Genomic DNA, 72,089 nt, shown 5'->3' on the forward strand with positions numbered 1-72,089 from the left:
GGTGGAATGTCTCATCAAAGATAGAATCTCAAAACACAGACAAACAAGCCTTGCTGAGGGAGAATCAGCATGGCTTCTGTAAGGGTAAGTATTGCCTCACAAACCTTTTAGAATTCTTTGAAAAGGTCAACAGGCATTTGGATTTTGGAGAACCCATGGACATTATATATCTGGACTTTCAGAAGGCGTTTGACACGGTCCCTCACCAAAGGCTACTGAAAAAACTCCACAGTCAGGGAATTAGAGGACAGGTCCTCTCATGGATTGAGACCTAGTTGAAGAGCAGGAAAGAGAGAATGGGTGTCAATGGGCAATTTTCACAATGGAGAGAGGTGAAAAGCGCTGTGCCCCAAGGAAGAGCATCCTGGGACCGGTGCTCTTCAACCTCTTCATAAATGACTTGGAGACAGGGTTGAGCAGTGAGGTGGCTAAGTTTGCGGATGACACCAAACTTTTCCGAGTGGTGAAGACCAGAATTGATTGTGAGGAGCTCCAGAAGGATCTCTCCAGACTGGCAGAATGGGCAGCAAAATGGCAGATGCGTTTCAACGTAAGTGTAAAGTCATGCACATTGGGGCAAAAAAATCAAAACTTCACATATAGCCCCTGCTAATTGGGTAATAGGCACTTTTTCAAGTGGGTGCTCCTTTTTTTTTAGCAGGGGGAGAGTAACTGGCCCACCTCACCCCAACACTGTCTGTTCTAGTGGCTGTCTGCTGGTATTCATTTTGCATCTTATTAGATTGTGAGCCCTTTTGGGACAGGGAGCCATTTAGTTATTTGATTTTTCTCTGTAAACCGCTTTGTGAACTTTTAGTTGAAAAGTGGTATATAAATACTGTTAATAGTTAATAATAATATAGGCTGATGGGTTCTGAGCTGTCTGTGACAGATCAGGAGAGAGATCTTGGGGTGGTGGTGGACAAATGGATGAAAGTGTTGACCCAATGTGCGGCAGCAGTAAAGAAGGCCAACTCCTATGCTTGGGATCATTAGAAAAGGTATTGAGAACAAAACGGCTAATATTATAATGCCGTTGTACATTGTATCTATGGTAAGGTCACACCTGGAGTATTGTGTCCAGTTCTGGTCGCCACATTCAGAAAGGATATAATGGAAAAGGAAAAGGTGCAAAAGAGGGCAACTAAGATGATTGCTGGGCTGGGGCACCCTCCTTATGAGGAAAGGCTACGGCGTTTGGGCCTCTTCAGCCTAGAAAAGAGATTCCTGACGGGGGACATGATTGAGACATACAAAATTATGCATGGGAAGGATAAAATGGATAGAGAGATGCTCTTTACACTCTCACATAATACCAGAACCAGGGGACATCCATTAAAATTGAGTGTTGGGAGAGTTAGGACAGACAAAAGAAAATATTCCTTTACTCAGCGTGTGGTTGGTCTGTGGAACTCCTTGCCACAGGATGTGGTGACAGCATCTGGCATGGATGTCTTTAAAAGGGGATTGGACAAGTTTCTGGAGGAAAAATCCATTACAGGTTACAAACCATGATGTGTATGTGCAACCTCCTGATTTTAGAAATGGGTTATGTCAGATGCAAGGGAGGGCACCAGGAGGCAGGTCTCTTGTTATCAGGTGTGCCCCCTGGGGCATTTGGTGGGGCCGCTGTGAGATACAGGATACTGGACTAGATGGGCCTATGGCCTGATCCAGTGGGGCTGTTCTTATGTTCTATGTCAGGGGGGTCCAAAGTTTTTGGGTGAAGGGCCACATCATCTCTCTGACACTGTGTTGGGGGCCGGGAAAAAAAGAATTAATTTACATTTAAAATTTGAATAAATTTGCATAAGTTTACATAAATTAATATATTAAAGATGAACTTATATGAATGAATGAAGGTCTTGCAGTAGCTCAAGGCCTATAAAAGGCCATGCACAAAGCCAGGCTGGCCTTTCCTTTACTGCCTCTGCTGCATCACAGACATGAAACAGCAAGCAGTGGAGGGAGCCCTCATCCCACAGCTCATGCAAGGGGTCAAACAGTCACCCTCACGCTGAGAGGAGTTGTGTTGGGCCAATGCAGGCTCCAACAAATCTCCGGAGGGCCAGAGGCTCATTGGAGACTGCAGCTCCCTGAGGGCTGCACTGGGAAGCCTCAAGGGCCACATGTGGCCCCAGGGCCGGGGTTTGGGCAACCCTGTTCTACGTTAATGCAGTTCAGGCTAGGACTGTAATTAAACAAATCTTTTAGTTCCTTTTCACATTCATTTTTGTCTAAAAGCACCTTTGAAATGTTGACCATTTTTTCTACCCAATTTACATAGGAAGCACAATGTCAGACTATTAGCCCACGTGGCTCAGTTGTCCTCCAGGGATTCCCAACCCAACCTATAAACAGCAACAAAAGAATCTGGGACCTTCTGGATGCAAAGTTTGCACTTTACCACTGAGCTACAGCTTATCCCTGAGGGGAGTCTGAAAGTTTCCAACAGGCTGCTTTTAAATCTCTAAGGACTGCTGCATATCCTGACCTACAGCATAGTCTAGAGCTCAGGGATATTGTTGGGTTTTATAATAAAGGAGTTACGCAATTTTTGAGCTTGTCTGACATACTGGAAAGCTCCAAACTAGGCAGCCCAATCCTATCTAAATTCCCATGCAATGATGCAACAGTGCGGGCTATACTGCATCCCATGGAGGAACTCTGGCTGCTGGAGGTCTCCCTGGGGAAAGGGAACATTTATGCACACTGGTGCCACCAATCTCACCCCCTCCCAGCCCCAATCCACCTATCCTCACCCCATCTCCTCCCCATTCCACCCACTCCCTGCTCTGTTCAGCCTTCTCCCCATGCCCTTTGTCTGGCAAGTGTCCCTACGAGCGCCAACACAAGCAGGAAGACTCTGTGCACTGGCTTGTGCATTGTTGCAAAGCACTTTACTGTGCTTTTGTGACAATGTGTGCTGGTAGAATATGTGTTAGACTGGTGTAGTGTATAAAGTATATTGACAAAGCGTGTACCAATAACATGGACTGGAAAGGAGGCTTTCCAGAGAGGGACCCTATCCAAATTTAGCCCAGTTGGGCTAGGAGGTTTGATCAAACAAGTTTAGGAATTACCTAGTTCACCTGCACAGAAGCTTCCTTAGAAGTACATCATCCTGTGATGTGATAAGTGGCCAGGACTTAAAGACAAAAAGCAGAGAAATAATCTTGATATTTCAAAGTACCTGGCCAACTGATGGAAAAGTTCTACCACCTTAAACATGCAAAATGTTGACAAAATATTTCAGCTCAGCACAAGCAGTGTAACTGGATGCATGAAGAAGCAATGTCTTAAGAGGTGCAACTGAAGCAGTACATATTCCAAGAAATCTGCCCATGGTCACAAAGCTGCAGGAGTGCCTCTCTTAACTCTGTCTTTGTGCAATCTCAAGCATTTTATCCTAGCAACATCTTCAAAATTCTGGGGTGCCCCTCACAGATGCATTGGTGCAGCTGCTTGGAGCAGAGATTTGGACTGGCCCTGGGTCTATGATTTTCACGTATTTCCAAACACATCTTAAAGAGAAGTATTTCCCCCCTATCAAACACAATGTCTAAACTTTGGTTAATGTGAAGTACAAGAGTTTAACTCTAACAAAGTTACCTCTACCAATCTGGAAAGAAAACTCTTCGCACGCATGACATACTCCATTAATATTTTCTATTATGCCCCAAACAGTTTTTTCATTAAGAGACCTCCCCTCTCACAGTCTTTAAAGAGTTACTGAATTGATGATTCATCTGGTGGGACATTTCAATGTTTAGGGTACTCGTTCATTAAGCCCCTCCTCTTTCAGTTGTTCAAGTTCATTCAATAAATCTTTGCCAGCTTCTCCTGCTTTTATGGCAAAGAAAGAGGCAGCCTGGTTAAATCCTAGTGTCTTCAGGCTTTTGGCATAATCTGCAAATATCGCATTGATTAGCTTTTGTAAAATATGGGTTAAGGAATATTGAAATGAATTAATGGAGACCATTAAATACCAGAGTTTTTTACCATTCAGTTTTGGACTGGGAGAGTTTTGTGAACAGTGATAAAGTGAGCACTACCTAAAAAGAGTACAGCTCTATATTTTGTCTAGAATGGGGATGAGCTGATTGGGCCTTTGGGACAAAGCAACAGGAAAAAGACTGATCCCACCCCTGTGCACCAGTCATGAAAGAGGGAAGAAGAGCTACCTCTGTAAGAACCAAGGGTCAAAAGGAATGCCGTATACTTCCCCTCACCATGGTCAAGCCGCCTGGCTTTCTATGACCCCAGTAGCTTCCCTTCATGCAGCCCAGTCTGTGTTCATGGCCCACCTAGCAGCTAGGGAGAAGTCCTAGCTCAAAGTGAGCTCACAAGCTCAAAGTGCAAGGAGTGGATGAAGGAACCTAAAAATCCAGCGAGAGGATAAGGAGGGGAAAAATGGAAAGCAAAAGGAAAAGGGGAAAGTGGTGGGAGCACAAGGGCCCAAACCTATTCAACTTTTTAGTGTCAATGCAGTGGTGCCAATGGGGCATGGGCTAGGCATCGTGCGGGGAGGGGGGCAGTCTACCCAAGGTAAGAGAATGTTTGTTCCCTTACCTCAGGGCTGCACTGTGGCTTAATTGAAGCTACAAAGTTAGATAGTATTGGGCCCTCAGTCTCCTTGTGAGGCAGGAGTGGATGGGTATGTGAGAACACTCATGCATGTGGTAGGGCCAGAAAGTTGTGCCCAAGGGACCACTCCTATGGAGTTTGTTCCATGCCAACTCCTGAGGAGGAAGATGAGATGGAGCTGTGAAAGTGTCTCAGTTTTCCCAGTGAATGCAGTCTGCACCAGCCTGCTGCTGCTTCTTGCATGGTATAAAAACAAGGCGGACAGAACTGGCTCCTGTAAACAGGCTGAGGATTTGTGTCCTCCCCTTGCAGGGGCAGACTGGAAGAGGAAAATGCTTCCTAGGCCAGTCCTGACCCTGTCTTCCTTTGAAACAGCCTAGTTCCTAGCAGGCAAAAAAAGAATAGCACTCTATGTCTGGACCACTGGAGGCTAACAAGTATGGAGAAAACACTTTTGTTGATGCTACTGAAGAAAAAACAGGAGTCTATTCTGAACTCCAACAAATCACCTATAAATTTCCAATAAATTGATCTACCTTCTGCCCAGTCCAAATAGGATATGATAATGCCTGACTCTAGCTACACTCTTCTTCATTTTAACAGATTCTTCACCTTCACAGGGCTTCCCTGCTTACATTTCCTTTCTTGAAAAATTTCAATCTCTTCTTCCAGCAATGTCAAGTTTCTGTTTCTTATCTTCTCCATTGAACAAATAAATTAGTTAACAGTTAATACATTACATAAGATTAAATTCCCAACATACTCCTTGGTAACACTGGCGTCTACTAAGGGAAGACTCAAGGGATCATTTCCAAAAGGATATTTGCATCTTCATTAACTTCAATTGTGCCATACCTGAGACAGGCTTCGATAAACAAGGCAGCCCTATCAAAATACCTCATGCTGGTGAAGAGAAGAAAAAAATATTAGAATATAGAAAGATAGCTTAAACATACCTTCAGCCTATGGCTAAGGCAAAAACAGGAAGTCACTTTCAAATATATTAACAATGAGGGACACAGAGAATTCCCCTCTCACATGCCATGGTCTGTCGGTTCTATTTAATACGCATGTGCCTTTCATACAGATCTGCAACATTTGAAGTCTCTGATGAAGTAGACTCTAGCCCATAGCAGCTTAGGCATAATCAATAATATGACAAAAAGGCCTTATTACTTTTGCTTTAACAAATATAGGACAGCAGTCTATTTAGAAGTCAAAACATAGCATAAGAGTAATCCTGGTGGATCAGGCCACTTTAATCCAGCATCCTGCTTCTTGCAGTGGCCATCAGATATCATTGGCCCAGAAGCAGGGAGTAAAGGCATATCCCACTCCCATAGTTGCTCTCCTGCAACTGGTATTCGGAGGAATCATACCACTGAGCCTGAACGTGGCAAGGAGTCATCATGACTAGTAGCCACTGACTTGTTACACAAGTGACCATCACCCCTAAAATAAATCAACCACTTGTAAATAACTTGCTTTATCTGCTTACAGGACAGAAACTTTGAACTGACAAAAGATAATGAGACATTTTTATTTAGGAAGGCCTTTTAAGTACGCGGCTTTAAATTCTTTACAGGATATTTCTCCCTGCAGCTGTTGATTTCTTTAAGCTTGCATTTATGTTACTATTGCCTGATTTAAAACTGTGATTATAGTATTTAGTGTATGCCACTGGGTATAGATCTAGAGAAAACTGGATCACAATTTTTGGAATTAAATACATTAAAAAAGGAGAGGGAACAAAGAAAAAATGCTCCTCTGTACCTGTGTAACATCTCTGCAACTCTCATGAAACAACCTAGAGAAAGGAGGACCAGAATGGCCTTTGATTTCTGATTGATTTGTGGAGAACAAAGGTGATCAACCCAACGTTTCAAAACATCAGTACATTCTTCTGCATTCAAACGAACCTATGGAAGATTGATATATTTGAACATGTGTTGTCAGATTCTTAAAAATAGAAAACATCACCTATTCAATTGTATTGCAAATACATCCTCTGGTCATAATCCATTCAACAACGTAAACTGCAAACCTGAGAAGTCCATGAGCCCACAAGAATCTTTACAGGAACGTAGCTTGGACATAAACACATATTCCCAAAGCTACTGTTACAGTAAAGCATAAAAAGCAAGAAGCAAGTGAAACCATCATCAATAAAAGGCCAAGGCAGGAGAAAGGAAGATGTCCAATCACAAAGAATTGCGCAAGGGAGAACCAAAACCAGAAGTGAGTAAGGCTCACGAGTAACATAAACCGAAAGGTGGACCAACTGGGGAGCATAAACAAGGAGTCTGGGGCAAAGCCAAAGTCTAATTTGCAAACTTTCATTCCTTGGAGAGCCACTACTTTCCAATGAGGAGCCAATGCTATAACTGTCTGAGCACTTCAATATGAAAATCAAGTCCTCTGCTGAAGAAACCAAGAAGGACGATTCAAAATTCTTCTTTTTTCCTTCCTCTGCTAGTGTAAATGAATAGGGAATGCACCACATTTTTTCTTCCTAACTTATCTGGTTTAGAATGCAAATATATCACTGTATCTTAGCAAGATGCAGCTCATACGGATAGTAAACTAGAGTGAGAAAATTGCCTACTTTTGCAAGCCATGCTGCTCGATTCCATTCACCGTAGGTTTGCAGGTAACGACATGCATCAGCAGCTTTATCAATTAAACACAGCAACTGGACACCCTCTGAAAAAGAAATAATCTAAGCGTAATTACTTTCCGGTTAAGTATGAAGAGTCTAACAGCCTGATCCTACCTAGATCTGTTCACGGAGAAGCAGCAGTGCTTGCTACCGCTGTATCCCACAGCAGGTTTTTGGCTGCTGGAATGCTCCTCAGATTAAAGGGACATTTGTACCCCTGCCCTGGGTTAAGCCCCAGTGGTCACTATGGGTTAATTTGATCTCAGGTTTAAAACGCAAATCTGCATTGACCCAGGAAGGTGGAGCAGGCTCAAGAAGAGGGTTGGGATTCAGCATGTGCTGCTGATCTCACCCCCTCATGTGAGTAAAGTACTGCTGATTGATGCTTAGCTCAATGGGAAATAAAATCATAGAGTTGAAAGGGGCTTGATACATTCAAGGACACAGGCTGCAGCCACTGTGTCTTGCTTTAAAGTGCAAAGAAAGAGAATGACCCTCCCACCTGCCAGTTTTCCATTTGCAATCATGTTGGTTGCCACCAGTTTGATGGTACTTTGTGAAGGACCGGAGGAAGTGACTGTTGTGACCAGACATGCTTTGAGCGAATCACAGTAGTAAAAGGGGTTCTCAGCACTTGTCTCCAAAAGCAGTTGAACAGCTCGATCAGTCTGAGAAAGAAAAAAATTCCATCCTATCATTTGTCAGTTGCATTGTGCCAACACCAAAAATGAACGACACTAGTTTGAAAATCTTTTTAAATTTGGGAAAAATAAGTTACCATGAAACAATCCCTGCTTACATTTTTCCTGGTTTGCTAATAAACTACCTGCATCAGGGAAGAGGCTCGGGGTGTTGTGACCCAGGTACATTGGGCAACCACTGATCTGCATTATTCAAAGAGAACACGTGACTGTAAAGAGGTCCAAACTGGCAATACACACCTGGCCCAATAGCAGCAGCTGATCAGTGCATTTTCTGCTGTGATCATAATTTGATCTTTTAACTTCTTGGAGATTGACCCTATCAATCTGGAATTTCTGTAGAGAATGACATACGCATAGTGGTGAAATTGAGAATTATTGGTCATGCAAACAAGCAGCTCTGCAGCTGTATGATAATAAAAACAGGAAAACTATGAGGTTTTTCAACTGAAAAGCTCATTCTCATGGTTTGATGCTATGTTTTTCTTTTACAGTGACTTTATCATGCCACTTTCACGGGGCAAGATGTGTGAATGAATCCTTACATGAAATAGATAGTAGTTAACCGAGAAGAACACCAGTCTTTAAAAATATTGTCTCACAATACACCTCACTAGGTCAGTGACTAATGTGTAAACTGATCCAAAGATATTAAAGAGCAGTGGGAACTGAAAAGGATAGAGGAGTACCAGGTAAGAGAGGCAGCAAATGAGTTGTGATACAGGGAATTTCAAGAATGCTAAATTGTGCTGATATTTTGAGTTTCATAAAGGATAAAGATACATGTTTGGTCAGATAGATTGGGATAGAGGCGGTGGAATAGAGTGTGGGATAATAGAAATCAAGAATAAATCCAATCGTCACATCAATCAGTGCCAAAATTACCATGAATCTGACAAAACCTGCATGGCACTGCCCCAATAAAGCAAGTAGCATCAACATGAAATTCTATATTCAAGTACATAAAAAATAAAAATGATTATATATGTATGCCTAATATTGAAAGCTCCCAGAGGAACAACGTTCTCTGAAAGTGAAGCTATTATCTTGATTGGTAACATCTTGCGATACCTGGAAATAGGAGTTTTCACACAGTGTATCATAACATATATCTAGTGGATTGATCCACTTTTCTTGAGGAAAGAATGTGTCTCCTGTTTTTGCAGTTAATGTTTTTTCCTGGGAAAAAGGATGTAAGTAATGGGCAGCAACAGTCCAGAAATGCAGTTCAGATTCATCTCCATAAAGCCTGGAGGAAAAAAGTCACAATTAACTAAAGCATTTAAGGCTTTAAAAGCCCAAATTTCATCACTACTATTTAAAAAATGCATTACAACAAAGAGGTAATGCTGATAGTATTAGCAGGCAAAATATGTCAAGCTATTCAACATTTCATTTTTATTTTTTTTTGCAAAGAAATTCCAGATCTCTACCCAGTCAAACATTCCTTGTGTGTGCGAGTGAAATCTAAGCTAGTTCTCTCTTTAAAAAACTAGCAAGCAGGACACGTTTTCACATAGGAAGCATTGCATCAAGCAATTTAGCACCTGCATTCTATTGTGGCACAATCCTGGATTATGATACAATGTTCAAGAGAGAACACTATATTCAATACCAAAGGCTAAGAGCTTGGTCTTATGGAGTAATGTTAGGTAGGAACCAGGCAGCCCAATCCTAACCTGCCCTGGAGCAGGCAGGCTGGCAGGCCTACCCCACATCCAAGGCAGGGGTGGGGCCAGTTACAGCTCAGCCCAGGGCAAGGGGAATTGCTTCCCCTTACCCCAGGCAATGCCACAGAAGCCCCAACGAAAGAAGAGGCATCACCTAAAGAGGTGGTGCAGATCCATGCAGCCCAGGAGCGGGGATAGGATTTGGCATAAGTGCTGGATCCTGGCCCCACTACCCACTCACAGGCCCAACCACCGCCACCCTCTCCTGTCCCAAAATGCCACCTTCCTGCCTTCCTTATACTCCCCCCCCCCCAGACCAGTCTAGTTCAGCCAGCATGGGCTTTTCTTTTAGGCCAGCCTTGTACCAGCCCATTGCCTTTTTTGGACTGCGCTCTCAATCTGTTACCTTGCAATCAGTAGGCATCGCTGTAAGAGGGTGAATTCGGGATCTAGCAAAAGTTTCTTGATGTCACTAAAAATATAAAAATATATTTTTTGCACTTGCAATGCTGCGTATTCAAAACATGTTATGTGAATCAGACTTAGATATCACAGAGCCCAATCCTATGCATGTCTACTCAGAAGTAAGTCCCATTATAGCCAATGGGGCTTACTCCCAGGAAAATGTGTATAGGATTGCAGCCATAGATGCTTAAAGAAAAAAGTTGAGATTGTGTTCTATGGCAAAAGGGAAATAACACAAATGTGGAAGGTGGTGGAATTTGAGACGTGGATCAAAACTACATTTACTTCAAGAAAAAGATGCCAACAACTGACTTAACACCATACTCAGTAGCTATGACAAAAGATCTGTAGAAGCAGAAAAGTAACATACAAAGCTATGACACCAAATCAATGTAGCCCTTCCAAATTCTCAACCTGTACTTTCTGCTCAAATTTGAGGAGGGGATATAACTGAGGAGTGGGAAGTACAAAGTTGAAGATCGCTGTCTACATCAGGGTGTCAAACATAAGGCCCATGGGCCAGATGCGGCCCACAGAAGAAATTTATCAGACCCCTGTTATAACTGGTGATACACACAGCATGATAATTGTGCTTTCTCATATATTGAAATTATGAACAAGTTTTGCACATTTTCTCTTCTTTCATTTGTAGCTAAAGTCTTTCTATGCAAGAACAAGGTGCTTATTTCTGGCCAACATTTGCTTAATTATGTCACTTCCGACCCTAAGCAGGTGCTATGAATGCTATTTGGCCCACTATATGAAAGGGATTTGACGATCCTGGTCTATATCTTTAAGGCAAAATACGCATGCTAGGTAATAGCAGATCAACAAATTCCAATAAAAATAACAATGCATTTTAGATGTATTTTAGAAAAAGCATCAGCTAAAATATGCTTACTTGGACAATGAGTCCAACTGTTCTTGCAGTAGATTTTTAATGTTTTCATTCTCTGGATAGTTTCTGTAAAGCAAACATTAGATATAAGCAGACAAACACTGATTGATATAAAACATCCCAGCACTGATGAACTGTACAAACACATGCCACAGAAGCCTGCATTCCTTTGCTATGCTCAGAGTACCAAACAGCAACTGGGCGTTGAGAGGCGGAGAATTGATCAGCTCCCAAATGGGATGCAGGTAGAGAGAAGAGGGTTAAGATTTACTCTGGGCACCTCATTCTCCCTTCCACGTTAGATCAGTACTGCAAATAAGCTTGCAAGTGATGCCCATCAAAACAATAACCTATTAGGAAGGCATGCCTTATGGACACAGAATTCAGTGCATGTAAAGTTTTCCAGTTTCAGTGCAATATCAGGGACAGCTCCACAAACCTTAGTGGGGGATAGTGAACACTGTAAAATTACTCATGTTCAAGGTCAAGATGCTAGAAGCTTCATAAACATATCTGAGCCCTTACCTCACCCCAAACAAGTGCACTGTATCTTGAATCTTCTTTTAATAAGCAATTTAAGTAAGTAATTTAATAATTCATTGAGGCATTACAGAAATAAGCAAATTTAAATACTGGAATTTTTTTTCCTTTTTTTCAAATTCTTTGCATATCACAGTTCAACAAAGGTTATTCAACAGGCTGAAGTAATTATATACACTACTGTCCCTCATTGGAAATTCTGTGTAAACTTTCAATATCTGCATGGAGCAAGTTTCCCCATTCAGTTCCCATGGAGGAAACAGTTCTGGATATAAAAGAATGCAAGTGTGCAGCTATTCCACCACTGATGGGAACAGAAAAGTCTGTGTTCACACAACAAAGTATTTATAAGAATCATTCAAATGTGTTCTCCATTTCATGACCTGCAGGATCTGCCTGCAGGATCTGCTTGCAAGATTTGCTTAAAATAAATGCAGCAATGATCAATGACCCTTCTAAATGCATGAAGTCCAATCACTATGACATACATAGACATACTTTTCCAAAAGATAAGAAATTTGAATTTTTTTTAAGGAGTCTTACATGTCTGAAATATCCAGAGAATACTTATTATTCCAAGGCTGGTGTAGCAAAAATGCTTTTAACGCTAAAGAAGCTCTGGGTACAAGCAGATATGGGCACCACACAGGTTCTGAAAACAATGGGGGGGAAGGGTAAAGGGATAAAAACAAAGAAAATCAGTGTCATTCTGTAACAATGACTAGAGAGCCACAATATTAAAAGAAAGAGCCAAGACTTACTGGGGCCTTTGCTTTTTCAGATGCATACCTACAACTACAGCAGTTAACAATCCCCTGAAAGTGCAATTTTAAGACAGATGTCCGTGTCACAAGGTTGTGACACGAGGTTGAGAGTGGCTCATTTCAAAGCTATGAGCATAACTTATACTCTGAGTGGAAAAGAACAGATCAAAGTGACTCCTGGGGCAAAGCAAAATATACTAGTCTTACAGGCATCTAGTTGTAAGCGATTACCTTATACCTTGATACACCACTGTTTTGCTGCTGGGTCTTTTGGCAGAGTTTCTTCAAATGAGAATACTATCTTAAAGGGGTAGGTGGCCCTCAAATCACGCACAAATCTGAGACTGGCATTTTGCAGAACTTGTTGCTCAAAGTAACACTTATTGTTGAGCTAAACCCTTTGACTTTCTCTGAGGCTTGCTCTATGTCACATTCAGAATCCATGCAGGTTTTTCCTCCTTTTATTTTTTTCCTTAGAAGGGTATGGGACATCATAAAGGAGGACAAAAAACTGCATGTCATTTTGACAATACACCTACAAATCAAGGAGCCAGGCAAGTAGATCCAATGAGGTCTTGCTGATGTGGGAAGGGAATAGTACAGGCAACCCATCAGATTAGAAAAATGTGCAACTTTATGCAGCTGGGAACCATAAAATTATGCTTCCAAAATCCAGAAGAGTATTTTCTTTCTTGGAAATTTCAAATCAAAGAAGTAGTATTACATCTGTGCTGGTTGTTTTAGTTCAATAGCTACATTACTTTGCTTGTTCTCCTGTCTTTTTAAATGTAATACTGTGTACTAATGTTTATATAAACTAAACTGATGACAACATTTACTCCTAGAATTCTGATTATGTAACTTGTCAATTTGCTAACAAATTTTGCAGTTATACACATCTCATTTTTGTGAACATACAAAGAGAACATGTTCAAATGCCATTACGGAAACATAATGCCAAGTTGCTGATGTCCACAAAACATAACTGTAAAAAGGTTAGATATATGGACCAGATATATAAAAATAATATTGTTTTACCTAGAAGAAATGCACACAGCATGATGGACTACTTAATTCATATCACATCTTAGATTCGGTAATGCGACATAAATGCTTTCAGTCTGGAAGTGCAATTTCTATTCTGATTCTTATTTCCATACATTTATCCACTTGAAGCCAGTCAGGTTTCTTCTTAAAGAGAAATTCAATCTAACCTGTAGTATAGTGGGTTTAGGAAATGCGTTGTGTGGGAAATAGAATGTGTGATCTCCAGCAACCCCTGCATCTCTCTCTGGGGCACAAGACTGTCTCAATTAATGAAAGGACGTCAGATGAAATGCGATTATTCACACAATATCTGGGTGGGGTTTGCTTATTCCTTGCATCTGGTCGCTAGCCTATTTGAAGCATAGTGATGATGAAAAAGAATTATTGCCCTCTCTCTCTTCACAACTTTAGACTGCTTTGAGACCTCACTGTATTTTGCTGTATCTTATTTTATAATATGTGGCATGGCATCACTATTTGGAAATAATTGGATTTTTAAAAAAACTGCACTGGAGTTAGGCTGGCATGATCCAACCGCACTGCAGTGTGGCCTAAAATAAGCTTCAAGATGGATTTGAGGTAGGTTAGGTTTTTGTAGGTTAGGTTTCTGTAACAGATTTTTGACTCTTGCCCCCTTAGAATAATGCAATTTTGTTACCCTGTTAAACTGTTTTAATCACAGTTTAAATATTGATCTCAGCTATGAAGATATAGCCAGACAATCTTATAACAAGGCTCCTCTAGAGCAGCTAAAGATAGCTTATCAAAATGCAGAAATGTACATGGGAGGGCAGAGAAGACACTCCCCAGAGATACTGCAAGTGATGCACTGATTGGCATTCAGAAGGTAGCAGAAGCAGAATGAACCTATCAAATGAAGCTGCAATAGCAGATTTGGAGCCAAAATATATCATAAACAATAACAGAAGTGGTTTACACACCCATTGCTATTCTATTAGAATAGCAGAGAGCCAATATGACCAATCTCTTCCATTTGCAAAAAAGCATAGCGACGTATTGAACTACATTAGTTAGGACGTCATAAGCTTATGACTTAGATTCCACGTTTAGTAGCATTTGCTTGCCACTTAATACTGACTTTAAAAGATGAGAAACAATTATAAGACCATTCCAAATTAATGGCTACATTAGGGAACTTAGTTTAGATCAAATTACACCTCTTTTTCTTGGTGTTTGAAATAAAAAAAGCTCCAATACTGATAATTTCAAATGCTACACATACCAGATAATTCTTGTTCATCCATTCTAAAACAGGTTGATTTCATTGTCATCTCTAGGACCCTGATGCAACCATCATCGGATGCCAAGATCACTTTGTCTGAGGTACACCAGTCAACATCAAGTACTCGGAAGGTGACATTTCTTCCACTTCTTAAACTGCTTACCATCTGCACCTTAGAGAGGCAATGTACAAAAGTTTTAGAAAAGCTACAATGATTAAAAAAACTCTACAAGTACATCCATTACTTTGAAAAATACATAAAAATAGCTTATATGTCCCATTAAAGGGTTTCAATAACACACACACACACACACACACACCCCTTACAAAGAGCTCACCTTACGAAGTTAATGTTTACATTGGGTTGGATTTGATTCCTGTCTTGTGTGAGTGCATAGGGAGATTGGGAGAGGACTGCAATTTTTTAACAATTTCCCTTCCCTCTTTGTGTCATATATCATCCCGTTTCTGAGGGTTCCCCAAACCTCAAGAACAGATAGTAGATACAGGAGAGGAAATGGGAATTGTTGTAAATGGCAACCCTGCCCTTCTTACACTCATAGAAGACAATGCTCATGCAAGAGAAGGGTTCTGTCAAAAGCTTGTTGCTAATATTTAGACTTTGATGTTCCAGCATTGTAGCTGAGATCTTCAGAACCATTAGACTACGCAAAGGTTTGTAATTCTCTTTTCTGCTTCTTTTTTCTCATGGTCTAAACTTAAACTTTAACTATTAATGTGGTTATTTTATTGTTTTTGTTCTGTTTAAAAAGATTATACTCAATCATTAACTAAAACCAAACCTGAAAACTTTTTTCTTTCATCACAAACGTCCATCTAGAGCAGGGCTCTCCAAACTTTTTGGCCAGAGGGCCGCATCAAATATCTGGCACGGTGTAGAGGGCCAGAAAAACATTTAAATATAAAATTTATATAAATAAATTAGAGATGGAACTTAGATGAGTGAATAAATGAATGAATGAGCTCATTCATTCAACCTCTCTGGCCCTTAGAAAACCCTCCAGATGCAACCAGAGCACAGCTCCAATCATGTTTGGCCAAGTGGGCCAAAGGCTTTCAGGGGACAAGAGGCTGGCTGTGGGCCGGATAGAGGCTCGCCACGGGCCGCATCTGGCCCCCAGGCCGAGTTTTGGAGACCCCTGATCTAGAGGAAAAAACAGCAATGTGCATGTCAAACCTTCTCTACTCCAGTCAATGGCAGCTATTTTACAACCTAGGAACTGTTGGAGAGTTCCTTGCAGGGAAGGATGGCAGAATTGATATTCAGATAGCTAGGTCATAAGTTTTAATTCTGTGTTAATTCTGTGTTTTCGTGAGGAATACATTTAACTTCTAAAAGGAGTTCCAAGCATGTGCTCTGTAATGACAATTAAAACACATATGTGGTTTGGTAACTTTTACTGGCCAAAGTGTCCAAGTGAAAAAACAATGTAATTGATAGCAATGTAAAACAGCCAGGAAAGCATAAAAGACTGTGAAATAAACAGGTCAGTTATGTTACCTATAGACATAATTTTAGACTGCAGTCCTAAGGACACTTATTTGGGGGCAGGTTCCGTTGCGCACAGGGGACTTCTGAGTAAACATGCATAGGATTTAATCTCTCTGAAAGAGGGAAGCAAAACTGGAACCTACCTCTTTTGTATCCCAAATTTCAGCCCCATCATTGTACATTGCTATCAGCTTTTGGTTTCCTTTCCCAGGAGCAAAGCGTATCTTCCTCACCCAGCCTCGGTGTGTGGGGATGCCTCTGGAAGATAAAAGTAAGGATATAAATAATATACATTCTCCTTAGATAACTTACCATCTTATCTAACTGTCTACCTAAAAAACTGAATACTGACAGAGTAAGACATTTTGTAAAGTGCTTTCCATGAGATTATAGTGATTCAGAGAAATGCCTGGGTATCTGAACTTGTACAATCACACAAGTCTCCTCCAAGAGGTCTCCTGGGGCACCTGAAAGCTGCCAAACTACATGGATGTTACTCTATGAAAAGGACTTACTACACAGATAGCCACAGTCTGCCTTCTTGATTACAACCATTCCACCTGAGTAATACATGAATTTGGACTCAGAGGAATTCTGAGCAGAATCCTACCTGGATACTCTGGCTTTTAAATCCCAGAAGTTCAAATTCCCATCAACATCTCCAAGAACCAAGATGTCTCCTTTCCATGCAATGCAGGTAATGCTGCCCATGCTTCCCTACAAAGATTTCAAAAGCAGAGATTAAAATGTCACTAAATAAACAGGCATGGTCATTTAAGGCAACCCAACACACACAACCTGTAAACTTTTAATAAACCAAGTAGTTGACTTCTAATCTTTCTGATGTCCTGCCAGCCCATATTAAACCTGGAAATTATTGCTCCAACACCAAAAAGAACAAGTCAAATGTTTCTATCATTAATTCAAGAGACTAGGATTGTGTGTTGCACTATAAAATGTTTCCTCCCATTTCAAAATTGATTCACTCAAATTCCGAAGTGAAAGACCTGAACTCCCAAAAAAGGGCAACATGGATTGTGAGGATACAGAAATGTTTGAAACAGGAACAGGTAGGTTTTGTTATGCAGTCAACTATTCCATTTTAATGATTGGCTAGGAGGGGTCCTCTTTATAAAGCTAACTGTTTAGACAGATCATTTTCAATGTATCTGGGAGAGGAAAAGTCAGACAAACTAAATACATCACTACATACACAGGCTACAAAAGAAAAGTGGACCCACCTAGTGGATTCACAGATGCACTCGAAAATTCACTGGTATCAAGTGGTTTGACAATGGTAGAAAATGATGCTCTCTAACTTTATGCACATCACTGTGCACATACATACACAAAGAAAGACCATAAAAATTATATTCATCACTTCAGTAAACCTCCTTCAATGGCAGTCACATAAAAGGAAGCTAACTAGCTTTCATGCTTCTAAATTCTGCATCTGTACTCATGGCAAAACATAATGTTCTATTAACCCCCAAGGAAAAAGGTCCACAGAATATAAGAGCTACTTTGCTATTATTATTCCCATCTCCACAGCCCATAATCTGCTCTGGGGTGCAGACTAAAGCAATCAGAAACGAGATTCTTAATAGCTAGGTATTCTTTGTAAAACCAGCCACTATCTCTAAAAACAGACACCCTGGTTGCCTGAACAGAAGGATTTGTGCAATATCTTGATTGCTAGCCTACACAAAAAGAGCAGGATCAGAAAGAGTAATCTTTACCAACCTTTTCAAGATGCTTTAAGTTTTCAGGAATGAAAAGAAACAAATGGCGACTTGCCAGCATATTATAAGATATGATGACATTTTAGAAGTGAAACATTTGTCATTTTGGGTATATGAGCCTGTAGGCAAAGTTACATTTGCTGTGCTATTGCAAAGGATGACTTCATGTTTTCCCTTGAGTAACCCAAGCACAGTAGATGACTTTCCTAACACCAAGGTTTCCATTTGGCTGTACGGCAGTCAAATGATATATGGTAAGTACAGCTTAAACTAGCTTCTGGGGGGTTTATCTAGAAACACTTTTGCTCTCTGGATTTATAACTATTGGGGATTCTAGAAAACTAATAGCTAGCTTCTCAATTACAAGACCTGTTTTGCAGATTCTCTCTTATACTGTAATTCTGTTTTAAAAGTGGATTATTCTATTTGAAAATAATCAAATACATCTGCATCTGTTATGTAAAAGGAAATATGACTCAGAAGGTGGATACCTTGAAACTGCAGTCAGGAGCAGAACTGGGGAAGTTAATGAGAATGGACAAAACAAGCAGCTTTGGGACTATCACTAGAGACTGCAATTTAGTACACTTCAATAATGACTTTTTTTGTTTGAACTGAAATTATACAGCCACAGGAGGACAGCATTTCACTTACAAAACTATGTATTCAACCAGAATATGTTTTAAGACACATTAAATGTGTGTCTGTGATTTGAAGGCAAAAGCCAGCCTAGAGTATCATCAATTCTGAAGCAATCCCACTGAAAACAGTGGAAGAGCACAGTACAGGTTGAGCCTCATTATTCACGCAGGTTCCGTTCCAAGCACTCACGTGGATTGCAAAAAACGCACTATAGCAAATCAATTTAAAAAACAAAGTTTCTTTGCTCCAGTGATTTAAAAATAGCCTTGCTGAACTCTGTGATGTAAGACAAGAGTCATTAAGAAGACAACCCATCAATCAGTTGTCCTCCAAGAGCTTGGCACTCAGCCCCTTCCTTCACTAATGCAAAGTGATCACCTTTCTTTCACGTGCTCAGGGGGAAGGGAGGGGTCGCCTGGAGAGAGAAGGACTGATGGATTGTCAGCCAGCCGCCCTCTCTCTCTCTCCCTCTCTCATTAAGGAGGCTATTGTTAAAGGACTGTTCAGTTTTTAAACTGATTTTAAAGGGATGCATTTTCCCCTTCTCCAGGGATCAGCACATTTCTTCTCATTTGCAGTGGTCATTCATGTTGAGTCAAATCCGTGTATAAAAAATCTGCGTATAAATAGGCTGGACCTGTAAATTGTTTGTAAATCACACTTCATAATTCTGCTGTCAGAATCAAAACGTACAGGGCTAAACCACCACAAATGCACCGTAGCGCTCCATCTACGTGACTTCCCTGTTGCATAACATTCCATGTGACAAACTAATTGCATGGGTGTTGGAGCTGCTGTTTCATACCAACGCTGCTTACCTCCCATATAAGGCAACTTGTAAAGAAATTCTCAATCACTCATAGTTTTTGTTTTGCACAAGGTAGCTGTGCAGTTATTCTCCATTTCAAAATAACGTCCTTCCTTAAGTTTACATTTTGCAGAGTCAATTTTCCCTTCAAGTATTTTCATAATTGTTTGTAATCAAAGAAACATTGTTTTGCTAATGATGAAATGCAATTAAACAGAAATGCAGTACTTAACTCACATCAGGAGGAATTCTTGCGCTGTCCTTGACAGAATTCCCTTCCACTGTCAAGTGATAAACTTGCCCATCAGAATCTGTAAACACAAAATGCTCTCGAGCAGAAATGTTCTGGCTTAGTTCAGATTTACTCTCGGCTTCCTGCAACAAGCTGTGGAAGAAAAATGATTTTCCTTTTTCAAATGAACAGCGCAAGTTCAGCTGAAGTACATAATTTGAGAATTGATATCCCACCTTTCCATTTTCAAAAATGGAAATACCCAAGATAGTTTACAAGATTAAAATGCAGTGATGCAAAATACAACAACCTTTAGCACATTAAAAGGTTTTGAAACCAGTAAGACAGTAGTTGCCAAACTTTTTTAACTGGTGGCACATTTGACTTACTGGGTCATTGGTCATGCTCCCATTAGAACTACAATCCTATAGTGTACAGGGGTGGGTTTTTCTTGTGAGGATTACATGGCTCCCATACCTGGTTTCTGCAACTCCTCGGGGAGCCATAGCTCACAGTTTGGGAACCAATATAGTAAGGTATCAGTAACTCAGCAAGACATTTATTCAGCAGTTAATAAACATCTTAAGTTGTCAGTGAAACATAAACATGAAGTAATATACATTTTTGGGATCAGCAGTTCCACAAGTGTTCACACGTCTCAACCAACCATATATTGGTAGACACTGAGACATGCAGAAGGACATCATTAGATGACCCTCGTGAACATTTTATTATTTCTGTGTGTATGGGTGTGCGCACACCTTATAATATATTAACACAATTGGCTATCTACAAGTCCTACAACAATCAAATCATATTGCTATAGACACAAACCAGGATCCAAAAAGCTACTAGGAGTCAGCAACCATTTCCATATACACATTTCTTTCCCACACTGTGCAGACTGCAGATTACAGCTGGTTTTTTTTCCCCAGGTAACATGGCTGTAGTAGAAAAAAGTAGTAGTTGAAAAGTTCTGCTGCCTGTGTTGTTCATAAAACTTAGCAAAAACTTTACCACATGCCAGCTGTATGTTGTACATTGACAGTATACAGTATTTAACATCTAAATATATCAATTTAGAATCCAAAAGGTATGACAAAAGGACTTCTAAGCACAGGTTTCATATCCATAGGTATGTAGAGAGAATCTAAAAAGTACACAGTCTCTCAACCAGATTCAAAGTTCTGCAAAAATTCCAAGATGCTAATGGAGTTTCTGGACATAAAAAGGTTTTCACAATGATCTCCCAGAATAGAAATGAATGGGAAAGCCCTGGGGTGCTAATAAGTAGCTGTTGGATTTAGGCAAGTGTCACAGCTGGAGAAAAAAAGGATAGCCTTAAGACAGAAATCTCAGTGTTCCCACAGTCAGATTCAGTCATCAGCACATCTCTTTCATTAACTTTGGTAACAAAACACATTCTGAATCCTGCAAAATCCCAATGGAATGAAATATATATGGAAATATATTTTGCACTAGCACTTAGCAAATGCTTTTTGAGCACAGAATTTAGGTTCCCTTGCACCAAAACTACTGTTTTGTCAAACACAACGTGTGGTCAACGCACACAATATTTTGATCAAATGATTGCTAAAAAGGGTCTTGTTGTTACTTATATATTGAATAATATTCATAATGATTTCCTCCCTCTCTCTCCCTCACACACCCCGACTTAGGCGGCGATCACTGTCACGGTTTACACACTCTCCTGTAAACCCCACTGAACACATTATTTCCTTCCAAGTAAACTAGGATTGCAATGTTAAACTTCTATATTACTCTAGACATCAGATTCTGGGCTGTGCTTTGGCTTCTAACATAGCCAGATATAGGGGAGAGAACCATAGTTGAATATAGAGTACCTGCTTTGCATGCAGAAAGTGCTAGGTTCAGTCTCCAACATCTTCAGGTAGGGGAGGAAAAAAAAATCCTAAAAACCTAGAGTCACTATCAGACAGCATTGACAATACTGAGCTAGATGGTTCAATGGTCTGACTCCGCAGAAGGCAGCTTCTATGTTAAAGCTTTCAAGCAAAAGGCGGTCGATTGAAAATTTCTATAAATCCAAAATTAAGGATAGCAATGCTAAGGAAAAGTCAGTTTTGGCAAAACAGCAATTAATAAATCAAGCTGATATGCTTCCACATAGACAATGGTATTGATACCTGATCACTGAAGATTCTAAACTACTCAGTTCTGTGTCAGATACCACTGTTTGACGGGCCATAGCTTCACGGGCTGCAAGCTGCTTCTTTCTTAAGCTCTTCAGGTTATGCGAAGGTGACCATTCCTGGTAGAACAGAAGTCATACAAAATTCTTATAAAATTTTAAAAAAAGTTAAACTTTAAACTCCACTCAGATCTACTTTCAAGAAAAAAAATGATTATGAAACATGGAATATGCAAGTCAGGTTCTATTTCCTTTCCATCTGTTTACACTAAGAGAAAGAAAGCGGGAATGGTTTCGATGCTAGAGGCTATAAATCCCGTAAATAATTCCACAAGCAAATAGTTATATTTCAAGCTATGCAAAAATCAGTTTTCATTTACATTCCTAATGAGAAGCTGGCAGAATGAATTTCTTACCAAAGCAGTAATAGTAGGGAAGTTCTTTGACATTTCTCTGAGAAGTGTACATGTCCTGATATCCCACAGTTCCAAAGGTTTGTCTTTAAATATAACTGCCAAGTACTGCCTGAAATGAAAAAATGAAATCCATTTCCCACTTTAGAAACACAGAGCAGTGGAAAATTCTTCTGTACAAGAGCCACCAAACGGAGTGAAAGCTGTACAAGGGCATGGCTACTGTGACAAGCATTGACCTCCATAGCTTCTCCTCCATTTCCCTGGTAACCCTTAGTAAGCAAAATATGTGCTGCATCATACTGGGTTGCAAGTTTCCTCCAGTCCCTATTCTATTTCAATAAGATCAGCTCAGATAGTGGGAGAAACTTGTAATCCACCTCACATGTTTCACCTAAAGATGGAAAGGCTTGAGGGAAAACCTGAACAGTTCAGAGAATTGCTTTCCTGCATAGAAAGAGAAATGGAACACTGTGGGATCATAGAGAGTATGCTATTGACAAGCACAGTACACTGAAAAATGTGTTTACAGTTTATATAACACTAAAATTAAGGTGAGTCTTTAATATGTGTCTTTCACTTGTAACCTCCAAACCTGAAGATGTAAAAATTTAGTGTAGTATAGGTAATTCTCTACATACTATGACTGAGAGTACAATTCTATCCAACTTTCCAGTACTGATGCAGCTGTGCCAAGGGGGCTTCCTCAAGGAGCTGCATTGCAGCTACATCTGCTCTGGAAAGCTGGCTAGGATTGGGACTTGATTTTCTGTATCTTTACTCAGAAGCAAGTCTTCTAAAGGATTGCAATCTGTATATGTTGAGAATATATGACTGCAGTGTTTTACATTACTACATTTTAAAAACAGAACTGTTAAATTTATTTTTATTTTCATTGAAAGGATTTTATTTTTTCGCTTTATTTTTAAAAATAAAGAGTTCCTTTTGTTTCTGCACAATAATGCTAAGGTGTACATGCAGTTTCTAAATTCAGACAATAAAACTTTCCTTTTATTTACTGAAATGTTATAGCTTGATGCTATACAAAGCCTCCAAAGGCGAGGTGAAGCTGCACTCCGCTCACCTCCTGAGGCTTTTCTGAGCCTCGCAGAGGCAGTGTGCGTTTGCGTGCTGCCTCTGCAAGACTCAGAATGCCTAAATCGCACGAGAGACACGGAACTTCAGCATAACTGAGTACAAGATTATAAGTTGGCTTTTTCAGGCTACTTACTTCAAGTGAGATACCTTTATCATTTCAATGGCTGGTTCATCATTGCCTCTTTCCCCACGAAATGTAATGCTTCTACCTACAACACAAGAGAAGCCACTGTAACTGACCTGTCAAATATCATTTCTGTAATCTCACCGATCCTCTCACGTTTTGTTTTCTTAGTCTTAAACTGCAGACTGAGTCCTCAGCACTCCATGATAGCATCACTTTCTGCAGAATATACATAATCTAGGAGTTGAACTGCTGAAAATGAGACATTACTAAAGCTTTGACACCAAGTCTTCGTATTCAACACCCCTTCCCAGAAGGGTGCGAGCCAATAATTTCAATCTGTATTTTCCCGCAGTTTTCCGCTTTTTGAACATGTTCAATTTATATCCAAAATATTGTTGGAGAGGCAGTTTCAGAAAATAAAAGGGATGCTTTTTTTTAGCTCTTTCAAAAGAAGTTTCCATTTGGTGGCAGATTTCCTCTTTCAGTCAGGCATCATAGAAAGAAGGAGTAGACAGTCTACGAGGAAAATTTATATGAACTGATCCAATATTTTTACACTTATTCACCAAATTTTCTCTGTAATATCTCATGATTATAAAACAGTTAACAAATTTTATAACTGAATCTATTCTGATTTATGTTCACTAAACTGAGAAACATGTTGATGTGATATTGCAATCATAGCATAGCATGAACAACAGAATTCCTGTTAACAGAAATTCTACCAAATTGCTAAAATACGTTAAAGTGAAAGGTGCTACCATCAAAGTATGCCCATAAGGATGCTGCTCATTTCAATAGGTTTGTGCAAGGCTGCTGAATTGCCCCTTAGACTTACACAACTGTAACAGGAATCAGTGCCTAGATTGTTTTTGAGCGTGAGAGATGGTGGGAAGCCAGAAGTGATGGGTGCCATCACCTATGGGTCTCCACTGGTCACAACCCACCTTAAGGTTGTGAAAAATAAGGATTTTTCAAACACAAGAACTAGCAACCCCCACATTGAGAACCACTGTGCTAACTGATGCATGTTTACTCAGAAGGAAGTTCCCACTCTGTTCAGCAAGACTCAAGTACATTTGCCCAGAGTTGTAGCCTTAAGGTAATATGAACTACACGCTATCTCTCGAGCAGCCCCCAGGGGAGAAAATAGCCTATAGGCATATGCTCCTTGGTAAATTTACCACCTGCTGAGTCTCCTGCTTGCTCTTGTTTAAGTATTTTAAAAGTTCCAAAGGCAGTACTTGAGCACGCCTACTGATGTCACTGCTCCTGCTGAAGGAGAGTATGGAGTGGAAGAGTGCCAGAGCTATGTCCCCACCAGGGATGTAGCTGAGGGGGAACAGGAGTTTGGTGTATGGGAAGAAACAGTGCACAAGCTGCAGGAGCCTGGTGGGAACATCCCCTTCAGTTTGAGGGGTGACACAGGCAATTTTATAGATTTAAAATGAGGGCAAAATTTCATAATGGTCAAGGAACGCTGACATTTCTAAACAACTGCCAAATGTACTTTCTTGGATGAAGTTAAAATGCAAACCGTTTAATAGGTTTTTTTTTTTTTGGCTTGCAATACCAATTTCTTCTCATTTATGCCCTAATAATGATTCATAAAATGAATCTTCACTCATCTTGCAATTGAATAATATGTTTGAATTCAGTTTCCAGAAGAATTACATAAGCTGCCCCACTCAGTTCTTCCACTTTTGGCCATTCTAACATAGACAAACCAACAGCCACGGCCTTGCACAAACCAATACTACCCAGCTATCACTTCACACCAATCTTGTTGCCAGCAGTTACATTTCACAGTATATTCACCTGTGGGGAGATCGACCAACTGAAGTTCATTTCTTACTAGCCCCAGATTATTTGGGGTTGATGTGGCAAAGGAAAGGAAGCCACTCAAGCCTGTCCATTCAATGCCCCTGTCAGAGAAGAACACATTGAGCACATTAGGTACTTCTTTTGAAAGAGAGGGGGGCCACACATTGCAATAGGGAACTCATATATATGATTCATCAAGCAAAGACTCAAAAATCTTTTTATCTGAATACAAGGTTATATGAAAAAAGAAAGAAATGGAAAACATCAGGTTTATACAAACTCAGTTTAATTCCAAGCAGCCAAGGGATAAGGCAAGAAAGGAGCAGAAATCCCTTCTTTTGAGGTACTAAAGGGCAATTTAAAAAAGTAAGGCAGGAGAGATGGTCAAAAGATATGTAAAATACTGCTTAACCATAGGAAGCTGATTCCCAGCTATTTGTACTGGATTTTGTACAGTAGTACCATTAACAATTTGACAACTGAGAGAAGGAAAACAGATACATCATAAAGACACATAGCTGGGACATGGATTGTTAAAACTCCACTACAGTCGTCAACATACTTATTTCACAAATATAAAAAATGCAGCCTACACTTATCAAATAAAAAGCTACAAGGAAACAAACTGAGTCCAATTTGTAAGTAAAAGACTGAATTTTATACACAGCTTTCTCCATAGTTTGAGGGGGGGGAATTCTGGAATAATCCTAGTTTTAATTAAAAGACAGGACAGCATTCAGAGTAGCTAGAAGACACTAAATGTGTAGCAGACTCCCCTACCACCAGCTTTGTAAAAAGCTCCACTATAGTTGGAGATAACCGGGAATATGATTTGATTAAGCCATTTCTGCCCAACGTTGCAGATATGCAATAGGGATCAAATGTGTACATCTGTGGGCTGATCAAAAATGGGTTTTAAAAGTGAAGGCATTTAGGCATTTCAATGGATCACTGAAAAACAGATCTCCTGTTTCATCTATACGCCCGTTTTATGTCTACAAATTATTTGCAAGTGCAGGACAAGAATCTGTGTGTGTGTGTGGGGGGGGGGGAATGGCAAGTCAATGTGTATTTTACAAACACTGTTGCTTTATAGCTCAAATTGTTATTGGTAATGAATTTTCCATAAAGAAAGTTTCAGTTACACAACATCCATCAGCCATTTTGCCACATAATTACTGTGCAAGCCATGTCTGCTACTGAGAAGAGCCAGGAATTGCAGTTGTTGGGGCAAGGAGATGCTGTTCCCCCCCTATTTTTCTAAACTTAAATGCTGTCCTGATAAGTGAACCGTATAGCACTATTAAAAGGAAGAGTGAGCAGTGGTGTAGCTAGAGGGGGAGCAAAGCACTAGGTTTTGCAGGTGCCTACACTGTGCCAGTGGCCCCTTCTCTTCAGAGCCATTCTGGGCAGGGGGAGCAAAACAAAGGCAGGGAACTGGCATGATACCGTCAGGCGCCTGCAATACTTAGTGCTTTACACCCCCTCTAGCTATGCCAATGAGAGAGAAACTTCACTCATGCAAAATTATCATTTGTTAGTGATTGGCAGTGACCTGTTAGCAAGCTCCTCCCCACCCATGCAATCCATCCTACAAGTGATAAGGCATCAATAGGAATGCACTTGGAAGCAGCCTTAACCAGTCAGCAGACATGGCTGGTACCATGGTGAATGGAAATGGTTGCTAGCTATATAGGCTTATTGACACTGTTCACACTTAGTTCTCTCCTCTACATTTTGCTAGGCCACATGGAGAAAACAAGTAGCTGGTTATTACACAAGTTAAGGAACAAGCCCCAAGCTGCTTAAATGTAAATGCTAACCAAGTTGTTCAAAATATAAAAGCCATGGAAGATACAAGTATACATACTTTCAGGGACTGTATGATGAGATTTATAAGAATTTCATTTCCAAATTAGAATTAATTTTGTTTATCTCATGTATAAAACTAAGAAAATGTAGCATGAATAATTTCTATAGACTTTGTAATAAGAAACATGCACTTTCATCTTTCTCATTTGCCTACCCATCTTTAAGACATTTTGAAAATTTCACATTCCGTTGAGTTACTCCCAGTAGTTAAAGAGTCATATGGGGGTTTCAGTTTAATTTAATTGAAAAACTAAAATGTTCAAAATGATTTTAATACTTTGGTACCATGGCACTTAAGATTAGGAAAAAGCCCAAGCTACAGTATCAATTATTAAAACATAAGATGGAAGTAGAACTGTGCTTAAAGTTATACATATATAAAATTGTAGAATGCATTGGTTGAACTTTAATGAGACAAAGCACTCTAAATATCTTTAAAATTAACATTAGTGAAATATTAGCACTGGTACTGAAGCTGCAAATGCTACAATATGAATATAAAAATAGGACAGAGTTCAGAAAGCTGTCCTTTCTGTGTGTGTATGTTTTTAAAACACCCCACACACACACACACACACACACACACACACACACACACACACACACACAGTCAAAGGAACTGTTTATTTCAAGTAGAAAGACTATAATCAAACTTGCATTGTGCAGAATTCCCTATGCTGGTGCAGTGTACTAGAAAAAACAAAGGCTCATAATCTTCAGCCTTGATCAAACACACACATTAGTTACCCATTCAAATATTTATAATGCAAAGCAATGTCCACACTAAAAAATCAATATTTTCATGAAACTATAACTCTATTTGCTGAGGAAGATTATCCAAGCGGGAGGGGTGAGGGGAAATGGGACTGTCCAATATACCACTTCAGACTGTGCCAAACATTGGCAGAGCTTATAGCACATTAAACACTGCAGTCTTCTCCCCCCACCCCCACCCCCCAAAAAAAAGATCACCAGCAATTAACAGAAACTCACTTGACTTCACAGGAATGAATGCTTAACTCTTTATGTAGAAGCCCGCTGGTAAGGTTATACACCAAGACAGAGCCATTGCTTGTGCCTGCAAAGAGTCATTTAGGTACATTAAGTTTATAGAGCAACCTTACCATTTAAAAAAAAAAATTCAACCTTTGGACACAAACAAAATTGAATTTGTGGAACTTACTTTCCATATTATTGTTTAGTTAATACACACTTGAGTGAATAATGGGATACTAGCAATGTTTTACATCAAGCTATTCTGATTCCAAGCCAAGTCCATTAGGAAAGTCTGGTAGGTAAGTGCCATTAATAACAAGAGTTGGGTAGATGCTTCTTCAGGACACTTTCCTGGTAGTTTAGACCAAATATTTGCCCACCATACAAACCAGGTTCCAAGGCAGAAAATTGTTGGGGTCACTCAAACAGTTTTTTAATCAGTTTCCCAAATCCATAATTTTCCATTGGGGGAAGGCATATTTAGACTAAGAGCACAATCCTAATAGTGCGCTCAGCCTACATAAATCCCTTAGGCCAGCCCAGGAGTGTTGCAAACAAGCTGAAAGGCATGTTCGCATTTCCTTGTGAGCTGAGCAGGTTGGAATAAGGACACTAGCCTCCTGATGCCAGATCCTGGCCAGCAAAGGGTGAGTTAGTGCTGGCCTAGAGGGGCCAGCACAGATGATTGGGGAGGGTGGGGGAGTGCAGAATGGGTGTTTTGGGGCATGAGAAGGTGGGCCGATGGGCCCAGGAGGGGTGGGTCCGGCCTGGACAACCTAGGCCTAACCCCCTCTTGAACAGCCCACATTAAACTGGGCTGCTCGGATCTGCACCAGTGGTATCACTGGTGCAGATTCAAGTAGTCCCATTGGGGTGGTTGCTTCGCTACATGGGGTAAAGGGAAATAAATCCACTTACTCTGAGTTGCATAGCAGCCACCTCCTATCCTGTGCTGAATACAGTGCAGGCCAGTCAGACTGCCTGTTCCAGCACAGGACAGAATTGGGCTGTAACTTGTTTTACAAGGCGGAATTACTACTCTGGTTTTAAGACTTCTTTTTCTTACAAAAGTGTTTTTTTTTATAGTCACTGAAGTTTCATCAGATCAGTGGGGCAGTATGCCAAGTTTCAGCTTCAACGTGAGTAACAAGGAAACCATAAATATTTCATGACAGTATCCCACTAGCAAGAAATCTATTGGCCTAAGGTCCAGATAAGTGACAGAGCAGATACCAATCAGATGCCTACTGTAGAGCATAGAATTTGATTGGTGTATGATGGCTAACAACTTAGGGCGCAATCCTAACCCCCTTATGTCAGTGCTTTTTAGCACTGACGGGCAGTGCAGCTCTGAGGTAAGGGAACAAACTTTCCCTTACTTTGAGAAGCCTTCCATGAGTGACACCCAAATGCAGGATGCAGAACATGTCCCATTGGCACTACTACACCAGTGCTGGAAAGCACTGACAGAAGGGGTTAGGATTGCGCCCTTAGTCCTATTCAGGTTCACACAAGAGTTACCGGTCACACCAGGGCTTACTCCCTAGTAAGTTTGCTTAGGAGTGCAGCTGAAATCCACCAGTTAATTTGAACAGCTGCAAGAGCACAAGTGCTGGCTGGCATTCTGGAATCAGTTATAAAGGTATTTATTTTTATACTAATTTATCTTGGGGTGATTTTAATTTACGGCATCTTCAGTATTTTTCAATCAATTTGAAAGTAAATTATTAGCCATGTCAAGCCTTCAGTTTTGGATGGGACACAACCAAAATGAATGACTATGAGTTGGAGCCAGACCTACTGTTGTGTTTGTGGAATCTCCTTCCATGAACAAGAGGAGAGTTGGATTCATGGGAAGGAGTCCTTACCACAGGGATTCTTAACAGTGTACCCATACCTGTTGGGGTTATGGGAACCAAATGATGGGAGTATGAGATTCAATCTCTGAACAAAAGAAAATTGTTGTTAAATTAGATTATTAACAATCACTGTTATCAATATGAATTGACATTGTCTTTTCCTAGCTATCCATATGTAAAGTCAAACCAAGCAACTGATGTCTTTTGAAGTAATTCCAGTAGCCATTAGGACCAGCGACAAATATTGTTTTGACAGTCTGGCAAAGGGGCTATGGGGACACATTGGGCAAACCATGGGGATCTATTATCATAAAAATGTTAAGAACCCCTGCCTTAACGGAAGGAGGGTTGCATTTATATCATTGATCCTTCCAATGCAATTCTCTTTTCATTAATGGAAGAAGCTTCTGCTAGTGCCACCATTAAGTCTGGATCCAGGCCTATGGCAGAAAAGTCATTAACCTGATGAACTAAAAAACAGGTTTATGTAAGAGAAAACTATTTCATCTGATTGAAAAGAAAATTTGTTATGAAAAAATAGTTTTAAAAGGTGTACATAGCCCAATCACACGCCATTTTAAACAAAAATAATATCCAATATAGTACAGAGTTTACCACATATAAATACAAACAAACCAATACACTGGCATTAGCTGTTGAAGACACTTACCAACAGCAAGAAGGGGCTGGTACTGCTTTAAGTTTTTTGTGGTAAGAGGTGGACACATGCGGATAGCAAAGGGAGGCAAAGGAAGTCCTGAAAGAAGCCCTGTTAGTAAGAATTTCAGGTGCACTTCTTGTAAACAGTGGCTTTTTAGTTGCTCTTCATTAGAAATTGTGCCTTGTCCTGTTTTACAACAAAAACAGAGAAAGCACGCATGAAGCCTGTGTTTTATATTTAGCAACAGCTAATCATTAACACAATTGTAAAAGTATTTTACAAGTTGCCTTCATTCTGATCAAATATTGTCATTCAACGAACACCAACTGACCAGAATTCACAGAGATCACTTCTTTCCCATTAATATCACCCAAGAGTATCCCCTATTCTAATGGTTCTCAAACTTTTCAGGAGATTCACTCCCAAAAGTAAGGATTTGCGGGGAGGGGAAAGCGAAGCAAGGCGATCCCCAGGACTGCATTGCTAAGGGGAATGCTTGCACTTATTCAGGTCTGCAGCTTGCTCCAGGAGATGCAGGGAGCCACGCACAGCCCTCCACAGGGTTCGCCAAGGCTTGGAATGTGAAAAAGTGAGTGCAAACGACCTCCCATTTGCATTTGCAAACTGGAAGTGGTTTGCGCTCGCTTTTTTCACTTTCCAAACCTTGAAGAGCCCTGCAGAGGGCTGCACAGAGCTCGCCACACCTCCTGGAGCCTGCTGCAGCCCTGAGTTAAGTACAAGTACCCCTCCTGCCCTTCCCCTTAGTGACATGATCCTGGGGATCACACTGCTGCCCTCTCCTGCCCCTTAAAGGAACGGGGAATCTTTACACAACTGGTGGGTCACGACCCACCAGTTTGAGTACCACTGCCCTATTCATTTCCATGGAAACTGCACAGGAAATGGAATAGACTGTGTCGTCCATTTTCATAAGTTACAAATTTAAATAGTTTTTAAAAAACACAAATCACAGGTTAATTTAAACTTGAACACACTAATATTTCTGTTTTGTAATTTCCATCTCATTGCATCACCCTGTTTTTCACTGAAGACACTAGTCAAGAGAAATTGGTTATATAAATTTATAAAGAACAACTGCATAGTTAAATCCACATTAGATGCTGTGAACACTTATGGCACTTCAACATAGACACAAAGGTTTTGTGGCAATAAACTTTTGCTGCCTCAAGTGCCCTTTGTCAATGCACTGTTACCTGCTACCCCTTGCTTTTTATGGCCTTTTCTGGTCCTAATCTTTACAAAATATGAACTCTCTCTAGATGAGTACAACACTTGAAGCAGCTAAAAAAGTATGTTCTGGTCATAAATGCTTCTGGGACAAAGATGTCACAGGGGTCTTTGTTGAATCTTTCACCACTTCCTAACAACTTTGCAAAGTTTGCAATCATATTGAACAGAAGAGGCTGAAGTTCCCATACTTCATCACTGAATTTCTTCTTCAAGAGTTCTTTCATAACTCACATTTGCTTCATCAGCAATAGTCTCAGTTCAGAAAAGAACTTAACACATACACATGCACAGAACTGCTGATGACTACATACTGCATTTTACCATAGATATTGTTGAGGGCTGTACATATCACTTTGATATTTTAAAAACAGAATATATTCTAAGTTCAATAAAATACTTTCTTAAAAAAACTGAGCAAAATCCAAGCATGTGCATAGAATGCTTGTAATGTTTTTTCCAGCAGTCAGTTTTGAATCAACTACATATCAGCTATATTGTTCATAACATCACTTGACTCCTCTTTTAGTGGCTGGTAGCCTACGCACTCTTACCTATCATATTTTCTAGTGACAGATCTGGAAGTTTATTTTGATGTACACCAACAGGAATTCCACAGAAAGAGACAGGAGAATACAATGGTGATATGCTCAAATTGCTGCAAAAGACAGTGACAACAGATTAGAACAAGTAACATGCCATCACATTCTAGCACGAACAAGAAATATGATCCAGGTTGGGCTGTGCAGATAAGACCCTACAAAATTGACGGTCAGAAAAGTTCTTCACAAACTTTATGGTGGTTTGATATGAATTTGGGGTGCCGATTCCAAAAATGGCATCTGTTTTGCCCTATCACGTCTAGTTTTGGAGACATGGCATAGCCTCTTTAGTGAACGGTTCAGGCAGCTTCCTCATGAGGAAGCAGCTTGAACCATTCACTAAAGAGGCTATGCCATGTCTCCAAAACTAGACGTGATAGGGCAAAACGGATGTCATTTTTGGAATTGGCACCCCAAATATACCCAGGAATTGGTGTAACGTTTAAGGCCTGTGCTATCAATGATTAGGAATCAAAAGGGGGCAGGAAGTAGGCTTAATTCCCACCCAGTGCTGTAATCCACTTGGGTGTGCACCTTCTCCCAATAAATAAATATTATTACTGCCAATAAAAAGATATAGTAAGGTTACCTAGTTCGTAGGCTTCGACTTGAAATATTGGACTTCAGCTCCCATATCATTACTCTACCATCACTGACTATCAAAGCTGCAGAATTTTCATTAACAGGACAGCACACCATGCTGAAAGGGCGAACAGTCTTGGTAACCCTGATGGCATCACACTGACTCCTTAAGTCATAGACCAATTCCTGAATGGGATCAGGTTCTGTGAACATCAGAAGACCAGATGTCAGATACCTACAAATGTTACGCAAATTGAATTCTAGTTCCAATTCTGCTTGTTCTCATTGTTACATATGTAATGTAATACAAACTAGATAATATACAGATAGAGAGGGTAAGTGGGAGAGAAGTTTTGGTATAGAGGCATCCATGTAATATTGTTCCACACTGCAGAATAAGACAGACATTTAAAAAGTCACCAAAGTAATCATCAATGAATAAAAAGTCCAGTTCAGTATACATACGTGGATCACATCCACAGCCTGACTCTTTCAAACCACGTACAAGTCTATTGTACAACAGTCTATACCAATCTTTTTACCCAGGTGATGCTCCAAAATATCTAACATTACAATCCTATCAATGCTTACTCAGAAATAAGTCCCATTCTGATTAATAGGGCAACCTTCCAAATACATGTGTATAGGACTGCAACCTTACTGTGGGGAAGTTTGCATTGTGTAGTAAAATATCTTGAAACTTCCAAGACTCAATAATCCTGAACTAGTTAAGTCAACAGTTCAAATGTGATAGTACATTCATATTTTTATTACAATTTTGCCATATCACACACTAATTTCCTAGACATTAGCAGTCACCTGCATCTTCATTTGCCATACCACTGGCAGATCTGCGAACTCTCAGAGTTATACAACCATTTTCATGTAAGCAGAACAATCCATCACGCTGAAAGCAAGGGATAACCTAGATAAGCAGAGAGATAAATACCAAGTTAACATTCCAAGTTTCTAAAGAAGTCTTACTTTCAACATTAATAAGCCAGCACAAATCCCTTACACTTTAATGAGAAGGAATGGTAACATTCATTCCAAATATGTTTCAAGTGCTACTGTCTGGGGACAAATATGTTTCAAGTGCTACTGGTGATTATGTATGGAGCAAGTATGGAGCAGAAAGAGACTCAAACAAGTAAAAGAAGATAGTGCAAAGCCTATTTATAAATGCTACATCTATTAGCAAATTGAAAGTTTTCAAACAGAAATTTTAGTTTCCTCTAGCTATCAGAATGCCAGAAGTCATATAAAAGCTTCATTATCATTTAATGCAACTATGTTACCTTAAAAATATTTGCCGAACATTATACTTCCTATAGCAACTAACATAAGCCCACTTTGTTAAATTACACCGTGAGGATGGGCTCTTTTCTATCTTCTCACCTGAAGACAAGATCCAACTACTTTCCCACTGGTTGGATACAAAATGTAGCACAGGCAAACTGACAAACAATATTTCAAAGTATAAATGCCTGACTAGATACCAGAATTCACCTCATGCGGTATTAACCAAAAAGTTGCTTTCTGGCAAATCTGATTTTGTCAGATAGTAAACAAAAATCAATAAACCAAATATAGACAACATTTCAGTTACTACTATTCAGAAATTACTTAGGCTTCTATATACAAAAATATTTTAGGATTGTCTGTGTTCTTGTGGAATGATCCAATCTATAGTTTCAGTTTCCAAGGTAAGAATCACACAAAGGTGATTTTACTGATGCACATAACTTATCTCTGAGCTGGATTTTTATTGACAGATACCATCAAAGCACCACTCTCTCTTCTCTCAAATTTATTCCATCTTCACAAGCAAACATGCATGCTTTATTCTCAGACATTTACAAAAGCTGTGATTTCTGGTTTCATTGCTCTCTAGCTTATATAAACTAATGATTCCATTATATCAAATAAACCTTCAGATTTGACTTCGCTGCCTAACTAATCAGAACCATAGGCTCAGAAAAGTGCATGTCATTGGTGGCAGAAAAGTCTAAACCATAAAAAGAAATTTCCTTTTACTTTGGGATTGTTTCCATACTAGTAATTTTATACAGCTAAAAAATTAGGTGGAATTTACAACAGGCTTTAGAGAGCTGAATTAAATAAATGTTGACTGTGTCAGAGTCTTTTCTCCCACCCCATTTACTGCTTTGCACTGCATGGTAACCACAAAAATACAACCAACCCAAAATTCTAATAAAAACCTGCAAGTGCTCACTGTATTTGCAGTTTCTATATACTTTAGCAAATGTAACCACTATTCCCCATTTTTGGACCCAAAGCGTCTCAATAGCATGCACACATCAAATTGTCAGAAATTAGGCCAGCACGGCATTGACAAAGAAGCAAAAATGACCTCAAGGTTATAACTGTCAGTCACAATGCTCCTTCAAGGGCAGTTTATTTTTTTAGCACATATTTCTTCTGAAACCTTTGATTTCATGCTCCCCACTGAATTACAACTGTTGTCTTGAATGATTATTGCATACATCCAATCTATCAACAGAAACATCTGTATTCCATAAGGAAAGCTGAGCAAATGAACCAAGGCAATAAGTCATGACAAAAAGATGCTTTGTGAGAGGAAGTCAGCTTCCATCTTTTCGTTTAACTCCCCAAGCAGCTTATTTAGTGCTGAAGGCTGCATGTAGACAGTGAATTGACTGGATTTCCATGCCCTTCCCCCCATACTAAACACCTTATCTATTGTTGTGAACAAGCATAGTTCAAAATAAAGTTATTAAAAATATTTCAAATTAAAATGAAGACTAAATCACACACATATGCATGATGGATTTGTTACCTGAAGAAAAGGCACTCCTGTTCTTTCAACTGCTATCACACCAACTGTTTGGTTAACTTCAAGGTCAAGTATCAAGATTTCTCTTGGGTAGAGTAACAGCATGTAATTTCTTTTGGAAGGCAGGTAGGACAGCTGAAGGCAGTCATTCAGTGTTACTGATTCAGCACTGGAATACAGGCACGAAGTTTCTTAAGCACCTTTTAATTGCAGATAGGCAAGCAGAACATTCTTTTTTCCAAAGCATTTTGTGTTCAAATAACCAAAATGCAAACCATTACAAAACTAAACAGCTATGTTTGCAACAGCTACCAAGGCCATCAAAATGCAATAATTTCTTCCTTCACTAATACTGGTATTACAGCTGCATATGTAATACTAGTAACTGCATCTATAGAAACATCTCACCATATCTGTAACAACAGCAGAACCATTGCATCAATTTCTAAGGAAAACAATGAGCTCTTTTAGACTGGATGGAGAGTAGGAGAGTGCATATGTGTGCACTTTGTCTGGGCCAAGAAAAACTGGCTCTTTAATCTATTGAGCTAATTAATTTGAATTATTGACTAGCCCAGCGAGAGTCAAAATTACTTTTAAACTGAAACATCCAACATGTGAATATGACAAATGTGTGTCTAAAAATGTATATCATAACAATATCCTCAGTAGGGAGTTAGGATTGGTTGTGACTCCATCTTAAAGACACATTCAGTGCTGATGTAAGAGAAATGTCTATTCAGGCACATACAAGGAGCCCCTATGCTCCCAGATGCCCCACCAATCCATTCCATGGTTGCTATGGGTTTTGTGGAACCAAAAAGTTCATTTTTAAAATCTAGAGCCAACATGTAACTCTAGGGTTGTTTTTTTAACTCTGTGCAACTCAAGATCAGTGGTCCCTAATCTTTCAACCCCCAGAGAGACATCAGTTTTATGATAAGGCAGAGCAGGCTAATTATAGAAAATATATACAATTTGCACATAAATCTAAACATTTCCACAACAGGAAAGGGGAAAAAAAACCTGTCAGTATACTCAGTGAGGTTGACCCAGCTGCTGAGCAAGACCATCATTGAGAAAGAGAGAGAAAGTGACAGGGTCTTTGGAAGCAACCCCTACTGGCTGCTAGTAAGAGAAGGGAGGAGAATGCACCCTAGGCACTTCCTTCTCAGCAGCTAATAACTCCAAGGTGGCAATCTTATTGCAAGATGAAAGAAACTGCCCCTCACCTGTCCCTGGAGGCAACTAGTCAGCCCCCCGGCGGGGGGGGGGAGAAGAGAAGGGAAAGCTGAGCCTGGGTAGGGAGAGGCAAATGGGGCAAGTCAGGGTTGGGAAAGGCAAAATGGGGAGAAATGATGGGGACTAGTTTACTAATACTAGAATAGCTGGAATAAAATTTTTACCATTTCAGTCTTCCCAACTTAATTATATGTACGCATATCTCTTGAAGAAGGGGGAATACAAGAGGACAAGCAGAGCCGTGGAAGCATACATAGAGGCTCCAGTCCAGAAGATGAGAAACAAATCAGGCTTGATACCAAAAAAGGCAGCGGCACTACTTGGCTATACAAGGATTGCAACATCACAGCCAATTTCATTTTTGAGGGTTCTTTCCACAGCAATGCAAAGAGACAGGTCTTTTATGCCTTTAAGTTGATATAAAAAGATCACATTTTTGCAAAGGATTTCAAAATAAGCCATCAAGCCTTTTGTCTGAAAAGTAAATCTCTTATTATAGTATCAGTCTCACTCAGGCACTAACATCTGGTTTTAAGTGCCGATTCACAATGCAGTCTGATGAATTTGCTCAGACAATCTTAGACGAATTAAAAAGGAATTCAGGATTTTAAAAAAGAAACAAGGAGGAAAATTGGGCCATATGAAACTTAATTTGTAGTTATTTGCAGGGGGAGGGAATGCAAAGATAATTTTGTTCAATAAAAAGAGCTTTTCTCCTTAAAATGTATAACTGGTACCTAAAAGTTACTTAACAACCACAGAATAAGTCATCAAAAGCTTCCTATGCCCATATCTTGAACTTGCAAAAACCCCATTTATTTTAAAGGGCATTTGTACAAGAAAGGGGCACAGTTTCATGGAGAAACCAAATTCCCTGGAACTCATCCAGAAATTCCAGCACATAAAATGGCAGGCAAGATTTAATGGGCTATTCAAGCTCAACAGTATCAAGTAACACACTTTTAAGAAGAGCTATGTTTGTTTCTAAGTAGAAAATATTGTGATGTCAGCGCAATTAGCTTATTTGTTGACAGTGAAACTTTTTTTTCAGCATGCCAGGTAGGCATTAAGGCTGTTTTTCGATGAGACGAATTCCCAGTAGCACCCCCAACCCCCGCCCCAAGGAAAAGACAGAATAATGTTTAATTGGCAATGTTCTATTTTAATGCTACTCTGAAATCTACCACCTGGAGTTAGCTGCCTTCCCTTGACTTTCCCAGAATCACTTTTCAGATGTACTCACAAGCTCCCTACATTTAAAATGAAAATGCATGTAAATACTTCTGAAGAGAGGACTACAGTACTTAAGTCTCCATAAAGAATTGGCTCTTCTGAGTCCTTAAAGGCAAGGCCTTATCCTGAATGTCTCATATTTCAAAATCCTGACTGGACATTGTTTGATTTCAACACAGTCAAAGAAAGATTCCTCCAAGGTTTCAGGAGCAAAAAAGGGAATATTATTCTTACTTGACTCCTTGGAAAATGCCAAATAAACTAACATGTAAAAGCATGATGTACATACATACAGAAGTCTTCACAAGCACAGCAGATGCACATAATCCATACCTGGGTTTTTCATTAGTGATAAGAATTTTCACTTTATCCAGAGCCTTTTTAGCCCCTGCAGCAGATACCAGCTTGTTATGAACAGGACTAGAATGGGGGCTGGAAATGTAAACCTTTTTCCCTGAACTGACAGGGGCCTTGGAAGGAGAGAAGTCCGAAATGAATACGATTCCCTCACTTGTAAGCACTGTACCAAGAAAAACATTTATAGTCAAATAACTATAGAGGAGCAATTTTATCATAGCATTTCATATTTAATGTAACTGCGGAGCTAGAATGGTAACAATTTAATGAATGTTGAAATAGCTGGCACACTCACAAAAGGAATATTCTGGGGAAAGAGAAGCAGATGGCCAATTATAATTTATTAGAGACCACAGCAGCTGAGTTTAAAAACTAGATCTAACTTTCAACAAACTTGGTGGACAAATTCTCCTCTCATATTAGTTATGTTCATAGATTTTTTAACTATCCATTGCTCCTTATATATACACAACACAGCTGAAGGTAATGTTATCCAAAAGGAAATTTCTCCAACCCCAGCATTATCTTTTCAGAACCTCAAATTGTTCTTACTTACAGAACTCAGATGAGGCTCTAACATACAATATACTTGTATCCGCCAAGGCTGTAATCATATGCAATTCACCTGGGTATAAATTCTACTGAATCTGGTAAGATTCACTTCTGAGCAAACATGCTAGAAATTATGCTGCTAGTCCCTCTCACACATGCCAGCCACCTCTATACACATGGCCATGCTCACTTGCAAATATACTTTTGCTTATACACAAAGGAACTGGAGAAGGGAAATAGGTTCCTATTTATTACAGAGAGGTGTACATTTACGTAAGAAATGGCCCAATTCTGCAGAAGACTAGCTCTGGTGGAACATGTATTCCACCAGCACAAACTGCTGTAAAGCAGCCATAAAGTGCACTGTGGCAGTGCAAGCAGCCAGTGCACCATTGGGAAGGCCAGAGCCTTCCCATGTGCACTGGAAGGCATCAGGAGGCCCATAAGAGCAGGTAAGCTCAGCACAGGGGATTGAACAGAGTGGGAAATAGCAGAGGAGGAGCAGAACAGGGCAGGGGTGGGAAGATTGGACCTGGAAGGTGTATGGGTTTGGTGGTGGTGGCACCAAATCAAAAACCCCTTCTCCTGCATGTAATATTAGTTCCTGTCTGACAGAAGGGTAATAAATACTTTTTACACAGTACTTACATGTTAAATTTGAAGGATCAAAGGGATCAAATGAAAAAGAGAGGATGTTTTCTGCATAACTTTTCTTCCAAAGTTTGGTGCCTGTATCTGCATTCCACAACACAATGTAATTTGGTGGGTGAACTGCAAGTAGCAGATCTCGAGAGGCATCCTGACTCCACAGCCATTGCATGTCTGTCAAAAGCAAAGCAAAAATAACAAAAACAAGCACATAGAAAATCTTAGAGCTAGCAGTGAGAAAGATCCCTTTCATCTACTGTATTTCTAAGACAAAATCAAAATAAATGACAAATTAGAAGCACCAAAACCAAGTTCATGATTTAAAAAAACCTTCAGTTGCTTGGAGACTAGCGAATAATGGATGATGTATATTCCTCACATACAATCCTCTTGACCAAAGGCTAGATCTCATTCTATCCAATGGGAAATCATTGCAGTATAGCACGTGTAATACTTAGCGCCCCAAAACTGGTCACTTAAAATTAAAAGCAATAGTCAAAACATTGCAAAGTCTTCTATCTTAACACTACTTCAAAGCAGTCCATCCAGCTTTACATATACAAGCCCTCAGTCAACTATTACTAATAACGGATTCATGTAATTGTAGCTCTCTGTATCATACACTACTCCCTGAAATATAAGGTTTTTCTTCCCCTTGCCTTGCCTCACCTCATCTTTTTCCCCCCATCATTCTCACTTAAAAATAATTTCCAGTGGGGGGGGGGGGGGAGAGACTAAAATCACTGTGGGGGTAAAATTAAAATAATGATGCCACCTAAGAAAAATGATTACTGAAGGGAACTTGAATAACCACTGGATAGGACTAAAGAAATTTGCAACCCAGCATGAGATGAATCAGCAGAGGGAGGGACGAAGGAGGGAGTGGAAGGACTAGAGGTGCTTCTAAGTAGAGAGGATGAGGAATGAGGCAGGAGGGGGTGGATCTGGTAGTAATGGCACAAGTTGGATCCTATCCCCACTATTTCAAATCTCTCTGTAAGTATTTTTACTTACTTCCTGCAGGTTCTCTGAGTGCTCCCCACCACTACTGCATACAGTGGAAGCCTGCATAGGCACTGGTGGGGTGGGAATAGAATTGGGACCGTAGTATATTCAAATTGCAATGGCAATCAGAGAGAGGCTTTTGTAAGTTTTTAGTGGGGAGAATAAGATATCATCATTTTGATCTCATCAGTCTTTGAAGAATACAGGCAAGATTACCTTAAACACACAGGTAGTTTACAGCATTCAAATAAATAATGAGAAAAGTAACAGAACCAAAATGACAGCACATGAATGAATGAATGAATGAACGAACGAATGAATGAATGAACCTTTATTAGGCATAGATAACAGCACATGTAAAACATGGCCAGTTTGAAAATAAACCTTGGTTCGAATTCAAAGGTGCCCACATGTATCAAGGTGCTTATGGTGAAGCAAGTAAGCATTTCCACTGCTTCCCCCCCACCACCACTTCATACTTATGTATTTATTAGTATTCACAAAATGATACAGGAAATCTACCTGTTAATCAGTGGCCTGCTGTGATTAATTTGTTAACTACTTTGCTGATAAAATTGCTCGCATCTGCCATGAGCCTGCATAGACAGATCCGTAAATTGTATCTTGTCCCTGCTAGCTCCATTGCTATGGATTCTTTTCAGAGTATACAGCCTTAGGATATGGACAGGGTTCTTGGAAGTGTATAGCCATCTGCTTGACCTGGCTAGCAAGATCTGCCTGTGTAGAGGATTGGCTGAGTGGATAGGGAGGGTAATAAATGTCCCTTTCCGAGAGGAACCTGAAGGGAAACCTCCTGTGATCCTCGCATAATGGAAAGCCTGCCTTTGACAAAATGTATCACTACGTGCAACAAGTTAGCAGAACTGTATTCTTACACTTCATTCAACAGAGCCAGATATGGTAAATTAGAAGAAGGCAAACAAGAATACTCAAGTACCACCTATCATTCAGTCACAGCTGCAATATCTGCTCCTGCCAACATGATCAAGTTGCCCCAAAATGATCCACATTGCCCCAAAAATGTCCTTGAAACTCTACCCCCTTAATATATAAAAAAAAATCAATGTAAGGTCTCAAAAATCCATTAAGAAGTATCTCTTCAGGGTCTGAGAATTACTGCATAGAATTTTTCAAAAGCAACATTCATTGCTTCGCCTTTAGCACATCTCTGGCATGAATAAGAGAAGGACTGCAGGAAAGCTGAAAGGGTAATAAAATGTTTTGAAGAATCTGTAACATTTACTTGAGAGACCATTCCTAAATCTCTCTCAGAGACTGAAACAGGGCAGAAACCAAAAAGCAATACTACAGTAAGACTGAACATGCAGGTTTCACTACTACTGAAGTTGATTAGCTGCTGCTATCAACCTCTGTCCAGTATCTGCCGGTTTACAGCCCACAATACCAATTGAAAGGCAGCTACTCAGTTAATTCACTGTTGCCTAGCAACCTAGCAGACTGAACCACTACTATAATATGTTTAAGGTAGCCCTGAACAAGAAACCACTGTTTGCCATATGGAACAAAACTGGCATATCATTATAGGCCAAGATCTGCAGATCCTTTCAGGACAGGGTATCATTTGTCTCATTCCTTTTGCTATGTAAACCACTTTGAAATCTTTTTGTTAGTCTCATCATCATCAAACATGAATGCGATTAAATAGCAAGTATATTGGGAAATATGATATAAAGACATTTAAAATACATTCTAAGAATCAGGACCAGCTTTCATACAAACATTTCAGTACTTTATTTGATTAAAAAAGTATACTAGCTATATAACAGCTTAAGTGAGCATGAAGAACAAATATTTTGTTATTACAAACATGCTCTTGCTTTTAAAAACCACAACCACTTTAAAGCTGATTAAACATTTCAAATAAACACAGCAGTTATACTCCAGAGCAGTGTTTCTCAAACTGTGGGTTGTGAGCCAATTTCAGATGGGTCACATAGCACCTAGCTCAGCCATCAGTGATAATCTTCTTTATTTCCTCTTTTACCACTTCGGGTGCTGAGGGAGATACAAAGTTCTGGTTCTTGCACTTCTAGCAACCTCTTCCAATGTTATCTGATGTTGTTGCAATATATATGTTGTTGCAACATATATGCAATATATAAATCAACACAAATGTGTTGCATAATTGGCTGATCACGGCTTAGGTTTGAAGCTTAAATTGATGACATCACTTCCAGGTAAATGACATCATTTCCCATGGGTCCCAACAGATTGTCATTCAAAAGAATGGGTCCCCATGCTAAAAAGCTTGGGAACTATTGCCCCAGAGTGTCATATATGCAAAGCATATATAGAATGACACATATTCAAGGAGTGTCATATATGCAAGGATTACCTGAACATAAATAGGAGGAGACAAACATAATCAATAAAAGGATATTGCTCAAATTCCAGGAGTAAATAACTATGAATATGATAGGAGATCTTGATTCACTGCAATTATTCCTTCTCCTAGCTATCAAGAGGGCAGTATTTGTTACTTGGAAGATACAAATAAAGCTGTTTCCTTACCCTGGATGGGTTTTGTGTGCTCTTGGATTTCACAGCGAGCAGTTCCTGTAGCCACATCCCAAACAATTATCTTTCCAGTTGTGTCAGCAGAAGCCAAGCGCAAAGAATAAGGTGAGCCAATGTTGTGATGGTAGTTTTCCTTAGCCCACTTGACCTAAGGGTATGGAGTTAAGTAAAACTGGGTGCCAGTTATACACATAAATTAACATTTTGTGATAATTTTTTGACAGAAAGCAGGGCACAATCAGAACTCCTTTAAGATGCTCATTGTAGAGTGTTTGTGGGTATTAGCAGAGTATTGATGGGTAAGGTACATAAATAATCAACAAAGGATTGTGATTTGTTTCTGCTATTGACAGGTCAGTAATACTGGAATATGAAATAAGTAAAACCAAAGAAGGGACTAAACATGAACAAAAGGAATAGAATTCAGAAACAGCTTTGCCAACTTTCTAATAAGCACAACCTATATTTAAACAGTGTATAACACATGGAGCTAAGGCTTAGTGCTCCTCCTCTGCATGCAAATAGTTCCACATTCAAATGCAAGCATCTCCAGGCAGGGTTGGAACACTCAACACAGGACAGCCACTACTGTTCAACGCAGACACTTCTAACCTGAATCAACCATCTAAATCAGTATAAAGCAGCTTCATATGATATGTAAAGGAGTACTCCTTAATTTTTATGAGAACAAAAGCAATGACCACTTAAACTCTGCAACTGTCTCAAGAGGTTTTTCTTTGCTCATTTCAGCTAATATGCTTTTCACAAGAAACAGGATACCGTGTTAATTATGCAATCGCCCCAAAGATTATTTTGAAGTTACCTTTACAACATTAGCTTTGTGTCTTTCCAAAACTTGCAGGGTCTGAGCAGTCTTAGAATCAATTACCAGAACAAGGGAATGGCACCCATACGCGATTAATCCTTGCCAGCCCCTATAAAAATAGTAATCATGCCATCAAACACAGAAATATCATTTTGGTGAAACTTTTGGTGAACCCAGACAGGACAAAACACATTACAGTGCATGTTTACTCAGAAGTAAGTCCCACTGTATTCAACAGAACTTACTCTCAGAACAGTGTGCACAAGAATGCATCTTAAACATATGATTAAACTACTCATGAGCTAGAGTTTTTATTGTTCAATAACTCCGATATAAAAACAAAGAAACTAGCAGCACCACAACAGACTTGGAAAGGATGGGTGGAGGGACATAGGAACTCTTTTGTAAAATTTTGCAGAATTCCCACATTGTTCCATTTGCAGTTACAGAAAGATCTTTTTCTTCACTATTCTTTCATAATGACAGATAACTGTCTTTGTTCTTCATGACCAATAGCCTACACGCCTCATCGGGTGCCTTACTGGAACATTTCCCTTTTGAGCTTAATTTGTGAAACCTTACGCTTAATGGTGAAACCTCCATTCACCATTTTGACCCAGGCTCACATTTCCAGCGTGGCTTTTTTGTTTGTTTGTTTTTGTTAACAAAGTAATTAAACTCAACTCCTACACAATTCTATGATCCAGTTATTTAATGATCCCATCTCTAGGTCTCTCCCCTTCATTTTTGGCACACTATGTCAGCTTTAGTGTGGGTGTACAGGTGTAATTGCTGAATGCTATTTAAGGAATAGTGACAGAAACGGAGGGAAGAACAAGTGCTTACAGAGAAGATAACAAAAATTATAGTGAATTTATAATTATAAATTCTTATGAATTATAATGAATTTATAATTATAAATTCTTATGCTCTTATGTTCTAATGATATGGATGAAGTGTTTCAGTACTTGATACATTTAGGATAGCTCACTAGTTCTTACAACAAGCCTGGAGATTGGGTTTCCATTATTATCTTTGTTTTACAGATGAGGGTTGAGAAACAGTGGACTGCTAAGGCCTCTGTATGAACTGATGACAAAAACAAAGTTTTAACCATGGCTGCTAGGCTCACAACTCATGCTCTTTGACCACTAAAACATATTAGTACCAGGCCAGTAAGAGACAAAACTGAAATGAAATAGATGTACAACTTTGTCTAATTGCCATGGCAGCATCATTTATTAGTAGGGCCACTGGGGAATGTTGGCCCTTGCCAGCAATATGGTGTGCCTTGTCAATTGTCCAAAAACTGATGGTGCGCCTTGACAATTTCAGCACCATTTCAGTGTGCCATGAGATGAAAAACGTTGAAAATTGCTGAGTTAGAGGTTCAGCATGGATGTGAGGGCTTCTTCGAGTGCGGAAAAGCACACTTTGCAGTCTCCAACCACTTTGTGCTGTTGCGTTCCGGGTGGGTCCCATGTGTACCACCAGACACCACCTCAAGTACCACCGGTGGTACCCATACCACTGGTTGAGAAACACTGGTGCAGAAGAGGGAATTTCAGCAGGTGCAGCTTCTCGTCTCATAGATGAGAAGATGCACCTGCTGAAATTCACTCCTTTACAAAAAGGTCCAGAAGCCCTAAAGCTGAAAGACTGGCCACCCCTGGACTAAGACCTCTCCCTTTCCCCCTCCCTATGGAGGGTCCCACCTGCCCTGCCTGCCCACAGTCTGCCTCCCTGGACTAAGACCTCCCCATGGAGGGTCCATCTGTCCTGCCTGCCTGCCCCTCAGCAAGCCCTTCCCCGCCCCCCTGAGCCAGGCCGCCCACTCCAGCCCTCCTGACTCACCAGTCCGCCGCCCCCCGGTTCTGAGGGCTGAGAGCCCCCGTGAGGGTCCGGGCGGACAGCTTGATGTTCACCATGTAGGGCTGCATAGCGAGGAGTGGGCGTGCCGGCCAGAGCAGCCGACAGGTGAGGGAGGAGGAGGAGACCCGCACAGGAAGCGGCTCCTCGGGCAGCGCACCCCCGATCCCTGCCCCCAACTGTTCCGCTCCGCCCGTCAGCCGGAGAAGGTTGGTTCCGCCCCAGGACTCCTGGATCCTCTCAGCCGCACCCTCGCAGCACAAGCCCGCGTCTATTTCTCTCCTCTATGACCCCCCCATCTTGCAAGAACGTTGGTTTCTCTGGCGCATGCTCAGTAGAGGAAGGAGAGGCCGCGCCTTTCCCTTTGCCCACAGCCTCCAAGCGCCTAGAGCGGAGTTTATAGGGCGCATGCTCAGTGGCAACGTCTGAAGCCTTCAGCTTGCCAGTGTTAGGCAGGGTTGCTCAGGCCTGGGGTTCTGTGGGTGAAGGGGTCTGTTGCTAGGGTTACCAGAGAGCACGTGGTCTGAGTGCCCCTCCCTAGAAGCTCTGCATAGAAGAGGGAATGTCGTGCAGCTTTCCAAACCCTTCCACGTTTTGCTGCACCTGCCCACATTCCCACTGCTTGCAGTGGTTCAAGGCAGAAGCTCTCTACCCCCTTGGCATCTGGTAGCCCCACCTATTGCCAGGGCAAGTGCTGCAGAGGGGGAAGTTCAAACAACTTACCAGGGACGTGCGGTGGGTGGGAGACAGGTGAGGCAGAGCCTCCCCACTGGAGCCCTTTGAGAAGCTCCGCTGCCATGTGAGGTGGCCAAGCACCCACAACCCACCATGCTTTGCCACCTTTGACCGCCTCACATGGCAGCGGAGCTTCTCAAAGGGCTCCAGTGGGGAGGCTCTGCCTCACCTGCCTCCCACCCACCAGACTTGGGTTGTGAGTGCTTGAACATCTCACATGGCAGTGGTGCTTCTTGAAAGACTCTGGTGAGGAAAACTCGAAAAAGAATTGAATAATGGTGGGAAAGGCAGGTCTGTATTAGAATGCCTTGTGGGACTGGCAGAGCAGGAAGGAAGGCATCTAGCTGTTTGCAAAAGCACCAGCAACTAGTTTCTGGCCTTCAATTAGTGGTTCCCAACCTGGGGTTTTGTACACCAGGGGTACATGCCAGGACCTTTGGGGGAATTCAAAAAAGAATTGAATAATGGCGGGAAAAGGCAGGTCTGTATTAGAATGACTTGAGGGGCTGGCACAGCAGGTAGGAAGATAGCTAGCTGGCTGTGAAACCTGCACCAACTGCTGATTTTCGGTCATCAGTTTTTGTATTATCAGCTGTGGATCAGTAGTTGAAAACATATAAATTTGAAATAACAGCAACTATATTAATTACTAACATTTTGCTAATATGAGCAGTAAATTTATGGAAATGGGCTGTCAGGGGGTACGCAAGTGAAAAAACATTGGGAACCACTGATCTAGACTACTGTACGGCTACAACATCCCTGATAGGTGGCCATCCAGCCTCCAACAAGAGAGAATTCACAACTGCAAGATGCAGACTGTCCCAGTGCCATACGGCAGTTAGGAGGATAATGGAATCTCTTCTGTTCAACTGCAGTAGAAGATTCTGGCACCCAAGGCACCACACTTGCAGGTTGGAGGAGTGGCATGGTCGCAGTCCAGGAGATGGAGGCTTTCCAGTGTAGGCATCCACCTCCACTTCATTGGTCCAGCCTAAAATTTCCCATCTGCCATCTCTTAGTCATTGGAGAATGAGAGATTAAGGGCGCAATCCTATACTGTGCTGGAACAGGCAAGCCAGGAGGCTTGTGCTGTATCCAATGCAGGATAGGGGGCCAAAAGCGGCTCAGCTAGAGGCAAGGAGAAACTTTTCCCCTTACCTCTGGGAAAGGTGCCCTTTCCCCTATGGGATACCTCAGACTTGCGCCACCTTTTGATTTTAGGCTGGTCCCCACCTCCCACTCCCTACCTGCCCACCCCTAGGGCCACCCACTGCCCTCCCTTCCCCCGCCCAGGAACACCTCCCTCCCACCTCCTCCCCACCCACCCCCACCTACGTCAGAGCCTTGCATTGGCCCAGCCAGGCTGACGCAAGCCTCGGTGCCTCCATTGGCACGGAGGCTTGTTCCAGCCTAGCCAACTCCTGAAGAGGCGCAAACGTGCCTTGAAAAGATCCATGCATAAGAACATAAGAACAGCCCCACTGGATCAGGCCATAGGCCCATCTAGTCCAGCTTCCTGTATCTCACAGCGGCCCACCAAATGCCCCAAGGAGCACACCAGATAACAAGAGACCTCATCCTGGTGCCCTCCCCTGCATCTGGCATTCTGACATAACCCATTTCTAAAATCAGGAGGTTGCGCGTACACATCATGGCTTGTAGCCCATAATGGATTTTTCCTCCAGAAACTTGTCCAATCCCCTTTTAAAGGCGTCCAGGCCAGTTGCCATCACCACATCCTGTGGCAAAGAGTTCCACAGACCAACCACACGCTGAGTAAAGAAATATTTTCTTTTGTCTGTTCTAACTCTCCCAACACTCAATTTTAGTGGATGTCCCCTGGTTCTGGTGTTATGTGAGAGTGTAAAGAGCATCTCCCTATCCACTCTGTCCATCCCCTGCATAATTTTGTATGTCTCAATCATGTCCCCCCCTCAGGCGCCTCTTTTCTAGGCTGAAGAGGTCCAAACGCCATAGCCTTTCCTCATAAGGAAGGTGCCCCAGCCCCGTAATCATCTTAGTCGCTCTCTTTTGCACCTTTTCCATTTCCACTATGTCTTTTTTGAGATGCGGCGACCAGAAGCCAGGGTTGGGATTGTGCCCAAGTAGTTCCTGAATTGATAGAGAATAATTTAGAAGGATATTTCTTGTCATCTCATGTATTTTCTCATTGTACAAAGGATACCTCCCTATTAGTTCAATCAGTCTTCACATACCTCCTCTTTCCCAGAAGGAAAAGCAGATTGTCGTCTCTCCACCCATCATCCAGATCATGTCTGTTCAACTTGTAACCCAAGAAGTTGAATAGAGTCCACCAGTTGTCTGTTGTGGCTTACAAGGTGCTTAACAAACCCTCCTGGTATTATTGTCTGAAACAGAAAAGAAAGCCAGGCTGCTATATATGGCTCTGTTTGGATTCATTGCTCCTTGTGCAAGTCTTCTCTAGATCATGATGGGACGGGAGCAGAAAGAATTTTTCTCAGTGATCAGAGGTGCTTATGACCAGATGAGATAGTGTGTAAGCTAAGGGGCAGAAGAAAGTAACTATGCAGTTTTTGGAGGAGTCATTTTGTACCTCGTGCTAAGGCAGCATTAAATCACTTAGGGCGCAATTCTAACCCCTTATGTCAGTGCTTTCCAGCATAGTGGTGACAGTGGGACGTGTGCTGCATCCTGCAGTTGGGTGTCACTCACAGAGTCCTCCTCAAAGTAAGGGAATGTTTGTTCCCTTACCTCAGAGCTGCATTGCTCTTATGTCAGTGCTGGAAAGGATACCTTTCCCTAAGGGTGCAATCCTAACCAATTTCCCAGCACTAACTTAGCCTCAATGCAGACCCAAGGTAAGGTAACAAACATGCCTTACCTTGAGGAGTCCTCCTTGAGGAGGCCCCTTGACTGCTTCCCCACTGCAGGATGTAGAACATGCCACATCAGCAGAGCTATGTCAGTGCTGGAAAGTTGGTTAGGATTGCACCCTCGTAGTCCAATACTAAGGTCCTGTTGTGCAGGTGCAGACTTCCCTGCACAGGCTCCAAGTGTTGCAAATATGCCATAAGGCACATTTGTGCTTACTTGGAAGCTGGCAGCGCCAGCACAAAGGCTCTGCCAGTGCCAAATCCACTCCATGCACTGTCTGCAACAGGTAGGTTTGCACCAGGCTGCGTGGGTGTTGGGAGCAGGTGGCAGGAGGGCTGTGTGGAGGCAAAGTGGGGGCAAGGGAGGGTGGAATGGGGGAAGGATCAGGTCTGGGAGGGGGCGGGTTCGGCAGTAGATCAGTGGTCACCATTATATTATATTTGCTTCAACACTGCCCCACCTTATATGTCAGCAAATGGGCAGCTACACTGTCTAATGCTGCTCAAATCTAGAGTCCACCTCCACATAGCAATTATTCCCTGCATGCTGGCTCATGAGCAGAACCAAAACAAAACTGTAATATAGATTGAACAGCTTTAACTCTCCCTCCACAATTTCAGTCTCGACTGGCCCCTTCCACAGCTGTCATTTGCCAAGGGAAAACAGCTCCTGTTGTTTCCATTGACTGCTTTTTCCCTTGGCAAAGAGCAACTGTGGAGGATCAATCCAGACTGAGAGTGCAGTGGGGGCACATTATAGCCTCTCTTTACCACTGTAGTCCCACTGAATTTAGCATTAAGAAAGGCACACATTTGGAGTGTGACCTAGACATTTCTGGTTTGACCCGGCTTAGGGCAAGGAGACTGATAGTGGTTTAGTTTGCCTAAGCTGACCCCTACTGAGTTTTTGGATGAGACAAGATTTGAATAAGTTCTCACTCTCAGCTACTACACTACATTGGGCAGCTGTTTCCAAAAGGTGGAAGCAGTATGATCATCAAACACAAGCAGAAGATTGTTTATAGTCCAGTCATTCCAGCCCACATGAAACCTCTTGGCAATTTCTGTAATATCACACTATACACCAAACCTCATTAGCTTCCACTGAGCAATCAAGATGACTCAGTACACTATACCATCAAATATATCACATTATACCTGTTATTTATTCATTATTGTACCAAAGAACACGTCTAAACCATCCCAGTTCTTTCTGTGTATAATAGAGAAATTCTCTAGATTCTTTTTTGAGTCAATGATCCATAAATTGATTCTTGAGAAAAGTAAATACAGTATAATGAGAAAGATGGAAGAAAAGATCAGCCATACACATTTCATTCTTCTGCAACCAAGTCGCTGTTGTAGCCTGTAGACATTTTATACAGAAGGGTCGGAGAACTCATGCTGCACAGTTCATTAGTTGGACTAAGATGGCATTGAAACCTTACTGAAAGAGGCTTCTTGCTTTATTAACAGACAGAAACCTGTTATTTAGGAAAGTCTTTGTTGAACAGATGTTCACTCTCCTGTCAATGAAGCAAAGCTAGTATTATAAATATTAACATTTCCATTTGTGGCAGCCAAGGGCACAGGGTAAATCCTTAACAGAACATCAGGACAAGGCCATAAAACATTAATTCTGTACAAAGTTCTGACTTCCCTAAATGAAATTAGATGACTATAGATCTGAAACATCTTCAAAGACCTTTGCAAATGTGTAAAAGACAAAGGGCAATTAGCAGTGCGGTGACATCATTCACTGTCTGCAAAATATTTGCCATTTTACAAAATGCTTTTTTTATCTGTTGTGTATTGCCTGTTCTGATGATAATATTTTGAGATGGATATATTGTCATATTTATTTTCTAATAATACACAAATGAATGTCAGTTCTTATTGCGTGTGTTTTATATGATGTGGCAACTATTAGAGCGCATTTTAAGCAACATCTGTTCTCTTTATTCCCATATTATATTTTTTTTCCTGTTTCATTTTTTTTAAATCACATATGAAATTCTTTCATGGATGTATACCGATATTCAGAAATGGTCATCTATGGTGAGTTTAATTATTAAAACTCAGAATTTAAGGGGGGCATGATTGGGACTTAAACATTGAATGAATGAATGAATAAACCTTTATTAGGCATAGATAGAGAAATCATAAAAGCAAACATAATTGGTCCTAGTCCCGTTTATCAAAAACGGAGTTAAGATACTAAATTACTAAAAAACATTTACAGTTCAACATAAAATATCGACATTTTTGACCAATTACATTAAGAAGGCTTGGAAATCACCAAAAGTAAAAATTTAAAAATTCCCTCTAGCACATCTGGTGAGCAGTCATTTAGGAGACACTTCCGTTTTGCCTCATCCGAAAGCCCATTCATTTTGCCGAGAAGTGGAGTCATGTAAGTGTGGCGGGATCTAGTGTGCCGAGGACAATAAAAAAGAATGTGTATGATTGATTCAACATTTCCCAAATTACAAGGGCAGAGGCGTTCTTTATATGGTATTTGCCTATATCTGCCTTCTGTGACCTTGGATGGAAAAACATTGAATCTTGCCAAAGAGATTGCACGACGTTCAGAGGGGTTGATCAGAATACTCAGATAAGGAGCCATTTGCCCATACTTTAGCGGAATAGAGAAATTAAGAGGGGAGCAAATTCTAGAAGCAAGTTCAAAGAGGTTTTGTGCCTCAATGTCTAGCATTCTTTGCTTTACCCTTTGATAAACTTCAGGGAATGGATAGAAACTTAAAAAATCCAATGAAAAACCTATTGATTCGATTTTTGATTTAATTTGGCTATACCATTTAGAAGAACCAGACTCAGATAGCATTCTGGATAGGAGACTGCCTGGTATCACGTTATAATGTAATTGGAGCCAATAGCGTATGGTTAAAAGCCATGCTCTTGATACTAAGAGCGATTGTCCGGTCTCCAAACATAATGCAGAGTATAGTACAGATTTAGGTAAACTCAGGGACTTAAACATTATTAAGTGGAGAAAGTGGTTATAGTTCTTTGACCTCTCTCACGTCTGGGTATCAGCAATAGGCTTATCCACCTCTTGAATGGGAACAGAAAGTGGACTCCCTTTCGCTTTTCTCCTAATCAATGAATGCAGTTAAGGACAAATATTTGTTTATCTTGCACCAGAAACTGCTTATTCATGACCTTTGTGTTTTTGATAATCTGCATCCCTTCCCCATCTATTTATTTTGTCCTTTTTCACCCAGTCTTTTAATAAAATCCTTTTTCTTTTCTGCTCATTCTCCATTCCTCAAACTGCAGATTTCACACTTTCTCAGGTTGCTTAGCTCTCATTCTTGCTCATTTGGGGAACATATATAGGAGGAGATCCCCCCCCCCCCCAGATTTTGAGTTGAGGGATTGAGGATTCCAAGGTGGCCTTTCTCTGTCTGCCTTTTCCTTCACCTTAGTGGTGCTGATTGATACCTGCCAGTTCCCCAAATCAATGTTCATATAAACTGTTAATTGACATTTTTCCTCATTCACATCTTGTTCCCATGGGGGGAAAAATCAGTGGTAGAGATACTTATTATTATATTGGCGGAGGAGCTTCGGTCTCAGAGAGGGAGGATATGTTTCACCTGAGCTCCGTCTAAAAAACTTCTTTTCTCCTGTTTATGTGTGCCTTATTATAACTTATCCTGTTCTGTGGCACCTCTGAATGTAGGTCTGCAAGCCAAGTGTCTTGGTTTGCAAATGTCCTTGTTGGGGATAAGAAATCAGTGTTTATCTGTTGGTATGAAGAAACGAAGCAAGCGACAGAGAACCAGCCCAGCTGCCTCCGGGGAAACTGCCCTGAAAAAGAAACGCAGCCTCAAGGTTTCTAAACAGCTGCTGCTATCTGAATGCCCACTTAATCATGTAAAAGTGAGTAAGACTGTGGAATTAACTTCAGAGGGGGTCGAGGAGATAGAAGAAGGGAGTCAAACATCGAGTCATCCTGGAGAAAGGAGTGAGACGCCATTATCCCCCTGTGTACTTAAGGGGGCAGAGAAACCCAATTCAGCGTGCAATGTAGCTACTAATATAGACAATTTGGAACTGATAGGTCTCAAGGAACTGAAAGCCTTATTTGGTAAACAATGTGCTCTCTTTTCACAAACTCTACATACTATCTTTAGAGGCCAGCAGTCTATGGCCTGCAAGTTAGAGGCTTTGTGTAGGCAGATGAAAGCACTCACAGTGAGGGACAGGTTTCCCTGTGGGGGTGACACTCCTGCTGTTTCCTCAACATCTGAAGTGAGGATGAGAAGAAGACTGCAACCTTGCAAGATCTCCCTCTCCATTTTTCAAAGCCAGTTAAAATATGGCAGGTGGCATACAAAATTCAGAGCAAAATCCTCTCTGAGCAGTCTTTTACGCTGCGATTTGCACGAAGTGGACCTGCTGAATGTGACCAAGTTAAGTTCTTCTCCCAATTGGCAAAATATTCTGCTGTCTTTTCACCAGGATGTAATACCTCAAATGCTTTTTAAGTTATCTTCTCTTCTATATCGTTTTGGAATACAACCTAAGAAAGTCTATTATGAACCTCCCATTATTGCTTTTACCCAATCTCGGGGAGTTGGACATCCCGATATAGTTAGGGCAGAGGTTTCCTTTACCAGGCCTAGAACCTCTGAGCATATGGACTCTCAGCTTTTGGACCCCACATTTGAACTTCAGCTGAAAGAGTCATTTTCAGAGCTAGCTCTGTTAGAACAGGAGCGTTTGATCTCAGCTTTGAAGGAACTGGTGCAAGACTTTGAAAACATACAAGATACATCAGTTTCTACTCTCCAGAAGCAGGCTGCCCCTCCAGAAGATTTGATGGAAATGGATGTAGCTGTGAAACAAACACCTGCTTCTAAGATCATTCATCCAGATCTACAGTGTCTAATGGACTTTAAAGAACAGTCAGTGGCACCTTCTCTTTCTTCAACCTCTCTGCTGCTTCCTTCTCAGGTTGGAAAGAGTACTTTGGAAGAAGTAAAGTCTGCTTCTGTTGCCCATGGCTGGGCGCTCTTGTCTGCACATAGTGGATGTCAAACCCCTGGAATAACAGTAACTGATGTTTCACAACAAAGTTATCTTTCTAGTGAACTGACCATTATGGAGGCTGTTGAATCTTTGTCTGGTAATGACCAGACAATTTTGGATTGCCCAGCGCAGTGTACTCATTCTTCTCCAAATACTACAAATTTGTATCCAGCTGTGAAGTTGGGCTCAAGCCCAGTTGGGATTCAAAGAGTCTCCAAGGGGGTTCCATACAGAAATGTGGGGGCTGAGTCCCCTGTACTGAATCCCTGTGTGGCAGCTGATATAAGTTTTACCATCTCTCCTTTTGCAAATAGTCAGGCCCCTTCAGTGGGTATTTGCAGCTACTGTATTTCATCTTGTTTCATGGAATGTGGCGGAGTGGGCGGGGAAATTAGGGCAGTCTGATTTTTTGGATTTTGTCAAGAAATGGGATGTTTTATGTTTTCAGGAAGTCTGGCTCTCCTCTCCCCCCCAAGTAGATGGTTTTAGTGCCTTTTTAACTTCGGCAGTCCCTGGTTTGGGAAGGGGTAGACTTAAGGGGGGATTACTCTCATTGATCTCTACAAATTTGTCTATTGCAGTGGAATCCCTGCCTGCTTTTGACCGTTATACTCTGGTGGTAAAACTTAATTTACAGCCAAGTCCCCTAATTTTGGTTAATGTGTACTTCCCGCCACTTGTGGGTTTAGTCACTTTAAGGCAAATATGGACCAATTTTGAGAAGCATCTTGGGGAGATTCAAGAGGCACATCCCTCTGCTCAGGTGGTCATTTTGGGGGATTTTAATGCTAAAATGGGCAGAAATGATTTTGAACTCTTTACAAAATTTGGAGCTTTTCCTCCACCTTTTTCTGACCCTTCTCCATTGTGCAAACGGGTATCAAATGACTGTAGGTGTAATCGTCAGGGCTTATTTTTGGTCCAATGCTGCATAAAGCAAGATCTAATAATTCTTAATGGCTCATGGCCTGAGGATCACCCGGCTGTGTGCTCCTTTTGGAGGGGGGCTAAACCCTCACTTCTAGATTATGTGGCTATTTCTAGGTCATTGCTCCCAGATTTGCTGGACTTCAGGGTACTTAGTAGATCAGAGAGTGATCACCTCCCTTTATCGCTCAAACTTTCAACAGCTGGGCAGTTTAAGTCTAAAGAGATTCATCACCCTACTGATCATCCAGGTCCTGTGACAAGATGTGTGAAATGGACCGGTCATGTCAGTGTTAAAATTCAGGGGCTTTTGAGTTTTGAGCGGGTAACAGGCTTTAGGGATGCGATTATAGCTAAGGAGGGTGACTCTTTATCGCATTATAATAAAGTTGTTGCTGCTTTAAAACCTTTTTTAAGTAGTCACACACACAACAGTATCAGTCTGAGACGTAGATCTTATGATTGGTACGATTTTGAATGTAGGATCCTGAAGAAGCAGGTTACTGCTGCTCTGATTATGGCGAGAGAATCTCAATTGGAGGCTCATTATGTGCATCTAAAAAACTTAAAAAAGCAATTTAAGGAAACCATCAAACTTAAGAAGGAAACCTTCATAATTCCAAGTTATAATTTCTTCCTTGGTAGATCACTTGAGGATGGCTAGCCCAAGTAATCCTCCTCGTTTTTCAAAAAACACATGGTTTGACGAGGAGTGTTGGAAATTAAAAAAGCAGGTGCGTACCCTTTTTCTTTTTTTTAGGAATAATCCATCATCTTACAATTTACAATATTATTTTCAACTACGGACCGCCTGCCGAAAGTATTTCCAGGAAAAACAACATCTTTTTGCCCTTGGGAAGTGGTCCATTCTCCATCAAGCCATTATTTCCAAAAACCATAAAACATTTTGGGACGCAGTTACTAGGGCAAATCATCCAACCCCTGTCATCTACTCTGACATTCCAGAAGCCACGTGGACAGATTATTTTTCCAAAATTTTCTATTCTTCTTCCCTCCCTATCTCTAATATTGATCTCCAAAAAGTTCCTGAATGGCCATCGGTTTCCCCACTGGAAATTTATAAACTCATAACTTCCTTAAAATCAGCCAAAGCCCCCGGCCCAGATTTTATCATCAATGAAATTCTTCTTACTAATCCTGGTTGGTGGGCTGCTCCCCTGGCTTCTCTTTTTACCACGATTAATTCTACAGGTCTATTCCCAGATATCTGGCGCTGTTCATTTCTTCTTCCAATTTTTAAGAAAGGTGACCCCGCTTCTCCGTCAAATTATCGTCCTATAAGTCTTATATCTTGTATAGAGAAGCTTTATGCCAAATTTCTTCTTCAAAAGCTGTCATCCTGGGCTCGTTTGAAAAATCTTCCAGGAGTCGAACAATCAGGTTTTCGCCAGGGTGTTTCTACTCTGGATCATGCCCTTGCACTTTCTTTTCTAGCCCAGAAATATTCCATACATTATAAATCAAATCTATATGTAGCCTTTATCGACCTACAAGGTGCTTTTGACTCGATAAATAGAGCCCTTTTATGGAAAAAGTTATCCAACTGGGGCATTGACCAGAGGCTTCTGTTTTTGTTACAGCAACTTCATTCCCATAATAAATGTCAAATCCGTCTTCTTTTTACCAATATTCTCTCTTCTAGTTTTCCTATCAACAAAGGAGTGAGGCAAGGTTGCATCCTTGCCCCTCTTCTTTTTAATTTATTCATTGCCGATCTTCCTGCCAGCTTAACCACCACCTCTCATTCCTTTCCTGTAATAAATAAAAAGCCAATTCCGATTCTTCTTTATGCCGATGATACAGTACTTCTCTCACTCACAAAATCCGGTCTTCGTGAGCTCATTTCCAAATTTCAAGTTTATTGTTATTCAAATGATCTTGTAATTAATGCCAACAAAACAAAAATTATGGTTTTTTCCCGCTCCTGGGCTCCTTCTAAATGGTCAATCAACTCCCAAACTTACAATCAAGTTAAATCTTTTAAATATCTAGGTTTACATTTTCACTATAATTTATCATGGATTCAACATAAAAAGTCAGTTATTTCTTCAACAACTACTCACCTTTTGGCTATAACAAATTTTTATTTTAATGCAGGAAATCAATACATCCCAGCAGCGATTCAAATTTTTAAAGCAAAAATTATTTCTCATTTATTATACGGTATCCCGATATGGATACAGGCAGTTTCTAAGGATTTGGATCATATTGCTTCTTCCTTTTTTAGAAAGATATTAGGTATTCCTAATCTTATACGGTTGCCCACTATTCTTTTAGAACTTGGTTTACACCTTCCCTCCACTTATGCCTGGCTTTTTACCTTTAAGTTTTGGTTAAGGATTCATTTATCTCCTTCCCCTGACTCTTTAATTACAGAATTAATGAGTGACACGTATATCTTTATTTGGTTTAAAATAGTGGAAACGAAACTCCACTCCATTAACCTATCAGTAGAATTACTTGCTGATCTAAACTTATCTCAAGCTTATCAAATTATCAAAGACCACCTTTTCCTAGCTGAATTCAATACTTTAAAAAATTCTCTTAATTTGACCTGTTCCCCCCTTTCCCTAGGTCTTTTTCCTCAACATGTTGTTGCCACTTCAAACTATTTTTTTCACCTCACTAATCCTAGACTGAAGAGAGCCTTCATGCTCGCTAGACTCAACATATTTCCCTCAGCTGTTCATTATGGTCGTTTCATGCGAGTTCCTCGCGAGAAACGATTATGTTTATTCTGTGGGGAGACCCCGGATACTCTTTTACATATTTTGCTTTTTTGTCCCTCTCACGATTCTCATCGTAGGATTTATTTAGAATCCTGGATTTCTAATTTCCCCCCTCAGGTATCACCCCTTCCCCAGTTGTTGGAAGACTCTATTGCTCCCTTGACGTATTCAGTGGCTAGTTTTCTGGCCTATATATTACAAAAAACGCCGGACTTTAGTTCTATAAAATCTTCTTTAAAATTTTTGTAGTCACCTTTCTCCATCTAACACCTGTTTCACTGAAAGGATAAGGTTGTCCCTTCTGGCTCCTTTTCTTTCTAGACCCTATTTCTTTCTTTTTTCTCTATTTAGTTTTCCTGAACTAGTCTAGTGGATAATGGTTGTATTGTTCACTTTGTTGTCAGTTGTTTGCTGTAATATTTATAATGCCAATAAAGGTTAACTAACTAACTAACTAACCTTCATAAAGAAAAATTGGGAAGACTTAATTAGTGCAGCCATTCAGAAAAATAGTTCTCTTTTCTGGCATACAATTAATCCACTACTGAAAGTGTCTCCCTCGGGAGCCTCTAATCATATTACAGCATTAGAATGGGTGGAACACTTTCAGGGGATTTATACATCGGAGGAACCCCCCTGTCCACATTTAAGATCAAAATTATTAGCTGAAGATCTTCCATCATGGGAACCTGTAACTAGTGAGGAGGTTGTCTCTCTTATCAGGAGAGTAAAAAGTGGAAAAGCTCCAGGGGAAGATTTTATTAGGAGTGATTTGCTTAAAGAACACCAGGGTTGGTGGGCTCCAACTTTGGCTGCTTTATTTTCATATATCGATGAAACTGCTAATATGCCTTCAAATTGGGGTTGGGCGATTATAGTTCCCATTTATAAGAAAGGAGGTCATGAAATTCCCTCAAATTACAGGCCTATTAGCCTGCTAAATGTTATTAGCAAACTCTATGCTTTACATCTAAGAGATAAACTATTAGCCTGGATGGAATCTCAAGACATTATAGCTGATATTCAGGCAGCCTTTTGCCCTGGAAGATCACCCCTTGATCAGACTTTGGTGCTGCAATTCCTTGTCGAGAAACATCTGGCCACTAGGGGCTCTAGACTTTTTGCAGCCTTTGTTGATTTCAAGGCTGCTTTTGACCTAATCCCTAGATCAAGGCTATGGGACAAGTTTGCAGCTTCATCTATTGATCGTCGATTATTGTTGCTTATGGTCAGCCTATATAGCAACTCTGGCATAAGGATTAGGTGTTCATCTAGTGGTCATTTAACGAAACCAATTTTAGTTAATAAAGGGGCCAGACAGGGCTGTGTTCTTGCCCCCCTTTTATTTAATTTTTATATAAATTCACTGATTACCTCCTTTGATGATCTGGCCTTACATCCTCCAAAGCTTGCTGATCGTTACGTCCCTGTTCTGGCATATGCTGACGATGTACTTATATTATCGAGAACACAGGTCAGCATGAGGAGGGCCCTTCGCCATTTAGCCCTGGTTAGCTCACAGGAGAAATTGATAATTAATTCTGATAAAACAAAGGTGTTGGTTTTTGCCAGACGCTATAAGGCCCATCGATGGCTCCTAAACGGGAAACCCATCAAGCAGGTTAAATTAATAAAATAAAATACCTGGGGGTGATTTTTCACTATCAAGGTGGCCATTTGGCCCATAAAAACTATGTTGGTCAATCAGCACAGAAAACATCTGGTGCCATTTATCGTTTTTATTCATCCAAAGGCGCCAAATTTCTCCCTGCGGCTCTAAGGCTGCATAATGCTAAAACTAGGGCTCAATTGCTTTATGGTTCTGAGATCGCCCCATATTTAAACACCAGGTCTTTAGAGGTGATCCAGACCAAATTTTTGCATCAACTGATGTATGTCCCCCGATGTGTGCCGAATACTGTGGTTAGGCTGGAATCTGGCATCCCAAGTATAGAGATGTCGATGTGGCTAAATGCCTTGCATTATTTCTTGAAGATTCTCTCGAGACAGGGTAATTTTACTCATTTGATCTTTTTGGATCCCTTTATAGGCTCCTGGGAAAAGAGGTGCCTGGACTACTTTAATTTTTGCAATCTTTCCCCTGAGTCTTTAACAATGATGAGCCTGGGAGACGCAAAAGAAATTTTGCGTCAGAGGTTGGTGGATCTTGAAATGAGATCTGCAAGAGCCAGACTTTCTACATATGTTTTTCTTGGGGATCAAGCTCTTATGCTTTCTCCTGCCAGATATTTTTATAACATCATTATTCCAAAATTCAGGATTGCCTTTACTAAAGCCAGGTGCAATGCACTTCTGTCAGCAGTTCTTTTGGGACGTTACGCAAGGCGTCCTTATTCAGAGAGACTGTGCCCCTGCCATAATAATGTGGTGGAGACAACTGCCCACATTATTTTGCAATGTTCAAACTATGATGATTTGCGATCAAAATTTATTTCCCCGATTTTTGGCGCTGCAACGGGGATGCAGGTGGAGGAGCAGCTTGCTTTTCTGCTATCTGATGTTAATCCTGATATATCTCTCAGGGTGGCCCGTTTCTGCCATGCTGCACAATTGATAAGAAAGAAAACCGAGAGTATAAACTGATGATTTTATGATTTTATATATGTGTAAAGGGATGGTTTTAATTTTGTGTATTTTGCTGTGTTTTGTGACTAGCTGGTCGGATGACCGTTAATAAAGTATATGTATCTGATTATTATATTGAAACACAGGATCCCCCCCCCCCCGTAGTTACACCCAAGATCTGTATTGTATTTTTACAGCTAAGATCTTCTTACTTCTAAGATCTGTATTTTTTCTGTAACTGATGCAGTGGGGAAGAGGGTAGGGATTGCAGTATATCACCATGCTCCTTATATGTGTACTGTATTGCAGCAGGGGTAGGAAATAATGAGGCCAATATCAAAACAGAGTTTGCAGGATTAGTTCTGCTGTGGGCTAGCTCAGGGAAGTCTCTCATAGGCTGCATCCCCCAAGCTATTGACTCCCTAGACAATTTTCTCTCACAGTGAGTAATAGAGAAAGGCCTTTGCACTGTCATATTTACACAGATGGTTATGTACTTGCTGAGTCCCTAAGGAGGTTATTTGCCGTAGCAAAATGTTGACTGGAATGCCTCTGAGGTCCCAGTGGCCAAGTTATCTCTGCTTGGAAAGCTGGAGTTCCATTATCTATCCAAACATTCAATGCTATTTAGACCACTATCGTAATTTTTGCTGTTGTTTTTCCCCCCACTTGTCATCCCAACATAAATTTGATCTACTGAGTATCTGAAGGGGACTAGCAGGAAAAATTGGCAGGAGAGAGAAGAATGTGAAGTCAATCTAATGTATGTTTACCTAGAAGTTATTTCAATGGGACTTGTTCGAGGAAATGTTTTTGGGACTGCAGCCTTAGACATAGGATACATTTCTGGTTCATAGAACTTTAGTAGCTGATGATAGTTTCAATCTTACACTGACATCTTACCTGCATGAATTTCATGTGTTTAGTATATAAATGGTACGCAAAGTATTGGGAAGCCCACTCCTATCGAACTCTCCACATGGCCAGCACAGCCTCCGCTTCAGAGGCCGCTTCAGAGGGGAGTTTCAGAGGCCTCCTTGGGGTAAGAGAGCATTTGTTCCCTTGCCCTGGGGTAAGCCCCGCGGTGAGTCTGAGTGAGTCAGCTCGGACCTGCGTCAGCTTGATAATTTGCACAAGTCCGGGTTGGTTCATGAAGGTGAATCAGGGCTGAGAAGAGAGTTTGGATTTCGCATGCGCCACTGCCACTGAAACCCCTCCCTCCTGGGCCTGATCTGCCCTCCTCCTCACCCCTGCTACTGCCACTCCCCCTCAACTTGCCACTTGAAGAAAGTGCTTCAGTTAGCCCCATGGATGGGCTGAGCAGGCCACCATTCTGCTGCACCTGGCATTTCAAGAAAGGTCAGTAGAAGTTTCTTGCTGTTATAAGAACAGTATAGAGTAGCTGGAGTATAGCTGGATCAGGCCAAAGACCTGCATAGGCTAGTATCCAGTTTCTCACAGTGGCAAACCAGAATGAGGAGAAGATGATGTCATACCACTTTCCCACCATTGTTGCTCTGAAAAGGTATTCAGAGGCACACTGCAGAAACTCTGGACCACAGTTTGAAAACCACTCCCTTACACACAGCTGCTGCCTTGGAGCTGCTAGGAAGACACAAGGCTCAGTTCTCCAGCCAAATGGCTGGAGCCGGAATCCTCCTCAAGGATAAGCTTCTGGTGGATCTTTGACAGTCTTTTACCCACTGTGTCCTTCTCTTGGTTCATTCTTTCTGAGCGGCAGAGGCAGTCTCGGCATGAATCTGAAGGAAGTCTTGGCAGCTTGGGAGCTCTGTGAAAGAGCAAGTCAGAGAATGCCTGTCCTGCTGTTTTATTATTCTTGGCTCTGCTTGAGTCATGTTTTCTATAATTACCGGAGGCTGCGCTGTTCTGAGAATAGTGTCTTGTGTGCACACTGTTTTTAAAGGGAGGCTGCTATTTTCTCTTTTTGTCAGGCTTGAACAGGCTTCTCAGGTAACAAGGTGACAGCAGCTTCATAGAATTTGGAGTCCGATGTTTTTCTTTGATGCTGCTTTGCAATGATTGGGAGATTTAATACTCTAGGTGGAGAGATACAAACCCCTTTTCAGAAGGATGCTGTAAGAAAGAATAGGATGATTCTGTTTCTCAGGCAACATGCTGTTTATAATAAACAGCCCTGGCTGGATACATCTAGTTTACCATGTTATTTTTGCTTCACTGTGCACTTTTCTCCCTTCAGTCTAGCCCTAAACCCCGCTAAGTGGGTAAAGAGGTGAATTCTAAAGTAGTGTTCTCTTATATTTAGCAGAGGGAGAGCAACTGTCACTTTTCACCTCTGCACGATGTCTTTTCTTGTGGCTGTTGCTGGGGTCCATCTTTTTGGACTGTGGACCAGTGGTGCCACCAGGTTTGAGTCACCTGGTGCAGGAGGCCAGCATGTCATCCTCATGATGGACCTCCTCTCATGCAGTGGGCAGGGTAATGGCCCAGGTGGTGGGCGTGGTGTTACACCATTGCCCCACCACCTTTGGTTTTTTGGCTATAACATTTGATGGAATAGAGATATTTCAGTGTGAGTTTTTTTCATTGCATTCTGCATGAATTTACACATCAAATGTTATATAACAAGATGGTATTATTCAAAAATACCAAGATTTTAAAAATTTAAAAAATCAATAGCGGTGTCACCTCCTGTGCACGTCACCTGGTGCAGCCTAGTCACACCACTGCTGAGAGCCCTTTGGGGGCAGGGAACCATTTATTGATTTGTTTTGCTATGTAAACTGCTTTATGAACTACCTTTTGTTGAAAAGCAGTATATAGACACTCATTATCACCATCAACCCTTAAGGCTGTATTCGGATAAACAAAAGCATTGGCATTATTCAGACATAGCTGCTTTATTTCTATAGAGAAATATGCACAAGAGGATCAGCAATCCATGCCTGCAATCAGGAATTTATGACAAGGCTGAAAAACCAAAACTATAGAGGGAAAGATACACAGGGTCTAAAAAAGGCAAACTAGCAAAGATACACAGGGTCTAAAAAACAACTAGCAAAAGGAAAAGGATGTGTGTGGGGGAGCACCACAGACTGACAAGGATGCTGATAGGCAAGCAGAAAATAAAACAACTTTGATAAGAGTTCTGGATATTTTCCCTATGGTGTGGATACTGTTCCAGGGTTCCAGTCCTAATAGTTATGTTTGCAGCCAGATGATGAGCAGAGCCCTCAGATGCTTCCAATTTCAGGCCTGGGCAAATGTGCAAAAGGGTGTGTGTTTTTAAGTGACCCTGCTTTTTATAGTCTGTGGGTGTTAAAACCAGATTTCACTTGTGGAATCGGATACTGGAGGTGGGGTGTTACCCCTTTTCTTTAATTTCATACTCTTGGAAATCAAGCGGCCTTCACTGTCCAATGAGTTGGCTCAAAGTCAAATTCTTTGTTTATCCATCAATTGGAAGAAAAAAATTTTGCCCCATCAATAAACAGCAGCATAACAGGGCAAACATGGCTCCTGGCTTTGCATGACTCAGCAGCCCTTCAGGATGCTGAGACATCACTGCAGCCTGGGGGGGGGGGCAGTTGTTCAAAAACAGATGAAAAAGAGGCAGGGATTTTCACCATGTCCCCAGGCACCAGGCTGCCACATATCACTTTGCAATCCCTGAAGTGGAGAAAGAAATTAGTAGATCCATGGAAGCGGCACTCTTTGAAAGTTGGCTATCGCATTTGTGACAATTTCAGGTGTCATATTTCAGAATCCATTTGCTGCAGACCAGAGAGACAGATTATATTCAAAGTGAGGTCTTGATACACTGCCAATTCTAGCTACCCATCAAGCAGGGCACAATTGTACCATGTTGCGCTTTTCACCTTTGAAAAATTAGTTAATGCTAAAGGTAAAAGATTTGGAAAAGTTTTGGGGATTTTTTAAGCGATCTCTTTTTGCACCTGGATGAAAGAGGCAGATAGCCTTCATGTACAACATGCTGCAATTTCTGGCCACCCAGGCAAGCGGAACAAGTACACTCTATTTTTGTTTTGCTGCTGCTGAAGTGGTGACTAAAATGATGCACAGATGGTAGATCAAGAAAAGAGGGGATTTTTTTCAAAACAGCAATTATGTTTCTCTGTAATGAGACTGCAAAGGTCCTGATGTAGCAGATTCGCAAAACAGCCTGTGAGATGGATGCAATCATATATAACCTAAAACAGTTGCTGGAACATCAGGCATGAATACTAAAGCCACCAGTAATCAGAATGTGAGTTTTAAGATTCTAACAGCACGGTCTCATGCTGTTTACTCAAAAGAAAATCTCACTGAATTCTGTGCATATAAGATTGAAACCTAGTTGTCTTTTGGCCTCACCTTGTTAATTTACCGAGAATCTAATGAAGTGGACTCTTGCCTATTAAAGCTCATGGCACAATAAATCTGGAGCCTTTGCCATAAGACTTTTTGTTCTTGTTGCTAATAGAGACTAATATCTGCCCTTTTGGAACTTAAGTTGATTACTGAAGTCTTTGAAATGAATGTCTGAAATGTGCTAAGTAAAAGCTTAGTTTGAGGCATAGTGGTTCAATCTTCAGTGCACTGTCAGCTCAGGAGAATACATGCTTCCCCTGTTTTCACTCCACTGTATACATTGGTAAACACAAAGCATTGCCTACTTACTTACTTACTTTCTTACTTACTAACAAAATATGTACCCTGGAGACTCAGTCCCATGTGATGATATGGGTTTGGGGCATGGTAGATAACGCAGCGTTCAACCAGCCTCCCCTGACTCAAACCTCCCCCCAAGGGCATTCAAGTGGCTTACAACATGGTTGGCAACCTTCAGTCTCGAAAGACTATGGTATAAGCCTACAGCACCCAGTATTCCCAGGCGGTCTCCCATCCAGGTACTAACCAGGCCTGACCCTGCTTAGCTTCCAAGATCAGACAAGACTGGGCATGTGCAGGGTAACAGTTGCATAAAATCACAATAAAAACTGTAAACATTTAAAATCTACTTAAAGCAAGGCTGCATTAAAAAGACAAAGACAAAAATCATAAACTAGCAGCAGTCAAAAAAAGGGTTCAGATCCATAAAATCTAACCTGCATAAAAAAGCAACAATATCCAATACTAAAATACCTGGACTCAGAAGACTGATCTAAATAACAATGTCTTTAGGCCCCACTGGAAAGCCTCTAAGGAAGTGAATATTTCATAAGCTGAGAGAGAGGGACTTCCATAAAGTTGGTGCCACTATTAAGAAGGCCATATTCCTTGCCATCGCCCCTCCCACCTTCATAGGTGATGGTACCTGTAGAAGGACCTTCACCAATGACCAGAGAGGATGAGCTGGATTGTACAGAAGTTGGCATTTTCTCAGATACCCTGGCCCCAAGCCATATAGGGCTTTAAAGGAATGGACGCCCACGCCATAAAACATTCGTATTTTCTAAAGTGAATTCAATTCCAGTGAATACTATGCAGACTCCCTCTTTTGTGAATAACAGCGCAATCCTAACCAACTTTCCAGCACCAACGTAAGGGCAATGCAGCTCCAAAGTAAGGGAACAAACAACCCCTTACCTTGAGGAAGCCTCCATGACTGCGCCCCCAACTGCAGGATGCAGCACATGCCCCATAGGTACAGCTATGTCAGAGCTGGAAATCTGGTTAGGATTTGGGCCTAAGTCTGAATAGCCAAAATGTTATTGATAAAGGTGGTACATTTGTGCATATGAAGCTACCTCATGCTGAGTCAGACCATAGATCCATCCATAGCTCAGTATTGTCAACACTGACTGCCAGCAGCTCTCCAAGGTTCCAGACAGGAATTTTTCTTGGACCTATCTGGAGGTGCAAAGAACCTTCTGTATGCAAACAGCGTGCTATGACTACGGAGCAGGATAAAAGCTGAATAGAACAATCTGCATGATTGCCAAATCCAAACACTTTCAAGTGTCACAATTACTGTCAGAGCCACAAAAGCAAGCAGGGTTGGCACTCGATTTTTCTGCCAGTGACCAAGCCCTTGAGCGACAAGGGCTACACCAACATTGCTTTGCCAGGACAGCTTTGGCTCTTGTTGCACTGGTGTCAGTGCACTGTCAGTGTGGCATTGCCACAATGCCTAGGTGGTATGATGGATGTGGTACCAGAACACATGAGCCATCAGCCCAATGTCTGAATAGGACTGAGCTGTCAGACAAGTGGCTGAGAAGTTTGACAAAAAGAGAAGTGCAAAAACTTCAATTTGCAGTAATCACTGATAGCAGGTTTAGAGCCCATATGATTGCCATGTGAATTCCTCCTGTCTCCTTTCTGTTCATCAAAGATAATACCAATTCAATATCTGTATTGTCATTGTACAGTAATTTCAGTTATTTTCTGCCTTGGAAAGTGGTTGATTGGTGGCAAGGAAAACCGAGAGGATATATACTGAAAAATACTGGAAGTGGAATTTCCATTTCTATGAGGAAGTCTCTCTCTCTCTCTCTCTCTCTCTCTCTCTGTGTGTGTGTGTGTGTGTGTGTGTGTGTGTGTGTGTGTGTGTGTGTGTTATATATTTTTTTTTTTCAGGGGGGTATGTGGAGGAGAAAAGATCAGTCCATCCATAGAGATGAGAAAGGGCCAGTGAGAAAGGGCTAGTCAGAGCCGAGGTGAGTGGGTTGCCATGACAGAGAAATAGGAACTTCGTTAGTTGCCTTATACAGACTCAAACCATGAGTCCATCTGGCTCAGCATTGTCAGTGGTAACTGGTGGTGGCTCTCCAGGGCTTCAGGTGGAATTTCTTCTCTGCCCTGCCTAGAAATGTCGAAGATTAATGTGGCCGCCACCCAATGCATGCATGTGATCCTCTCTCATTGTATCTAGGATCAGAAATTGAGATTTATTGACTGTGCTTGCATTCTACTTTTTTTTGAGAGAGTATTACTCTTCCTACCAACAGGATGACTGAATGCTGCTATTTGTATTTCATTTCTTATCTAAATGATTATTAGTGTTGATAGGCTGCAGAATGATTGTTTTTTGGGGTATTGATACAATTGAAAATGTTTATAGTACTGTTTATTGGTTTTGAGGGAATGCATGTTTTTGATTGATTGTTTTTATGGGCTTTTTCTGTATTGAATGGCTTATTGCAATGCTATTTTGTAGTTGCTATTGCTATTGATGTTCCATTAATTGAAATGTTATTTACACACCTACATTTTTCGGTGTTACCTCATTGTAGCTATGTAGGGTTTAAAAATGAATGAATGAATGAATGAATGAATGAATGAATGAAAAGATTGCACAATTGCCAAGCATGTGGCATGTAGTTTGGCGTTTGGCCCACTGACTTGAGCACCATGATAGCAATTCCTAGTATGGCCAAAAAATCTCAAGCAAGAGCCATTAGTTCTGTTGATGGCAACAGACTGGAGAGGCCTTTCTTCTCTATTTTTCCATATGGATTGTAGGCAGTACTGCTGGGAATGTTAAGAGGATGGAAGCACTGAGGGTTTGAGGTTTGATTCCAAGAAAGTAAATGAGGGGAAAGGAAAAGAAGGGAGAATTGGAGCCAGCCAAGATCTTCCTGAATCTGACATGGCTTACTAAATACTGCCACTTACTTCTTCTGCCTTGTGGTACAAACCACAGCATTTTGCAATAATTAGCAATATTCTATTGCTTGCCTAGGCTTTTAAACAGAGTCTGGCAGAGCCTGGAGGAGGCAATAGTGTAAACCAAGAAGCTGATGGGAGCTGTGCTCCATCATCAGATGTAAATGTTGTACCATGATGACCTATGTGCTCTCTGCCTGAACTGTTCTGGAAAGCAAACTTGCAACAGGATCTGAAGTAATTAAACAACAAAGTAAGAAGTGTAAGAGCCAAGTTCTAACCAACTTTCCAATGCTAATGCAGCCACTATGCAGCTGTGTTCCCTATGTTCCCAAAGTAATGTTCTCTTACTTTGAGGAGACCTCTGAAACTGCCTCCCCCCCTCCAGAATGCAGCTTGTGCCTTGTTGGCTGCATTGATGCTAGAAAGTTAGCTAGGATTGGGCTGTGAGTTTCACTTTTCTGACTACCAGCTGTAAATATATGAAAAAGATATGTGTCCCCTGCAGGAGGTTGCAGGATTGTGAATTTAGATTAAAATTAAGCAATTTTTTAATGGGTTAAATTCTGACTTGCATAAGATAAGTATGGAAGAAGGAACGAACTAACAGCCCAATCCTATCCAACTCTCCAGCACCAGTGCAACTGCAATACAGCCCAAAGTTAGGGAACAAGCACTCCCTTACCTTGAAAAGGCCTCTGTGACTATCACCCCACCACAGGATGCAATATGCCCTCCATTGGCATAGCTGCATCAACACTAGAAAGTTTCTTTGATCTGTTGTTTGGAAGGATATAACTGGTGCACTGGAAGTTTCAGATTTTGCATTTGTGTGGAATCTGTGTTCAAGTGTCCATTCTAGCCTGCAGAGTTAGTCTAATCTGCTCTCTCATATTTAATCTTTTTGGAATTGCATTACCCTGCTAAGAAATATCCATTGTCAACATCTGCAGTTCACATATGTGCAAGTGCGTCTGTACTCTGCCATAAAAGCCCTTTTGGAAAGGATCATTTGGCAGCAAAAGGGAGTGATTTGACTCGTCAAATTCTGTTGCCCAGCTGGGAATCTTGTGCTCTCTTCCTTTTCTTCTTCAATTTGCAAATGATACTGCCTGGATTGCATCACAGCAAACAGAGGATAGGTAATATATAATTATAGTTATTTTTGTGTGTAGAAAGAAAGCGTGCCCTTCCTTTTCAATTCCCTCTCCTTACTAAATTGGAGTGCCATGGAACGTGAGTTGTTTGTATTATTAGTGAAAGGGGATTCTGCAAAGTATAGGTAAAATTTGTTTTTGCATCAGATCACCTGGGATGATGGCACTTCCTTTTAAGATAAAAGGTGAGAAACTGGGAGAAAACACATCTCCCAGCCCCTGTATGCACTACTCTGTGTATGAGCTATAGTTCTCACTTCTTCCAGAAGGCTACCTCCAGATAGAAGCAGTGCTGAAATAGAAGGGAAAACATAGCAGAAATTAGCATAAGCCTACTTCATGGATTATTTTGGACTGAATAAATTCAGACTAGGCCTGTCTTTGCGATTCACTTCTAAATTATAGAGGCCAAGACTGCTATTAAGTTTTGCATGGTGTTGTGGCTCATTATATTTCTTTTCCCAATTCTTTTATTCATTTGTTTTGCTCTGTTATTGTTGCATTTTCTGATTACTCTTCATGCCTGAGGGGTAACTGGTTTAATTTTCATACATACCAGCATATCTATATCTAGTTGTTCCACTTGTGTCTCCTCTTCCATTTTGCCTCTCAAGTGCTGAGAGAGAGAGAGAGAGAGATTTATTGAGCACCATTCACCATAAAGGATCTTCAGTTCTTTGGATTGCCTCTTCTTCATTTGATGAGAATTCCAAATTGATAGTCAGGCAATGCTGCATTGCCGTCTCTCCTAAAACAAGGGAAAGGGAAGGGGGGAGAAGCCACTGCTCATTTCCATATGCTAATTCGTATAGAGACGTGCACATTTTGGCACTTCTGTAGATTTGCCATTTGGCTTGTTTTCAAACCCAGTGACAAAAGCTTCAAGCTCTGCTCTGCACTCAGCAGCCTCAAAGTGACTGAGCAAGTAAGCTATCCAAGCTGGGCCAAGGTGTCAGCAACAAGAGCGAATACTCCAGCTAAAGAGGTGATTTACAGCACCTGACCAGTAGAGGGAGCAGATACACCATCTCTGAGCCTTCCTGAAAAGAAATTAATAAAAATACATTATCATAAAAATTTTTGGAATTGGAAGGGGCACAGAGTAATCTATATATCAGCAGAGTAGAAACTGGAAACAAAAAAGGGGGAATGTACAGCCTCAAAAAATGCTGGAAATTAAAATAATTTTTTGAAAATTAAAATAACACAAACATGCTTGTGCATCTCTTTCTTTAGGCTGTCTTTCTTGCTATTCCATTTGTTGTGGTCTTTCATTCATTCATAGGATATTCTTTCACTGACTCAGCATCTTCCCAAACATTCCTAACAGATTAGCCCACATCATTCCATATACTACAAGCAAAAAACAAGAGTAGCAGGATGGATCATAAGACTTGAAGTTCCCACAGTATGTGGAATTAAAATATTGAATCAGGCAGAAATTACCTCTTTCATCCAAATGTAGCCATTGTCATCCTCACTTTGTGGGCATGATTGGATTATAAACTGCTAGCACTGGGGCAAGAGAAAATCTTGACTGCTTTCCTCAGGCATTGGGAACCAAGCCCAATGAATCAAGTGAAGTGAAGTCTGTTTTCAGTGCAGATTTTACCAGAATTCATCTTTTTCATTTTGGCCTTAAAAAAAAAATCAAAATTGTTTGTCAAGGAAAACTGATTTCTTTGGCATGTATAAATGTATAGATTCTGCCAATACATATATTTGCACATTTTGCATAATTTAGGGCACAATCCTAACCCACTTTCCAGCACCGACATAAGGGCAATGCAGCTTTTAAGTAAGGAAACAAGCATTCCCTTACTTTGAGGAGGCCTCCATGAGTGCCCCCCAACTGCAGGATGCAGCACACGTCCCATTGACATAGCTATGCCAGTGCTGGAAAGTGGGTTAGGATTTGGGCCTTACTTTGCTTTTGAGTGAGTGGGTGAGTGAGTGAGTGGGTGGCAAAGAGCCACTCACTGGCTATGGAAAATTCAGTTCTCCCCACATCTCACATTTGAGATTTCAGTTGCCCATACACTTCCATGTCTTTCGTTACAATTGGAAGAGCTAGAAAGAAAACAGGTAGCCCAATCTTAACTAAATTCCCCCGTGCCAATGCAGTGGCTTCGCTGCATCCTGCAGGGGAATTTCTACAGCTGAAGGTTTTCTCAGAGTAAGTCCCAGCAGCCACAACAGGTCAAGTCAGTCCTGTTCTAAAGAAAATAATCACCCACCTAGCCACCTAGGTGGATGTTGAGATGTTATTAAAAACAACTCTCACACAGGCCAATCCTATCCACCCCCCACAAATGCAGATGCGCTAAAAAGGCTTCTGATCATCCTGGGGAGG

General features: G+C 40.9%; 1 protein-coding gene across 1 annotated transcript; it reads right to left on the minus strand.

Annotated features, from left to right (window-relative positions):
* Positions 1-2,791: 2,791 nt before the first annotated feature.
* Positions 2,792-46,210, minus strand: WDR11 (WD repeat domain 11). Its single transcript, XM_066619120.1, has 29 exons — positions 46,061-46,210; positions 44,204-44,315; positions 43,375-43,528; positions 39,817-39,990; positions 38,593-38,779; positions 35,788-35,953; positions 33,786-33,891; positions 32,974-33,169; positions 32,337-32,440; positions 30,544-30,720; positions 28,012-28,096; positions 25,141-25,247; positions 23,329-23,404; positions 22,101-22,209; positions 21,680-21,804; positions 19,517-19,664; positions 16,698-16,804; positions 16,231-16,345; positions 14,575-14,746; positions 12,064-12,172; positions 10,984-11,046; positions 10,024-10,089; positions 9,019-9,196; positions 8,188-8,283; positions 7,749-7,914; positions 7,193-7,290; positions 6,361-6,506; positions 5,411-5,490; positions 2,792-3,936 (listed from the first exon to the last, which is right to left on the minus strand). The coding sequence occupies exons 1-29, from the start codon at positions 46,144-46,146 to the stop codon at positions 3,770-3,772; spliced, it is 3,675 nt and encodes a 1,224-aa protein (XP_066475217.1). The 5' UTR covers positions 46,147-46,210; the 3' UTR covers positions 2,792-3,769.
* Between the last annotated feature and the right edge of the window lie 25,879 nt (positions 46,211-72,089).

This window comes from Tiliqua scincoides, chromosome 3 (assembly GCF_035046505.1).
Source record: "Tiliqua scincoides isolate rTilSci1 chromosome 3, rTilSci1.hap2, whole genome shotgun sequence".
Taxonomy (NCBI): domain Eukaryota; kingdom Metazoa; phylum Chordata; class Lepidosauria; order Squamata; family Scincidae; genus Tiliqua; species Tiliqua scincoides.

What these genes read in the sequence shown, in the direction of transcription:
- WDR11 (XM_066619120.1), bottom strand. Translation starts at nt 46,146, where the DNA reads ATGCAGCCCTACATGGTGAACATCAAGCTGTCCGCCCGGACCCTCACG. An exon ending in TCCCTACTATTACTGCTTTG is followed by an intron (nt 21,805 to 22,100) that starts GTAAGAAATTCA and finishes CTGTTCTACCAG; the next exon opens with GAATGGTCACCTTCGCATAA. An exon ending in GTTGCAGAGATGTTACACAG is followed by an intron (nt 5,491 to 6,360) that starts GTACAGAGGAGC and finishes TCTCTTCACCAG; the next exon opens with CATGAGGTATTTTGATAGGG.